Source organism: Saccopteryx leptura, chromosome 5, assembly GCF_036850995.1.
Source record: "Saccopteryx leptura isolate mSacLep1 chromosome 5, mSacLep1_pri_phased_curated, whole genome shotgun sequence".
Taxonomy (NCBI): Eukaryota; Metazoa; Chordata; class Mammalia; order Chiroptera; family Emballonuridae; genus Saccopteryx; species Saccopteryx leptura.
The window spans coordinates 147,135,669-147,207,757 of NC_089507.1; the positions used below are offsets into that span (position 1 = coordinate 147,135,669).

At 45.4% G+C, this 72,089-nt stretch overlaps 1 non-coding gene across 1 annotated transcript; it reads right to left on the bottom strand.

The window, feature by feature from the left end:
- Window positions 1-37,234: 37,234 nt before the first annotated feature.
- LOC136407190 (U1 spliceosomal RNA) lies at window positions 37,235-37,390 on the bottom strand. The gene has a single exon (XR_010751799.1). It is a non-coding gene; the product is annotated as a U1 spliceosomal RNA (small nuclear RNA).
- Window positions 37,391-72,089: the final 34,699 nt, after the last annotated feature.

The following is a 72,089-nucleotide window of genomic DNA, read 5'->3' on the forward strand; positions in this document are numbered from 1 at the left end:
CAGCAGCTGAACATTAGTTCGAGTTTTTGCCTCTGAAACCCTGTCTATAAGTTTAAAACCAGGCTCTAATAATAAGACTTTGGAAGTTATTCAAAGACAAGATTTTTACTTCCTCTAATATAATTGCTGATATTATTATTTATTTTAATAACTGTATAACTGTGTTGTGGCATAATTACATTTGCCATATAATTAAGGTATTGATCCAATCATTTAACAATAATGAATATGTCTTAGAAGTCGCCCCAACTGTTGTCACTGCCCCGGCTTGCTCATTACTTACTCTGTGGGCACCCCTGGGGACTGTTTTCCTCACAATATTTGAGACACAGAAGAGTTGCTCTTCTTACCTCACATAACAAGCTTGTGGGGTCAGTATTGTGACTACAGTCCTGTAAGTGAGAAAGGCTATCAGCAGTTGGAAAAGAACTTTGTGGCCCTGACCATTTGGCTCAGTGATAGAGCATTGGCCTGGCATGTGGATGTCCCAGATTTGAATCCTGGTCAGGGCACACAGGAGAAATAACCATCTGCTTTTCCATCCTTCTCCCTTTCCTTTCCCTCATTCTCTCTCTTCTTCCCTTCCACAGCCATGGTTCCATTGGTTTGAGCATGTTGTCACTGAGGACAGATCTGTGAAGCCTCTGCCTCAGGTGCTAAAAATAGCTTGGTTGTGAGCATGGCCCCAGATGGGCAGAGCATCAGCCTCAGACGGGGGTTGCCAGGTGGATCCTGGTCAGGGTGCATGCAGGAGTCTGTCTCTCTGCCTCCCTTCCTCTCACTTGAAAAATAAGAAAAGAAAAAAGAAAAAGAAAGAAGAGAGCTTCATTGGCCACAGAGTCATGCAGGGTGAAGTCAAGAACACCAGTCACCCCCTGCTTCATGAGCTGTAGTCATTTTGTTCCTGCATGGCTCTCCTCTGCCTGTCTCCAGCTTTCTATATTTCCACGAGCAGATGTTGATCTCCATTCTTAGATTTCTGAGCCTCCTCTACCCAGCAGACTGAGAGTTCTCCCTCATCAATCTGTTTCCTTTACCCATTTTTATCTATTTATCAAAATCCTCTGATTTTTTCCCCTTCATTTCCCCCTGCTTCCTATTTGCAGGTCTAATTGAATAAGGAATTCTGGAGCCTCGTATAAAAAGGAGCAGCTTCTTATGTACTAATTCTTAAACTTGACCTCAGGCCTGGATTTGAGCAAGAGAGCAACATTGTTAAAATACTCTGATAAACTGGCCTCACACTACAGAAAATCAGCTTAGGCTCGTGCTAGTTTCTTGCACAAATTTCACATGATTTATGTCATGGGAAGATGGTGACCAGTGGGGTACAGAGCTCAGTTTGACAAGGGCATGTGTCTATTTACAAACAGAGTGACCTGCCCCAAGGCTGCAAGTGTGGCCTTTGTCTCTCTCCAAAGGAGAGATTTAAACAGTTGCATCTTCAAGTATAGCAGAGCTTTTATCCCTGAATGATTTGAACTTCCCTTCTATTTTGGGAGATCATGAGATCGTCTGCTGTTTTATTCCGAGGTGTGTAAATGAGTTTTCTTATCAGTTCTGCCTGCCCGGGATAGATAATTTAGTGACAGCACAGAAAGCGTCCCTATGTGAATTCTACCCAGTTTTCTTTGCAAGTGCAGCATATGATTTCATGGACTTTTTAGTTCTTTTTTTAATTGCTGTATTTGAATGAACTACAATCCCCGTTTTTAATAGACTATATCAAAAACTGTCTGTAGCATTGTTGGAACCATGCATTGTGTCAGAGGACAAGGGCCGGGAGCCCCGGTGGAGTGTTTATCAGCCGCTCAAATAGGTATTGAGTTTGCAGATAGAATGCACATCAGAGGCACGTCAGACCCCAGAGGGCTATGCAGCCTTTGGTTCTGAGGAACCTGTCATGGCTTCCTTCTGTAAGCCTACCTAATGTGATTTATCTGACCCCTTCAATGCAAGAGGACAAAATGGCTCCTGGTGGCACCCCATACAGAAAAGAGCAATTGCAAACTCGCAAGGCGGGCGCTGCCTAAACATCTAGGTTAAGCGCTTTTTAAATTAGCACTTTAATCTTGTTAGCGGCCTGTAAATGAGATCCCCTCTCGATAATCAGATGTTCACAGATAGGGCCATTTCCCAGGGACCGATACCATTTAGACTAATGCCATCTTTCTAAGGAGGACTGACTTTGTAGCAGGGTGCTAATAGTATCCAAATACCCAATTTTCATTTGGACACAAGGAGGTCTTAGGTGATTCCTGTCACTGCCCAAAGAGACCTACTGTCCTCATCTACTGTCATTTTTTTCCATGTCTTTGTCCCCACTGTTTATCCTTGAGGGTGGGTAGAGATTTTTTTTTCTTTAGTGAGAGAGAGACAGAGACAGAGAGAGGGACAGGCAGGGACAGACAGACAGGAAGGGAGAGAGATGAGAAGCATTAATTCTTCGTTGCAGCTCCTTAGTTGTTCATTAATTGCTTTCTCATATGTGCCTTGATTGAGGCTCCAGCTGAGCCAGTGACCCTTTGCTCAAGCCAGTGATTTTTGGGCTCAAGGCATCGACCATGGGATTATGTCTATGATCCCATGCTCATGCTGGCAACTTCACAGTCAATGAGCCAGCACTCAAGCTGGATGAGCTGATGCTCAAGCTGGTGACCTCAGGGTTTCAAACCTGGGTCCTCTGTGTCCCAGGCCAATGCTCTATTCACTGCGCCACCACCTGGTCAGGCAAGAGGAGACACTTGGGAACAGAACCCAGAGCCTTCAGGGATAGAAGCCACGTAATTTCACGGCAGGTGGTTGAAGCTGCAATGCCTTCTTGGAGAGTGGAATCTCTGCTTACTGATCACTTCTGTCTTTGAATTGAGTGACGAGTTTCTTTAGCCCCTGCTACCTTTCCTTAGGAGTTTAAGGATCCGAGAGTCACGGTACAGGCAGAACCAAAGGTCAGATGTCCTGAAAGGCAAGAGGCAGGGACCAGGTACAGATTTCTCTTCTGAGACAGATTGATCAGAGTGGCTCATTTCTGAGCCTCCCACGCATGCAGTCTTCCACCTGGTGGCCTGGCTGCGGAGTCACAGTTGGTAGTGGCAAAACTGCAGTGATGGACAGTGGAAGCTTCCAGAAGGTCAGTGTGGGCTCTCGCAGATAAAGTCTTGCTTCGGCTCACGCTGGGTTCCTGTTGGCAGGTAAGAGTGTAGGGAGTCCTCAGGCTCTTCCCATCAGGAAGAACCATGGACAAGAATGTGGAATCAGTATGAGAACAAGGAAAAGAAACATCTCCTTCTTGAATTTCTCATCTATCGTCCTTAATTCCAAACAAAGGGATCCCAGGTGGGAACTATCTCATAACTGCTCAAAAGTCCTAAGGTGGTATATGATGGCATGGTACCTGTGTCCCCAAAGGTGACACCGGGTCCACAGTGGCTTGAACAGCAAGCTCTGCTCCATCAGTTATGAGTCCCCCTCGCACGAACCCAGGATTAGTCCTTCATGGCCCGAGGCTCTCTTGTTGCCCCGTTTGCCAGGCCATGCCCATGAAGGAGCCCGCAGGTTCTCACCGATGAAGCTTGAAACACACCTCGTGTTTGGGCGATGCTTCACGTAAACACCAAGGGTGCGGAGAACAGAGGGGCGTGGGACACGGGACAGAGGCTTCCACCCCAGGTCTGTCGTGTGCAAGCCGATGTCCCCAACATTCACGTCCACCTCTCTGAGCATCACTGCCCTCGTTGATGAAACCAGGGAAGCAATACCTCTCAGAGCGGAGTTGTGAAGAGAGACAAGATGAACCAGACCAGCACCCCGTCATGTCTCCTGGTGGCCATGTGGAAAACGGACCCAGCTGCATACCGTCGTGTCAGATGCAGTGTCCAGGCTCGGGGCACTTGCCTCGTATCGTGTCGCAGATCACGAAGACACTGGACGGGAACACAGGCCGCCCGACATCTGGGGGAGCACCCCTGCCGTGGAGCCACATGCTCAGGATGCTACCCCACACATGGCGGTCCACGGACAGCGCCCTTCTCGTCTCGGTCCTTCTGCATCAAGCAGTTCAGAATCTATCTGCAGACCATGCTTACAATGTGTGTGTGTGTGTGTTCACGGTGACCATGAAAGAAAACTGGTCATCCAAGTTCTAATAATTGTATGATAATTAACTAAAAATTCTGGCCACACCCAAAGTGCCAGGGGAGACTCCCATTGGATGAGGCATGCATGTGACCTTGAGCACGTGTGCGCATGTGTATGTGTATGTGAGTACACATGGACAGAGCTTTACCACCTTCTAGAAGTAAGACCGGTTAAGGAGATGTTGCCCTTCCCCTACAACTTTGCCTTTAAATCCCCAGGTGGGAACTAGAAGTGGAATTGCTTCAGTGTTTCCCTGGGGAATCGTCTCTTGGTGTTAGCCACGCTGACCACTAGATGTCACTGTGGTGCAAGAATATTTGGACTCAGAATGCCTTTTTATGTGGCTGTAAATAACTTGGTTGCAGAGGGGGAGGGAAAGGCAGGGAAAAAGTTTTGAGACAGGATCAGCCCTTCTCAGTGGCCTCTTAACATGCTCTTTGGGGCCAAGTATTGGTAGGTCTATTCATCATCTATGGAGTTTTATTTCCAGTAAACACACGCATTGAATCTGTGTCTTACGTATCGGTGATTCCCATGGTCGTCTTCTGACACCCCACCTGGCGTTTGCATGGTGGCTTTGTGGCACAACATTGAGAGCCACATGTGCTGAAATCCGTGAAGCGATGACTCCTCGAGCTGCCCCGTCAGCCTCACACTATCCCCTGACCTCAGACTTCTTGTCACACAGGGGCGGGACATCCATAGGCACCACCCAAACCCATTTTCTCTAACGCCTGCTCTGGACTGTGTCCCCTTCTCCCCATCCCTAGTTAATGGCAGGACCAGAGTACCTGGCCATGACTTAAGCTATCTGGATGATTGATGCCCCTTCTGTCCCTGTGTTAGCAAGTCCAGTGAGTGACCAGCTCTGACTTCAGTCTCGCAAATCCTAGTAGATCCAACCCGAGGTGCGCTCACTGCCTTGGTTCAGGAATGCTTATTTTTAAAAATATGTATTCTCGTGGCGTTCATCTCTTAGCTCCTTCCTCATAGTCGAGTGTTTCTGTCTTCACTTAAAAAAACAAAACAACATAAAACCACAATACCCTTGATCTAAATTTAGATGCCATCTCCGTTGACCATGGCAGTGGGTCCCAGTGACCTGTGGTGGCCTACTCCACTGTATATTTTTTCCTGCTTGCTTTTGAGACATTTTTCTCTTTTATACCCTGCCTTTGTAGGCAGTGCCCTCCCCACCTACAAATTTTTTAGTCCTTCCTCTAGTGGGCCGATGCATTGTTCAAAATCACACTCCAGAGCTCCTGCATCTCAGCATTTTGCCTAGAAACCCCCTTCGAGTTTGCATCCTTTGAGTGATGTCTGGGCAGATCTGTCTTTCCTTTAGCTCATGGCCATGTCACAGGAAAGAATGAGATCCTCTGCGTGTTGATAATACTTCATAGGTGGCAAAGAAGTCAATGTACACACGGCATTTGTACACAGCATGTAACATTGTCCTCTTGTTTCGAATCTGTTACTTAAAGTTTTAAAAAACATTGCTTTGGACATTTCGGTTGAGGCACTAACATGGGACCGATGTCAGGTTCCAGGATGAGGTGCAAGATCGTGAGGCAGGATTTCAGAAGAAAGAAGAGAAAACCACCCGCTGACCTGTCACCTGTCCTCTGTCCCCGACGAGCTGGGGCTTGGGGAGAAGCCAGGCTGGGCTCACGGCTTTCCTAGCGGGAGTTCTGATGTGCCCTGAAGAGTGGGAGTAGGCACCCCCTCCTCCCTCGAGTCAGAACAAGGTGCTTTAAGGAAACCCTCAAGAGCCTGGACATGTGTGGTTTGCACTTTGGTGCACACAGGGAATGTGCCTTGTACTCCCTCCTGCAAAAGGCCAAGAGGGAGAAACAGGGACCACCACCCTAAAGGCTCAGTGAGGGGGAGGTCGACACAGCTGTGGACAGAGAGCAGCTGTGTGCTAGACTAACTGCTGTCCCCAAGGGAGCAGAGAAACCTGACCCAGAGTCCCAGGAGGTGGGTTGTGAGGGAGGGCACAGCAAGGGGCCATCACCTCCCCCCCCCTGTCAACAGCTCGAAGACATGGGGCTGAGACTCCACACTGCCCTTTCCTTTGTGGGTCCCTGACTGTCCCGTGGCACGATGCCCGAGGGAGAGTGCAAGGCTGGGGACGCTGCCACGCGTTCACCTCAGCAGCTCCCCGGCTGTTCCCCCTGCAGGGCTTGCGAGTGATGCTCACCCCGGTTGTGGTGTCCACGCTTCCAGAAAGCAGCCTCCTCTCACCCACCCCCTCCCTGAGCAGCACCCAGCTCAGAGGTCTGTGTGCTGGGTCCCTGAGTCCCACCGTCAAGCTCAGGAACCTTCGCTCAGCCCATGTCATCTCCATGCAGGGCTGCGAGGCCGCCCTGGGCAGGTCTCACCCTACAACTACCCCTGCGAGACTCTAGTTCCCCTTTTCCACCTTGAACTTGCCTGGGGCCTATTTAACCTAGTCCTGAGATTACATCTGCTCTATTAAAATAACCATGTGTTCCTGCTTTCCTGTCAGAAAAAATGGGCTGCATTGCCCACCCCAAGGGAAGAGCAGCATGGGTACCTCGGGGTAGAGAGAGATTATGCTGACCCTTCAAAGCACCTGGAGGGGAAGGCGTGGCCGTCCACACCTGCTGTGCCAGTGTGAGTTTGGGGAGCAAGAACTTTCCTCACCCAGCCCTCCCTTCCCACACTCCCTCCCTGAAGAAGCCAGGCGTCAGCAGTGCGAAAGGACCGGGGTGTCCAGGGCACAAAGAGCAGCGAAGAGGCAGACTACGGCTGCGGGTCCAGCTGCAGTGACCCTCCGAGTTTGCTCCCTTTGGGGGCTGGTTATTACGTGGCACTGGACACTGCCATGTCTACCCATCATACTGTTTCTGTGGTATTAAGGAATCTGATTGTTTTAACTTATAAGTATCCCCCTCCCCAAAATGTGGCAAAGCTTGCTTTGAATCTCAGCTGGAAGCAGAAGAAAAAACTAGCCCACCGAGTGGGTTTCAGGCAACGTGGAGCATGAATAGCCTGCTCTGTGGGCAGCAGCGCAATGAGGGGTGGTCCGTCGACCAACCTGGGGTCCCCCGGGAACTCCAGCAGAGAGAGGCGGCCAACCTAGGGTCCCCGGGAGCCCCAAGGGGCTGGGCTCAGGGCCCTGCCTGCTGCAGAAGAGCTACCACGCTTCTCTCCACTCACCTGCAGTCAGCACCCTGCTGGTCTGGGGTTCCTGGGAGCCCCGAGGGGCTGGGCTCAGGGCCCTGCCTGCTGCAGAAGAGCTACCACGCTTCTCTCCTCTCCACTCACCTGCAGTCAGCACCCTGCTGGTCTGGGCCCCAGTGCCCTTGAGTCACATGCTGTCAGGGATTAGAGCACCATGATGGAGAATTTACCATATAATCCCATTTGCCACCTGCCTGCCTGTCTGTGGACACTTCACTGGGACAAAGATGCTGTATGCTCAGCATGTCTTCCTAGCAGGTGACACAAGGTCTGGCAGGTGCCAGGTTATTATAACATATTATTTCAAGTGGTGAGAGTCCCAGCAGAGGTGTGTGGACAGAAGGACAGAGAGGAATGACTCCCTAATTCCATGTGAGGCCCTGGAGGCGGGAATCAGAAAAAGTGGCAGAGAAGGGATACCCAGCTCTCCTTTGGAATGCACTCCTAGAAGCGGGGTTGGGCTGGGGGCTGTCCTACAGGTTCTGGGACCCCAGCAGGCTCCATGGTCGGGGGCCTGAGTGGTGAGGGGCCCGCTCTGAGCCTGGGGTTCCGGTGTGGTGCATCAGGAGGGGTAGCAGGGCTCAGAGACCTGAGCACCACGCTTGTACTCATCCTTGATTCCCAGAGCTGGGGGTCTGCGGGAACACAGCGTCCTGGGGACTGTGCCCTGCGCCCACCCGGCCAGGGCTGCGAGCGGCAGCGGGAACCGTGGGCGCCCAGAGCGCCCCTTTCTGCCCCTCTCCCTCCGGAACTGTTTTTTCTCCCCAGCTCTCTGAAAGCCTCATTGATGGCTCAGAGTGCAGGGCTCAGCCCACGGCTTCCTCAGCCCCCAGCAGCCTGCACTTCCTCTGACGTGGCCTCTGTCTGCTCCCCTCCCCCCAGAGGCCCTGGGGTTTTTACATTTCAAATACTTGACAGCTGGGTGAACTTCTGCTTCCGCCCCAAAGAAGGACTCTTTGCATTTCACAATGGCCAGCGCTGGCTAGTTTCTCTCCAGCTGTGGCTCTGAGAGAGGCTTTTTCAAAGGACTTGGAGCAGCGCTGTCCAGCTGCGGCACCTCAGCCCCAGGCAGGGCTCCGCATGCTGATCAGTGGCCGCTCACTGCCTCGTTTGTGGGGTGTGCACACAGAGAGACGACCCCCCCCCCTCTTAGCAGGCTGAGCCTCCCCAGGGGCCTTCTGCTCAGGCAGGTGAGCCAGCCTGAGGTCAGGTCAGGGGTGTCCCCTGCCTGGCCCTGCTGGTCCAGGTCCACTTGGGTGCCCTCAGGGGTCTTACCCCAAAGCTCCTTTTCTATCCTAGGGACAGGGCCTCTGACCTAAGGCTTCCGGCCATAATTCTGCAAAATACAGAGAAACCCAGTGGGCTTCATGAAGGTGGCAGGGGAACCTGGACAGACCCTGAGGCATGTCCAGATTGTCCACATCTAAATGGCTGTGGGAGTGGCCCGGCCTCTTCCCGCACGTTCCCCATGCATCTAGCCCGGCTACCAGGGGGACTCATGGTGTCCTGTTCCCTTTCATCAGGATGGTAGCAATGCACGGTCATTGCATCATCGCATGTACCAGTGCTCCCCTGTCTCCTAAGCACCATCAGTCATCACACCACTTGCTAAAGGGAAGCACAGGGTCAGAAAGCTGGCTGCAGCTCCGTCCCGTGCAGTGGGGGCAGCAGTGTGGTGGCCTGCATCCCCCGAGCTCTGACCTACTCAGTGTCCCTGCTGTTGGGGTGTTGGGTGAGCAATGGATCACCCCTGAGTGCCTCCTTGTGGACTGTCCCTTGTGAAGAGAGCCATCCAGCCCAAGGACATGACCATCCCCTAGAGGCGGCCCATGTCCAGAGACGGGTGACATGGAAGACCCATGATGCAGACCTTGTCTCAGTTTAAAGCAGCCCTCACCAACTGCCCCAGGAACCCTCACGGGGTCAACTAAGGCTGCAGAGCCCCTGCATCCCGGTCACCTCCCCTCTGCCCCGTCCTCCACGTCCTCCATGTCCTCCACGCCTCACTCCCTCGCCGGGGACTCTCTAAAGACTTGGCCACAACGTAACCAAGTCTCTGAGACTTCGTTTCCCGAACAAAAGTGTAACTAGAAATACAGGCTGTGTGTCAGCTGAGCACTCCCAGTGCCCGTTGTAAATCCCTCTCAGACACGGAGGAGGGAGGGGGAAGCGGGCGGGGCACCTGCGAGGGGGTTCAGGGCTTATGGCCAGACTGGGTGATGGTTAAAGGCAAATGCCAGCCGGCACTCCCTAATAACCGTGGGCAGACAGAGAGGAGAAGAGGTATGAGGACTGAGCTCTGGACATGCCGACATGAGAAATTGAGGCGCTGAGAGAGGACCAGGAAAGGAGACCAGGAAACGAAAGGTTTGCGTATTCTTAGCAGCTCCTCAAGCAGCTCTCAGACTTGTGCGCAGGAAATAAGTACATAAACGGACTTCCGATGCTTTTTTTGTTAAAAATACAGAATAACGCAAACAACCCAAACATCCATCAACACAAGAAAGGATAAATACATTTTGGCACCATTGTGAGGTAGTATAGCATAGAGCCGTGCGACCAGATGGAATCGAGTTGTAGGCATTAATATGAATCAGTCTCCGAGACTTAATGTTGAGCAAAAACACCAGGTTGTGCCATAATACATATAACACGATATTGTTTTTGTGACGTTTAAAAACATTCACAACAATGCCGTATATTGCCTGCGGACTGCGCCTGTATCACAACCATATGCCGTACCCATGGGCCGCTGGGCGTTCTGCAAGGGGGCAAGCCATGGGGCTAAGTTTGCACACTGACACATGCAGGTTACTCTTTGCTGTTACTGTGAACACCTGGAACGTTTTGTAGAAAAAGGCATCTTCCCACCTTGACATCAAAAGGCACAAAACATATCAATAAAATCAGCTCTTTTAGCTGTCTTTGATTGCAATGGATGGTAAATCAGTGATAACCGGGACCTGTGATTTACTTGGGTGTTGCCAAAGCATTGTCATCGGAATAGAGGCAATAATAATGATAACGATGATAAAAATAGGAATAAACCTTTTTTTTTTAGCTTACACTGTGACCAGAATGGTGCCACGCTCTGCTTACGCATTCTTTTACATAATCCTCACCATGACTCTAGACCACGACCATTTCATTGCTGATTGGGGAAACCGATGCTTAGAGAGAGTGATAAACCCCATGCCTGTTACCTGATCAGAAGCCAACTGACAGGGACTGGGTCCGTGCTCCTCATCTGGCCAGTGGGAGTGGGACAGGCAGGTGGAGAACAAGCGAGCAGAGTGTGCCCTACGGAAACTTTCTGAGGTCCATGGGGCATCCTGTCCTACCCGGTGTCCACCTGCGGGTCTCCCATTTTGTTGATTTTTCTTGAGTAGGTTTTTAAGAGATAAATAAAGTGATAAAGCATCATTGTTAACAGCTCCAAATGGGCTGTATTTGAGAGTGACGGCGGTTTAGAACATCTGGTCTGGGTTTATTTCTAGTTCAGAAACCCGTAGTAGTTACTATCTATGTCTTGTTTTACTTAGAGCAGAGTCATCAACTTTTTCTGTAAAAGGAAGATAACATTGTATTTATGTCTGTGGGCCCTATGTTCTCCATTGCATCTACACAACCCTGCCTTTGCAACAGGAAAAGCACCCACAAGGAAGGCATGCATGAATGGGCGTGGTTGTGTGCCAATAAAACTTTATCTAGAGAAACCACAAAAAGCACGGTGTTTATTCTAGAGAAGCAATAAAAAGAAGTGCAGTGCTATTCCAATGTTCTTCCAGCACCTTTGCATCTTTTTAGCACCTCATCCCTTGGGTGACATTTACAAATTGTTTCCTTTCTGTGTCTTTATCATTTTTTTTAAATGAGCTGCTCAACCCCAGAAGCAGTCAAACAGCAAGTTGGAAAATGGAAAGGCAATGAGGACCAGTCATTGTATGATTTCGGTTTTATGTTGGCGTCTTTACCGAACACACACACACACACACACACACACACACACACACACACACACACACACACAACTTTCAATAGCGTTGAATCATAGAACTTAGCTTTCGGTTTCAACCCAAACCACGGCCACCAATGGAAACCGAGCCTCGCCTGGTTGAGGTCTTCGAGCAAACCTAGAGCAGCAGTTGCTAGAACGAAGAGGTGTTCTTGGTGTGCTCTGCGCCGTGCATGGACCAGGTTGGCAGAAAGGGAGATGCTGCTGCCTGCTGTCTCTTCAGCTTCTAAATGCCTGTCTGAACCGTAACAGCATCCCATGGCCACACAGGGCTCCTTTAAGAAGGGTCTCGGCATCCTGCGAGGATGCCCACTGCAATCCAGCAATAAATGAAATGACCATTCGCTTTCATGCTAATAAGGGGCCATGCTCCAAAGGAAAAGGAGCCAATGAAGTCAGAACTGTCCGGCCTGACCAGGTGGTGGCACAGTGAATAGAGTGTCGGACTGGGATGTGGAGGACCCAAGTTTGAAACCCTGAGCTTGTCAGCTTGAACCCAAGGTCACTGGCTTGCTGTAGCCACTCGGTCTGCTGTAGCCCCCGAGTCAAGGCACATATGAGAAAGGAATCAATGAGAAACGAAAGTGCCGCATGAAGAATTGATATTTTTTTGTCTCTCTCCCTTCTGGTCTGTCTCTCCCTATCTGTTCCTCTCTCTGTCTCTTTCTGTTTCTGTCACACACACAAAAAAAGTCAGAACTGCCTGGAAGGAATTGTCAGGAAGCATCTCCCCCTGACCGAGGTAAAATATGCTAGGAGTGAGCAGGATTTGCTCCAAAACACACTACCTGGATTTGCGGATGTCCAGAGAGCTGGTCACCGTTCACTCAGCCCATGGAAGCTAGAAGCAGACCTCCAGAACAGAGGCTGCCACACAACCAGGTGGGATCTGTGCACAGAAGGTCAGGTAGGGCCTTGACCTATGCGGAGCCCAGACCAGGTCTCCGGGCTGTTCTCCTGAGAAACGGCACATCTTTGCAGGAAACCTCCAGCTCCCTGCTGCAGAGCCTGCCTCTGTCTGCTCGCCTCCGCTTCTGTGGACATGATGGCAATTCTCATTTCTATCTCCCCCTCTGGGTGTCTTTAACCAATAGAGGAGGAGGGATCTTTCCTTCCAGATGAAAGATCTTTATGGCTCCATCCTTTCTTCCCTCCCCACAGTTATTTGGTAGCAGTGCAAAAGCAGATAAAGTTGGAGATACGGTTTGAACCACAGAGACATGTGTAAGCTGCAGGGTCTCACACATTTCTTGACTTGTGCCAGCTTTGGGTTGTAGTCCCCTGCTACAAACATGACTTTTTGAAAATTAGTTTCTTCAAGTTTTGGTTCCCTCGCTCAAAACATGGGAATGTTAGCACTTAGCTCATAACATGAGGTTGTTGTTCAGCCATCAAACAATGCAGGTGACGTGCTTAGGGCCCCGAGAGATGAGAGATGGTGACCACAGTGGTGAGTATGCTGATGAGGGCGATGATGATTATGGCCATGGCCTCTCTTCTGAAGAGATGAGGTCGTCCTGCCCAGCATCAACGCACCATGATGAGGAAATGGCAGATTGACGAAGACAGGCCACGCTGTTCTGAGTCTCCTTTTTTCATCAAATCAGAATGTGGTTTGGGATGGCTTCCCTGAGTGACAGCCACCACTGACTGTGTTCACAGGAAAGGACAGCCAGAATGCCACCCGAAAGTTCAATATGAGTGAGTCTGTTTTCCATCATCACAGTGTGTCCATACTTCCTCCCTATTTAAAGTCTTGGAGGGTCAGGCGTCACATGTCAAACCAATGTATTAAGGTTTCTTGGGGGGGGGGGTTGGCAGCAGAGGTAAGAGCTTTGGTTGTCTGTTGCTTTGTTCCCTGGAGCCAACGAGCTAGCCACCAACTCTTGGTGATGGCGTCACTAAGACTGGGCCAGGCAACAACTCGAAGCAAATGAGCTGTTGTGTGAGCTCTCCACTTCCTGTGACCCTTCCAGTGTGGTCTTCATGGCCGTAGAGCCCAGCATTGACCAGAGAACTATGTTGAGGCTAAAGGCAGTGTAAGGTATTTTTCCCCCGCCGAGAAGGAATGAAGGGGCCAGAGCCAGCAAGTGTGAAATAACAAAAGGCTTTATTGAGTACAGAGCGCACATCCCACCCGGTGAGGTTCCCTGGCCCCGAAGAAAGATGGAGGCCAGATGGAGGCCAGGGAAGTCGCAAGGATTAAACCACGTGGGAGATATTTAAAGGGTCCCTCTAGGGAAATCGAGCTAATATGACATGGTGAAATCTCACTGGCTGGCAGATGGTCACTTTTTTCCAAAGGGTTCCTGTGAAGCCTCTTTTGGTGCGCTTGGTTGTAGGCAGTCCTAGCCAAAGTTCGCGGGTCTGGGTTCCCCACGTGACCATCCCGCATTATCCACCCCCCTTGCAGGCAGTACTCTCTGTTCATGGCGGTAGACACGGCTTCATACCAAGCCATGTTTTCCGCCACCAACCTTTATTCATTCCTTCACTTTTTTTTCATTAAACACTATTATTGAGATGCTGCTCTGTTCGTGGGGTGTGCTTCGGGGAAGGCTTGAGAAACAGGGATACCATGTCCTATCCCAGTCCTCGAGAAGCAGGGAGTGTATATAACTGTACTCGGCTGTTGTTTCTACAGTTGACCTTCAGTACAGGGTTGTATTCATTTTCCAGGGGTTTCTCAGTCTAAGAGTCTTTCATTTTCTACCCACCTTGGCACAAAACCATGTAGGTGAGGGACAGAGGAGGGGATTCTGAAGTGAAACAGAAGAATGTTCTGGTAGAATCATAACCGAGAAAGCAGTCTGCTTAAATAACCTATATTATTAGTCAAATAATGAGTATGCGTGCTGCTCCGTTAAGTAGATATTTTGTTTCTATTTTAGTGTTAGGTGTTTGGCAGGGACAAATGCAGAAAAGCAAGCGTACGACATCAATTTTATTTTGTTCGATCTTCTTTTGGAACCTTATTTTTTTTTAAAAAAAGTTTAACTTGAATTCAAAAATGAAGAGATGTCCTAAAGATCCAGCCACCTTCCCACCGTGGCCTACAATCTCATGCTGGTGTTGTGCGATTGTACACTTTGACCTCATTTCTTTCGGGACGAGTCAGAAGGCGAATAGCCGGCAAACCCGGTGCGTGGAAAGGCTCCACACGGATAGAAGTCTATTTCTCGCTGGGAGAAACTGCAAGTAAGGTGTTCCTGTTTTCCGATTAAGGTTGCAAGGATCCAACTCCTTACATTTTGGGGTCATACTGTTCACGATACATGATGTCCAAGGTATTAGTGGTGGTGATGGTGGGGTCTCTATGGTAACAGCCAGGAGAGTCACACGGCCCCACCTCACTGGAAGGGTGACTCAGGAGAGTGTAGTCTGACTGAGTATGCATGTACGCATGGGTGGATGCACATTCGGAAAGGAGCCCATACTCACAGGAGTGTCTCTTGCAAATTTCTTTGTCACATTATCCCATGCAGATCATGAACTCTGTTGGTTGCTCAGTGTCCCAGTTAAAGATGGCTATGAGTTTTATTTAACTCCTCTATAGGGTCTTTCTGACTTTCAGACCATGGTGAATTTATGGCTTATTCACTCTATGCCCTGACCTTTTCAAGATTCGAATTGTGCGACTAATTTAGACCCGATGATACGAACCATCATTTTTTTAAAAATTGACATTCTAAACAAACTTTTGCATGAAGCGCTTTCTAATGGTGTTACCCAGCAAGGTGCTTTCTTAGAAGTTTTCCACTGAACAGAACTGACTGATTTTATTTGGGAATTTGGAGGGGAGGGGCTTCCCTGGCACTCAGTTTGTTTCCTCTGTCTCTCCGTCTCCTGGACCAGTGAGTTCCTGCTCCGAGCTGTGATGGCAGCAAGGTAGGCCAATTCTAGGCCAAAGTAGAATAGACTCTTGCAAACTCCAGGGTATCTTGCCCATGATGGTGACCGCATCAGAGTACTGACACACCAGATCAGAGTAACAAGAATTGTTGAATTAATGTGACGAGGATAATTATGCCAAGGAACTAACTACCATACTTGCTTCAGGACTTCCCTGACTGAGAACTGCAAACCTTTATTGCACAAACCTCCTAAGACCAGGATTGTTACCATAGTGCATTCTGTCCTGACTAATGAACTGTCTATGCAACATCATTTAAAATATTAATTTGGCCCTGGTTGGTTGGCTCAGTGGTAGAGCATTGGCCTAGCATGTGAATGACTCAGATTCAATTCACAGTCAGGGTACACAGGAGAAGCGCCCATCTGTTTCTCCAACCCTCCCCCTCTCATTTCTCTCACTCTCTCTCTCTCTCTTCCCCTCCCACAGCCATGGCTCAGTTTGAGCAAGTTAGCCCCAGGCGTGCTGAGGATGGCTATATGACCTCGACCTCAGGCACTAAAGTAGCTCAGCTGCTGAGCAATGAAGCAATGGCTCCAGATGGGCAGAGCATTGTCCCCTAGTGGGCTTGCCAGGTGGATCCTGGTCAGGGAGATGCGGCAGTCTGTCTCTGCCTCCCTGCTTCTCACTTAAGAAAAATATATATTAATTATATGACTTTATATTATTAATTAATATTAGTTTATATCTCTACAGGGTCTTAGAACTTGCATAAGTCTTTCCTAATTGTTACCTTACGTAACTCATACAACAATGCAATTGTGGTCATGGGTACTTCTGAGGTATGTTCTATTACTTCAATCAACATTAATGAGTTAATGGCATTTTACTGTTTGGACTAGCATGTCCCCCTTCGGTCAGATGTTTGTGTGCATGTGTATGTCTTTTACCCCATTGCCACTTTTCACGCCTTCATGTGTGATCTTAGTAGACGACACCTAATTTAGATTTGTTGGTAAAAGGAAAGTAAATTTTCTCAGAATGACAATCTGAGAACCTCCCTTCTGAGTGAGCTATTTAACTCTTCACACACATAATACGTGGAGTCTTTTTTTGATCAGAAATAGCCCTTGAAGTGCACACAAGACCTCTTCCTGACTCCTTGCCTTCAAGAGTGGTTCTATTGTGACCCTTGACATCTCTGTTTTCTTTGAGTCAATCTCCTTGTTCTTTTCCTTGCTACTTATCTGCCCAGCATTCAACTGGGACATTAATATCTCAACAGGGAGCAAACCAGGCTGAGGTGAGGGGCCTGTTTTCCGGCCCCCCTCCCCTGGTGTGAAATGAACCCCATGTCCAGTTCAGCAGAAGGCTGGTGGGCACTGCCTAGATGCCATTTTCTTTTTTTCATCAGTGAAGTTATAATAGGGCTGCGTTGATTGCCAATTAATCTTTTCTGTATAACAGATCACTTGGGTATAATTAATAGTAATCGTCTTTGGGGACTGAAAAGCTGTTCCAATTTTTAACCAAGTAGCAAAAAGAAAAGATAAAAAAAAGAGTTCATTCAGTACGTACTCTGAGACAGTCCACATGACGTCATGCAGCATCTCATTAAACAGACCATGAGATGCCCTCTCATTTCGGACATGGGAAACGAAGGCGTGGAGAGGCGAGGAACCCATTGAAGGTCAGGCAGAGAGGAAGCAATGGAACAGGCAGCTCAACGTAAGTGTGTCTGATTCCAAAGCTTCAGCCTTCACTCACAGATTCTTTTGTAAGCAAATGCCCACGGTCGCTACACAGGCCCTCAGCAAATCGATACAATCAAAAAAGGCACCGTGGTGCTCAGCTGGGGCCAGGTCAGTCTCCTGCCCATACTTGCAGCCTCTTTTGAATAAACATCAGTGCTCTGTTCCTGCAGGACTTGTCAAGAGGTCAAGCGGTTCCTAGGCTGCAGGGACCTGGCCCAACAGCTTCTGGTCCCATTGTTGTCCTTGCGGAGAGTTGGTCGGTGAGAAAGTGATCCCACGTGGACGGCGACAGCTCGTTCCCCGCGCATGGCATGTACGGGCACACGGGCATGCCCTGCACACACAGCTCAGTGTCACCTAGCTGAGAAACATAGTGTGAGTGACCTCAATTCTATAAAGGGGCATCCAGCAAACCTGCCCAAGCCTTGCCCCTGAGGGACACGTGAGCCTTATTATTCTGGTCAGCAGATGAGTCCGCCCGCTGCCTCTGAGGGAGACCCTGGCATCCAAGGCTGTTACACAATTGTCTTTGGAAACATAGTGTGAGGTGTACAAAGTTGCCATGGGAAGTTGCCTGTTGATAACAATGTAAAAGGAAGGTATGCCCAGAAGCAAAATATACCACGTATGTGCCCCTCCATAGGATGGCCACAGCATCTGCATCTCTCAAACTTCCGTTCTCAAGCCAGGAACGACAACATGACGGAGAGCTGTGATGGGGTGGGCAGAGTATGGAAGAGAAGTCTCCCCATCCACCCTGTCCTCCAGAAGGCGGCTTTCTGAGTCAGCTGGTCTGAGTGCAGATGGCTATAACCCATCAGAAAAAATTCTGGTAATATCAGCAAAGAGACATAAGAGCATTGCCTCACAGTGAATAGAAATTCCAGGTCTAGGAATCAATCTCAAACAAATAATTCAAAACCGTTAAGGAAAAAGCCACAAACATTGATTTCTTCCTTTTTATTTTTTTTTTATTTTTATTTTTTTTGTTTTTTCGAAGTGAGAAGTGGGGAGGCAGTCAGACAGACTCCCACATGTGCCCGACCAGGATTCACCTGGCATGTCTACCAGGGGGTGATGCGCTGCCCACCTGGGATGTTGCTGCACTGTGGCTGGAGCCATTCTAGTGCCTGAGGTGGAGGCCATGGAGCCATCCTCAGCACCTGGGCCAACTTTGCTCCAATGGAGCCTTGGCTGAAGGAGGGGAAGAGAGAAACAGAAAGGAAGGAGAGGAGGAAGCGTGGAGAAGCAGAGAAGCAGATGGGCACTTCCCCTCTGTGCCCTGATTGGGAATTGAACCCAGGACTTCCACACGCCTGGCAGATGCTCTACCGCTGAGCCAACCGGCCAGGGCCCAAATATTGACTATTTATCACAGCAACATGGTGATCATTATCTAATTTTTAAGGAACTACTATTATCTTTTTTATTTAGAACGACGGTATGGAATCTCTCTACTAATAAGAAAAACATCCACGGCGCGATGCTATACAAAGAGCTAGGGTTGAACTGCACCCAGGATGAGCACAAAGGTGGCGAAACGCCCACTCACAGGGGGCAAAGGCTTGTGGAGGAGCCATTGCCGCCACTAAGCACTCGTTAGGTGAGTAGAAGGTGTTTATTTCTCTTCACAAGTCTCAAAAAATTTTGGACACATGGTTTGATTTTTTTTTAGAACATAAAATATATGTATAAGATTAAAAAACAAACAAACTATTGTAATGAGGTATGAATGCAACTAAGTGCGACCTTCATCTCTAGATCTAAACCAGAAATGATCAAGCCTTTTTCTCCTTTTTAAAGTTAAGACCCTTTTTCTCCCCTGCATGAATGACATCCAGGTTTCTGGAAGGAGATCCTGAACAGACTGCCCGCCCAGAGGTCACTGTTGGGGCCAGTACCCTTCCATGGGACAGGGCTCAACTTTCCAACCCCTGGATTCCTCCCTTAATTTTGATGAAACCCTCAAGAATACAATACAAATGCTTGCAGGTCCTTAGGCCTGTTGGCTCTTACTCAACTCCATGGATGACCTGCCGTTCCTCACTTCCCTGGTGCTTCCCATGATCCTCCTGCCTCATACCACCCTTACTCTGAACCAGACCCACAGAGGGTCCTTGAGCTCCTCGAATGTTCTAAGCTCTCTTTGACTCCACACCTGCTGCCTGCTATTCTATCTGCCTGGGGCTCCCGGCCCCCCCACCACACTCACCGCAACTCGCCTCCACCAGATTAATTCCTACCCATGATCAGAGACACTTTCTCTGTGAAGCCTCCTGCAACTGCCCGATCTGGGTTGGGGGCCCTCAGCTCTCTCCTCTGTGCCGCCTCACCCTCTCTATGTGCTAAAAATGCTGTTTTCTATATAGGCTTGAAGATTTCCCTTGGGAACTACTCTGCAAAAGACGAATCGATTGATGTACACTAAGAGGAACCCATGAATATCATACATCGTTCATTTCAAACTGAGAAGAAGGGAAGGCAGGGGAGACTGGTTTCCATTGTTTGGTGATTTCACAAAAGCATTGTTGACTTAATAAGTGCATTTTGTTCTAAGAAGAGGCTTGATCTTGGATGTTGTGATGTCACCTGCACTTAACATTGAGCTGGTTGGGCGATAGGCCCCCGAGCAAGAGGACCGAGGGCTCACACAGGATGTCCTATGGGTAAGGCAGTGAGTGGTATAAATCAAGGAAACATCTGGCAATTCCCATTGACTTGCGTGAGAGCTCTACTTTGTTAGCACAAAATGACCAACTCCCTACCAACTTTCTATTTAAATCACTTTATTGAAGTGTGTTTCGATTTCTAATCTAGGTCACCGCCTTATGGTGCATACACTTTTTTGTTGTTGTTGTTGTTTTACATTATTTTTCTTAAACATATATACTTCTTCTAATACTGAATGTTGACTTAACCTCCAGGCCTATCCGAGGTAGTCAGGCTTTGGTACATTCCTGGAGTATTTATTCCAAGCTATTAAAAATCCATCTAAAGTTTACAACTGTGGGCGAGGTACCCGCCTAAGAGGACAATGGCATTCCAGGACTTTCCCCGTCTTAGCGAGTCCTTGAGGGGTGAGGAAGAAAGAAACAAGCCTCCACCTTCTCATGTAAGCATCATGGGTGGAGAAGGAGCAAGCCTTCGCCTTCTCGTGCAAGCAGCACAGCCTTCCCAGATGCTGACTTCTACCTCTCCCTGGCCGGGAATCGCTGACCATTCCTGCCAGGAGAACGGCACAGCTTACGAATAAACTGGACTGAATGATTCATAAAGCGGGTCTGTTGTTACCTAGAGAGGTAGCTTGAATCATTGATGCAGAGAGTATTTCAGACACATTTTAGATGAATTCTATGACCTGGACCAAGATTTTCCTCAAGCCCTCTTCTAGGCTCACCTATCTGTGGAGACATCTTAATTAGGAAAAAAAAAAAAAAAAGATAGATACTTCTAAAAAATTTTACGGTGGGGATTGAAAAAAAAAATCTCTTCCTGTTTTGTTTGTATCAACCGTTTATTTTTTTCAGAGGTCAGTCGTGGCCATTGCCATGGGTTTCTCCTCTCTGGGCTCTGCAGCTGGAGGAGGATTTCAGTCTTTCCCACCCTACCCAACCCAGAAGTTCACTGGCTACATGATGTCCTGAGACTTTGTCACCACGGGGAGATGGAAATTTTCACACTGGAGTCTTTTTTTAAAACATGAGCAGTGGGGCTGCCTCACTGTGTACTTACTGGAAACAGAAGCAGCTTTTCTATGGCCTGCTGTTGAACAAGGACCTGTTTGGTGTACACAACTGATACATTGTTTTTTCTTTTTGGATGAAGTGTTTCCATGTTCTTAGGTGGTAAATAGAAAGGGAGCACGCCACATGGTGGCTAACATTTTGGACCAATGCACTGACTGTTGGCTTTGCCAAGAGGCTTTCTGCGTATGCTCCTGAGCTAGAAGTGATCTAAGGCCCCATGCCCAGAGTGGGTCAATGTCTGTCCCATGGGAGGGTTCCCTGTGCCAGATATCAGCGTGGTCAGCATCGCGCCCTCGGACTTCCAGCTGCCCACAGCTGACCAGGGCAGGGGGGCTCTGTGCCTAGATGAGCGATCTTGCCTTTTTCAAATACAACCCACCAGCATATCAGTCATTTTTCTGGGTGTTTTCTTTTGGTTGCATTTCTTTTCTTCTTCCCTCTGAGGAACTTGCCACCAGGTAGCAAGTTGAAACTCACCTTGGCCACCGGAGAGGCTGAGTGTGGTTTATCTTTCCACCCACGCGTGACTCCTCTCTGCAGACTCAATCAGCAACGAGGAGCAAACAAAAAACCCCAAAATACCCTCCTCCAAAAAAAAAAAAAATACCCCGCGGGTGTGAAACTCTTTCTGAGAAAGCGTGGCCTCTTCCTTCAAGTAGAGAAGAAAAAAATAACAAAAATAGATTTTTTTTTCCTTTTCTTAAGACTCTTGTTTATCCAGATGATTATCGACACTGGGTCTAGAACAATACGGTGGCGGCCGCTGCTGCTCTGAGACACTTAGAAAGTCTGATAGATACTCGTGCGACAGGGTTTTGCTGGGACTGAGCGATGCTTCTCACACCGTCGCTTATTAGAAGGTAAATGCATAATTATATGGCACACTCGTATGAGAGCAACACACTTTATGGAAATATTGATTGAGCAATATGTTTACATGCACGGTGCTCTACAAGTAACAACTAATAACACCATGGTGAAGAAAATTAGCTCCTTCGATGCATAACATTTCATATGTAGCCCTGTATAATTAATACCCTGGCAAGTGAGCGTGTTACTCATTTTCTCCCCACCCCCGGCCCCCTTTCCCGGGAAGAAGCAGTTTGTTGAATCCACGTTTTCACAGTGGTGTGGAGCCAAATGTGTCATGCCGCGCTGATGCCTTCCCGCCCTGCAGCTCTGGAACCGGGCACTGCTTTACAGATGCGCAGGGGGTGTGATTGGTGACTAGCGTGACCTGCTCCTTGTGGTCCTCTCCTCCGTGCCCAAGGCCATTCAATGCAGGGACAGACTACACGACGGAGAGAGGTGTCCCATTAGAAACTGCAGGGCACGAAGTGTAGGACTCGGAACTTGAACTCCCGTCTCCAGAGCCAGACACCCTGTGCACCTGCCAGCCCCTCCACGGTCCTGCTGGCGCTGAGAATGTAGCTCTGGTCGTAGCAGGCAGCATGTGTGTGCTGTGTCAAAGTGTGTGTGTGTGTCTGTGTGTGTGCCTGTTTGTGTGTGTCTGTATGTGTGTGTGCCCACACATGTGTTTTCCTGACATCCTGACATCAGAAACTGTTCCCTGGGATCCGAGCAGTTCTGACTCTTGGCATTAAGTGAAGGAAGACATATCTACCTTTGACTCTGCAGCCCTCTGAAGTCCAACCCCTGGTGTGTCATTTCCTGGCCGGGGGCACTGAGTTCCACCTGCAGCGGGTGGAAAGTGTGTGCCATTCCTGGTCCCCATCCCTTGGCGGAGCAGAGCTGCTTGGCCAAGGTCGGATGCTCCATGCTGGTGGAAGAGCTTCCTGTGCCTCTCCTGGGTACTTAAGCTCCTGTGGCGACCTGTCCTCTTTTCTGAGATATCGGGGCCACTCCTATGGTGGCTTTTTACTAGAACCTTGACACCTATCAGATTCAGGGGAAACTGTACATTTTACCAAATGTGCCTTCAGTGTTTCTCAAGAGAAAGTTGCCCAAAGCCAAGACCAAAGAGGGAGAGTTAGGTACTGGACAGACTTCTGACCGACCGCTTCCCCAGGGGACAGGGCAGAGAGCCAGCCGTGCACTCAGCCAGTGGTCCACAGTGACGGCAACCCTGCTGTCTCAGAGCCATCGGGGCAACAACACCCTTGCCGCTCCACTAGGGGCTCATGTTACCTGCACACGGAGAGAACCTTCCTCATCACTATTTAGTGTCACTGTCACCACTTACTAAACCGTGAAATGCAATGACTCAGCTTGCGGGGGCCAGTCTGGCCTGGGTGATTGTCAAATGGACCCACCCTCGCTAGCTGAGGTCTTCAGTGGCCCCATGCGGGGTTTCTAACGATGAGTCCAATGCCAGCACCCCGGCGGGTTCCAGGAGCAAAGAGGGAGGGGTTTCGTATGTGTGTGTGCCCACACATGTGTTTTCCTGACATCCTGACATCAGAAACTGTTCCCTGGGATCCGGGCATCCAGGTGCTACTACTGACCTGGGAGGGGGACTCAGAAAAGAAGACCCTCAAGGCTCCGTTACTGACCCAGCAGCAATGTGCGGTCGGTCCAAGGGTGAGACGCACCAGAATAAAGAGAATCATCCAATGGTATTGCTTTGCAATTATAGTCCAAAGACTGATTCGCATCTCCTCCCATAGGAAAAGTGATTTTTGAGGCTCTGACACAGGGGACAGCTCAGGTGACGGTTTTTGTATGTTGTTTCCCTTAATTTGCTTGTTTATGTGCTGAAAACCCCTCCCCCCAGAAAATATCATGTTCTTACAAGTCCTCAGAGGCTTCTGAGTCTGAGAGACCTAAGGGAGCACCCTGTGCGGTGCTGGCCCCATGTGTGTTTCCTAGTAGAGTGTCTGCAACGTCACTCAGTGTCCCAGGTCTCCTCGTGCTTTCTGCACCGTCATCATTAGCGTGCAGCTCTTATCTTCCCGATTGCCTCTTGATCTCAAAACGAGCGCTTTATCTCCAGCCCAAGCCCCTGCTCCAGGAAGGAAGAGGAGGACAGTGACAAGAAAAAGGGGGTGGGGGTGGCATCTATTCCAGGAAAACAAAACTTCCCAGAAATTCCCAGCTGACTTGGCCTTGACAGCTCCTTGGCCCTGAGTGGGCTGCGGAGCTGTCAAAAGGGCAGATGGAATTGTGTGTGCTTTCACGGACTGCCTCACTGAAGGGACAGCACTTTGTTCTGTGGGGAAGAGGGAATGTGGACTTGGCGGCGGAGGGGACTGGCAGTGTTTGCTAAGCCACATCAGCACCCGCCTGGTGGTAGGAGATAAACGTGTATCTAGCCCTTGAACAAGGAGTTCCCCTATGCAGTGCCCCTATGCAGGATGGGGAAATGTATCCCCAGCCACTCTGGAAACCCTGTGAGGAGGTGACCGTGACTTTGGTGCCCATGAGGACCCACCACTCTCCGTGCCTCCTCCTTGCAGTGATGCATGTGGGCAGCCATGTGCTGAGATATCACCCTGCCATTGGCATCCTCTTCTGTGCCAAGCACCAGTACACAGGTCCTTTTTCTCTCTGCTGTTGGTCCTGTGCTTGAGTTCAGGGACCTTCCCTTTATCTGAGGAGGGAGCACCTCTCTCCATTGTTCTTAAAATGTCTAAGGGATTGTGCATGAGCACTGGGCACTTAGGGACCCCTTCAGCCCCTCACGGTCACGATTCATTCAGCACACACGTATACCCGGGGGCTACTGCACACAACCCCAAAACACACCTCCCCACGGTGCATGCCTTGTCAGACAACCACAGACCTGACCGGAAAAGACAAAACACAGATAGCACAATCAGCCCTTTTTTCCGTTTGCACCAGCCATTGCCTTCTGTGGCGGTGGAGGATGACCTATCTGCTCTCCTCATGGGTCCTTTGGTCAGCACTCTAGCTTTTGTTTAAGAAAAAAAAATTCAAGGAGAAAAATACTTTCTCCAGCTCACATAACCAAGCTCTTTTCTAAAGGACCTATAAATAATTTTAAATTCCTGGTGCCGCCTTGAATGGAGCTCTTTGGAGCTGTGATGTCGGCTATTTCTCTGGAACCAGCGTAGTCATTCAAAAATAGTCTCACTCAATTTAACTGCCTATTGAACCCACTAAATTACAGATATTAAGCCTTTGGTTTCACAACAAACTTAATGAACAGTTCTGACAATCTATAAGCAAGGCCGCTGGGAATCCATGGGCCAGATGGAATCACCGATTATACCATTTCCCACTGGCCTGCAATTGCCAGACACCTGGACCAACGGTCTGGGGGAAACAAATGACACGTCAGGTGCAGAAGCTCCAGCCCCTGAGACCCGACTTTGCATCCCAGGAAACAGAGTGGCCAGGGAAACACCTGCTAACTTTCACTCATGGTTCTTGGAAGCATCAGGATCATGCATGTAGAATATTCAGGTGACATGGAGAATGCAAGGGGACCTCTGAAGGAGACCCTTGAAGAGGAACTTCATCCAAGGAAGGAGGGAGAACTGTGGGGGCACACACAGTTAAGCAAGAGGGATGAAATAAGAAATCCACTCGGAAAGGAAAGAACGACGCAGACGCTGGCCAAGAAAGAAAAGAAGACAGGACTCGGGGCGGTGAACGCACAGCACAGTAAGTACACAGTTGATGAATTATAGAGTTGTACACTTGAGATTCAGAGCATTCTGTCTGCTGATGGCACCCCAACACAGTCAATTAAAAAATGAAGCTATCTCTCTTCGTCTAAGAATCTCTGAATTATTTTTGAGAAAATTAGTATTTGAGACACAGAGCTTACTCCAAAGACACCATATACCTGCTTTATGGTGATTTGAAGAAAAATGTCCTTAATCACTGAGCCATTCCTTCCCAGGTCCCAAGCCATGGCCAGGTGTCTGTGATGTGACTGGTCACAGTGGATGGGATGACAGTGGACAGTCACCACCGTGTCCTCACTTGGAATTCCCATATTCTTGTATATTATATAACATCTTGTTTTCAAAAAAAAAAAAAGAAGAAGACATAGTACCCTTTCCTTCCCTCATCTTCGCGTTAATCACTCTGTATGGCAATTATACTTTTTACCAGTCAGTCATTCTCAGAGTGGACCATGTGCACCTTGAGAAAGAGATCTGTCTTATTTCTGTGTAACCCTATGTTCACAGGAGACCTGAAACTGAGGTCTTTTTAGGAAAGGTTGGCTGGCTAAATACATGCTCCACATTCCTTGGGCAAACTGAATGAATTTGTTCCTCTTGTGATAATCAGGAAATTTTTAAAACACGGACTCGTATTTAGAGGGAAAAAAAAGAGTACCCTAAAGAGAAGCTAAAACATGGCTTGAAAAATAGTCAAATATGTTAGAAACAGAGAGCAGTCACATTTATTGTCCATCACGTAGGGCGTTAATTTTGAAGGAATTTGTGAATATCACGGTATCGAACCACTCCTGGCTTGACCCATTGTAGCTGTCAAGAGGTAGCTAATCTGTCAGGAAGTGGGCGTTAGATTTTCCCCCGGCTCCCGGTGGAATTGAACACATCTGATGGATAGCAGAGAAAATTCCATCAGCGTTACATGTTCCAGACAGAAATTCTCACTTAAAGACAACAGTAGACGGGTTTGTTGTTAGAGGTTAAAAGGTTCCTGGAGAATACAGCACAACTACAGATGTGGAGATAAAGACCACAGCAGAGAAGGGAGCTGCCCACACCAGGTGCTGGGGTCACTGTATGGCCAGTGTTAGGCTCCGCAACCTAGGGGCCTGTAACCCCGAGCATACCAAAAATTGCCAAAAGAGTCATGAGGGCTATTTCATATTTTCAGAAAACATAATGGAAATCAGACTTGGGCAATGTATTGATATGCCACAATCGCTACAGATTAAGTTGTCTTGTAGGTGATGAGCACAGCTGATAGGTCTTTACTTTGAGCTCAAATTAGGGATGACATGATTTACTCAAATTCATTAGTTGATGGTAAGCTAGTAAGGGGTGACATGCCCAGGACACCTAAATATGAAAACTGGTGTGTGTTATCCATTACCGGTCCTTGGCTCTTGGGTTTTTACGGCAAACTTGAACATGACTTTGTGAAGCATGGGAAGGAGTGCTTGGTGGAGAAAGTCATCAATGACCAGAACGACACTCACCAAATGGCCTATCTTTCTCCCCATGTTGTCCAGACCACCTCCTGGCTGAGAGGAGGGGCCAACTGACCCTAAGAATATGAGCAAAAGCGATATGTGTCATTTCTGGACTAAGGTAGTAAAATGCTTTTACACTATCCTCATGAATCTCTTCACTCTGCCGTATTGACTAAAGAGTGTTCCATGTGGGGGAGTCTCATATGCACCCTAAACCCGCCAACCCCTAGCACACGCAGCGTGAGGAAGAAACACACTCTTGTCATGTTAAAACCACAGAGAACCGAGGTGGGCTGTTACCTCAGCAAACCATAGGTGACCCTGACATTTATCAAATACCAAATATGAAACTGCGATGTCACATGTCTTCGATTCATGTAGTCCTTATGAAAGCCTCCAATGATGGCAGCATGGCCTCTTCCGTCACAGAGAATTCATAGGTGGGGGTGCTGAGACTCAGAGTGTGTGCATCCACTCCCAGGGCACAGGGAACAGCCGAAGGGCTTCACCCCAACCCTGCCCCCCCCCCCCCCCGTCACCAGGAAGAACAGCTCACATTGATTGTGATAGCTCAGAGTCCGGAGTTTGAGTCCACCACTCCGTGACTTTTTATTTCACCCTGAAGCTCTACATGTTTTCCCTCTAGGAGATTCCAGTCTCCTTTCCGAATTTCCAACTTGTCTTCCATCTGCCCATGGAAACCAAGGTCGGAACTATTTTTCAGTTAAAATGACTTCACAGGGAACTTCCACTCTTATCACCACCATGGCCGTTGAGAGTACACACAATGCCTGCCCCTTTATAAAATTAATGAACAGTAGACATCCATGTTCTTAATGTTCTTACTATCCACTGTCAATTGTGTGTCCAGCCTGTGTCACAGTGTGACCTTTGCAAAGAAAGAAAGGCTCAAGTTGTGGATTACAGTGTTTTCTATGGTCCGCATCACAGCGGACACAGAGGGTCGAATCTGTCTGCGTATCACTGGCTGTCGTCGGAAGGGACCTCTCTTTCGCTTTCCCCATCTCCTGTTCAATTATGCATCTGTTTTCTGTTCCCTTAAGGAGGTCACGTGTCGCCGGAGAAGTGAACTGCAGAACTCCGCGGCATCCGGTGGAGACCCATGTGGCCACGGCGACTGTCGGGACTGCTCTCAGACTGACTGCATCGAGGTCGCCCTGGGCGGAGAAGGAGACGGTGTACATGTTTTAGCAAATACAAGTGGGGCGTTAGAATGCAGCTTCGGGCTCGAATTTAAAAATACAATTCAGACACCTGCCAAAGCCTTTCAAATATTGGCAGGTGTCTCTGTGCCACATTCCACATAGAGGACAAAGTGGATTTTAAAAAAAACCAACGCAGTCCACGGAGAGTTTGGCTTCTCTTCAATCCGCTAGTGTTTTTATTTCTTTCCAATGCCTTTGCTTTGAAGAGGGTACTGTGCCTCGTTCTCATAGGTTATTGCGGAATGGCTCGAAACCAACCTTGGAGACGGGCTCCAGCGACAATGCACGGATACATTTTCCTGTAGCCATGGAGCCCTTCATTCAACTTTCATGTAGAACCTACTGTTTGTAGGGCTGTGAGATGAAGGTTGTTACCTTCAGGGGAAAAAGCGGACAGACCTCACTTTTCCGTTGGAATCTCTGTCTCTATCAGGGGGGGTTGGCCCGAGGGGACAGCTTCTGGTAGCAACACTTTGTTTTCCCAGTGAGGTTATGAAGAGGGCAAACAGCCATTGTTCCCTCCCGCCTCCCCTTGGTGTTTTACTGTCTTCTGCACTTTCCCCTGGCCCTCCCAATCCTAATCAGGAGGGAGGAGCTCAGATGCCCGCAGAGTAGGGATGCAAGCTCAGCACTGTCTGTTTGGAGAGGAACTTGGAAGATTGATAAGTTGGGGCAGGTTCTGTGATGCTCAGGTCAGGAAGGACACTGTTCCCAAAGAGACCTATTTTGTCATACGGAGAGAGAGAAAACTGCCCGTGTCTCTGCCGTCGAGTGTAATGGCAGCTGACCAAAGGGCAAGAGCAGGCGAGGAGGCCACTGCTGGCCTCAGAATTCAGGGGAACCACAGCACCCCTCGGACACATGATCTTTGACTTGTGATGAGATTTTCTTCCTGAGCCGTGGATGGAATACGTCTCTCAGGAGATTTTTGCCTGTAGACAGACCTGGCCAGGCAAGGGGGAGCCTGAGCCACCAAACCTGCTCTTCACATTTCAGAGAAGAATAAAACTGGACAAATCACTTTGAAAATCTATTTCTGCACAAGTGCCGCTATCTCCACGATGAGAAACACCCTGAGTCTGTTTCCTTTCAAATTAATCACTAGCTAAACAGAAAACAGTTGAATCTAAATTCCTAACAACACTTTGGTTCTGCTCATAAAAAGTATAAGGACGTGGTGTTCTGTGGAAGCAAAAACATGTAGAAGCAAGTTAAAAATTAGAGCCAGCCTCAGGATGTAACTAACTGTGAACCTGCAATGACCCTAACACAGTCAACTGGGTCCTTTACTCTTTTGGAAGGAAAGGCTCAGAGAAGAGAAAGTGTCACTTCTGACGCTCAGAGCTGGAAGTCACAGACATGGACTGACACCTGTCTCCTGGTCCCCTGATCCCTTCCAAACGTAATAATAATGGCGTGACTTGTGTGTGTGTGTGTGTGTTGTGTAATCAAGATAGTCCTTGGAGCATGACTTCCATCACAATAAGAGTGATTGTTTATTTCTATCTATCCACTTAAGTCATTAAGCCTTGGCTTGGAGGTTATCTATCAAAATCTGATAGGTGTGATTAGTCATTTCCAGGAAGGACATGTCTAAAGTAGGTGCTCTCTGTTCCCAGTGATGAGTCTGAGGGGCAAAGTGCTCTCTCTGCAGTGCCTGGGCCTTCCTGGAAAGAAGGGACAGAGTGACAGCCCACGAGAGACCCTCTAAGGCAGTGTGGAGCTCCCCCTGAGCCCAGGTAAGGTGGGGTGACAGTGACCCATCCCAGAGCCCAGAAGGAGGGAGTGAGGGCTGGAGTTGCTACAGCAGGCACTGCAGCATTGTTCTGAGGTCCGACAGGCTAGTTCCTGCGTCTGTCTTCCCTGAGTGAACCAGGAGGGAAGGGCCCACATGGGGACCCTCTCTGCCCTAGTAGTGACCATTTTAGACCAGGTCTCCAGGCAGCATGGGGCACTGGCCTTAAAGAACATCTAAGAAGCAACAAGCATGTGAAAGACAAATCTCATGCCTCTTGTCTATTGTTTATTTTTTTCCCACATATTAAACTTAAAGAGAAAACAAGTAGAAGGGCATGGAAGGTCTTCCAAAAGAGGTTGCAATAAAATAAAATATCACTGGTTTGGGTTTTTTGGTTTTGAATTTCTCCACATTGTAGTATATAAATAAGTACATAAAAAGCCATTTGCTGGCCTTCTTTCTGGTACATGATTCCTGGATTCAGGATCAACCCATGACCCTCTCACCTGTAGACAGAAATGATGTGCAAATTCGAACACTGATTGGTTACAGGAGGAGACTTGTAATCTTTTAAAAATATATGGCAGGCATTGGAACCCACAAAATCATTACATGTAACAAAAACAAATATACCAGTCTCCTTTTCTTTTGTTATATGCATCTGGAAATTGCTTTTATCTACGTGCATCCCTTGTTTGTGCCGACCTGACTTGATGACCCCTGATGTACTTTCACAAGGCAGCTTACGGGAGGAGGACCAGGGAAACTTCCAAAAGCAGCACACTAAGTGAGAGAAGAGGAAGAGGAAGAACAAACAGGAAGGGATGAAGAGAGGAAGACAGAATAGAGAAACTGATCAGCGAGCTCCCACCAGCCATGGCAAACAAGGACATCGCATGACTTGCCTCATAGTCCTTAGTCAATAAAAAGAATGCATTGCATTTCATAAGAGGGCAATGCCCTCTGCAGTCTCAAAGTCCCGAGATAAATACATTGTGGAAAGGCTTTATGTAGGTGACGTTTAGAATGTTATAGAACAAGTTCTTCCTGATCATTCGTTGAAGATGCAGAACAGTTCTGTGGGTCTGTCTCTCACGCTGGACCCCGGGGAAGCCTGTCGACGGGGTTAAGTGCCTCACATTTCTGTGCAGGAAGCCGAGGACTGCTGCTGGTGCCCGTGTTGGGCTGAGGGACGTAGAAATGGCTGAAGATGTTTTCCCAAGGTGTCGTTGCTTCCCTCACCCGACTTCAGTTTTTAGTAAAGCCAGAAGAATCTCGGAAAGGGAATACTCAACGTAATTCTTTGATTATTACTTGTTTGAGATGGGCAGGTAACAAGAGGAGCATGCCAGACTGCTGGAATGACTCTCACGAGGGAGGACCAGAGGGGCAGGTGTGTCGTGTTATTGATGGAAAGAAGCTTAATCAGGTCTACTGAGCCAAGAGGAAAGAATCCACCTCTTTGTGGGACATGAGAGATTCTGACTTAGTCTTGCTTGATGGCAGATGTGTCCCGGTCTGTGGGCAGGACCGCTTTTTCCAGGAGAAGATTTCGGGACCCTGCATGGCAATGGAGCACCTAGGCTGACGGGGGTGAAAGGGAGACACAGCCGACATATGACGTTGATGGAGAGGAGCAAAGGGCACCTGTGGCAATGAGACAAAACCCGGTTATTCGGCTGGAAAACAAACCCAAACAGGAAGTCAGGACAAGGGAAGTAAATCCAAACACTGGTTTCTGTTTTATTTTTAATTTATTTATTTATTTTATTTTTTATTTTTTTGTATTTTTCTAAAGCTGGAAACGGGGAGGCAGTCAGACAGACTCCTGCATGCACCCGACCGGGATCCACCCGGCATGCCCACCAGGGGGTGATGCTCTGCCCCTCCGGGGTGTCGCTCTGTCGCGACCAGAGCCACTCTAGCGCCTGGGGCAGAGGCCAAAGAGCCATCCCCAGCGCCCGGGCCATCTTTTGCTCCAATGGAGCCTCGGCTACAGGAGGGGAAGAGAGAGACAGAGAGGAAGGAGAGGGGGAGGGGTGGAGAAGCAGATGGGCGCCTCTCTTGTGTGCCCTGGCCGGGAATCGAACCCGGGACCTCCGCACGCCAGGCCGACGCTCTACCAGTAGCCAACCGGCCAGGGCCTGGTTTCTGTTTTAAATAAGAATTCTAATTTAAAAATAGGAGGCTATCAGCCCCAGGCAAAAGGATTTATTAAAAAACCAAGAGCAACTATGACATTCAATGGAGAGCTGTAGAGAGAAGTCTCACTAAAAATCATGAGGAAATACAAGAATATCAGTTATTCACAATGTCGTTAGAGGAGCTGTGATAAAATTCTAAAAAATGACATTATGGATATTAATACCAAAAATAGAGACACGGTACCCTTATTCATAGATATTATTATATGTTTAAGTATAAAAGAGAATAACTTAAAGTTATTATAATGAATAAGATCATTGCCTTAAGCAACAGGACATAGGAGACACCAAATAGTTTTCTTTTAATAATCACTTGAAAATTAAATAGAAAATAACAAATAGAGCTTATTCACAATAGTGACAAAAATTAGTACATAATAATAAATGCCATGATATGAGTTTCACATGAAATTAACTATATTTTTATTAAAAAAATACTTAAGAGCAACAAGCCTTATTCCTAGTTAAAAAAAAATTCTCTAAAACAAGTTATTCAACCTAATAGAACCTCAGTCATAATCTTAACAGGGGTATATTTGGAAACTGGACAAATGAAATATAAAATGTGCATGAAAGTGTATATGAAAGAATAAACGGATGAGGTTTGCCAAGAACAATATAAAATACAAGTGTAATCAAGGTAGATTAGTCTTATCAGATGTTAAAATATTCTGAGAAGCTACTATTACAACAAAATATGGCATCCCAGCAGCACAGAGCAGAGGCTGATAAAGATATCCAAGAATTCGTGGAATTTAATTTATACCACATTTCTACTGCAAATAAATGAGGGAAAGAAATGAGGTTTTTTAAAAAAATATGTTTAAAAAATAAGTCCAAACTATGGGGAAAAAAATAAGTTTTATCCCTATTTTATACCATCTATAAATTCCAAAAATTAACATATTCAAAAAAATGAAGGTATTAAAAGTCATATATGAGATTATTTTGAATCCTTTGTAGAGGAAGCCTTCCTAAACACAATAGAAAAAAAGAGAGCTATTGAACAGGTAATGATCAGCTCAATCTCTAAACATTTAAAATGTCTATAAATCAAAACACCAATGGGAACTGATTCAGAGAACAATCCACAGAGAACATATTTGTGACATATGTGACACAGTATGCCTAATATACGTACATTCCTAAAAGGAATTTTAAAAGAGACGGTATAATTAGAAAGACGTTGGGATGAAAAGCATTTACAGGAAAAGAAATCTCCTGACCTGTGGTGGTACAGTGGATAGAGTGTGGGCCTGGCACGCTGAGGTCGCTGGTTCAAAACCCTGGGCTTGCCTGGTCAAGGCATATATGGGTGTTGATGCTTCTTGCTCCTCCCCACTCTCTCTCTGTCTCTCTCTCCTCTCTCTAAAATGAATAAGTAAAATGTAAAAAAAAGAAAAGAAAAGAAAAAAAAAGAAAAGAAGAGAAAAAAAAATCAAGATAAAAAAAGTAGCTCAAGGAGACTCAGCCTGACCAGGAGTCAGGAAAATGCAAGCGCAATGATAAGTTTTGGGCCACCATGCGCCCGCCAGACTGATACCAGGTAAGCGATGGGGGCAACTGAATGCACCGCAGATAGAAGTACCAATTTCCTCCGGCTTGGAGTCAGGGTCTTTCATAGTAATGACCCTGCCAATCCGCCTTCCCCTGCTCTGAGCCTTCTACCTCTATTATGCTCACTTGCCGAAACCCTAATCCAAACCTTCCTAAATCAGAATCCCCGCCTTTCCCGTGGTTGCCCCTGAGCCACTGGGTTTTGCTTGGTACAGCGTGCATGCACGCACACACATGGAAAGATCCCCTTACATCACAGGTCATGGGATGCTCTAATGAAAACCACAAGGAGAGACCGCAGCACACCTGTGAGAATGGCTGACACCTAGAACACCCACCAGGTTAAATCGGTGAGGGTGTCAGACCACTAAACTCTCCTTCATTGCTGCTGGGAAATACACAATGGTGTGGAAAACAGTGTGGCAGTTTCTTACAAAATTAAGCACACTCCTTACCATATGATGAGGCAATTATGCTCCTTGGGATTTGTCCAAGTGAATTGAAAACTGAGGTCCACACCAAACCCTGAACGCGAATGTTTATAGCAGCTTTATCCCTAATTGCCGAAATGTGGCAGCCACCAAGATGTCCTTCAGTAGGTGATGCATAAACTGTGCTCCATCCAGACAGGGGACTATTACTCAGCACTAAAAAGAAAGGGTCTATAGAGCCACGAAATGACATAGAGTAAAGTTAACTGCGTATGACTAAGTGAAAGATGCCAATCTGAAAAGGCTCCCTACTGAATGATTCCAACTCTATGGCATTCTAGAAAAGACAGGACTACAGAGACAGTCAAATGACCTATGGCTACCCAGGCTAAGGAGGTGGGAAGGAGGAATTGATTGGTAGCATGCCATGGAATTTTAGGACAGTGTCAGCAATTTTCAACCACTGGTCTGCGGACCGATCTGCCAGAAATTTTGTGTGGGTCCACAAAAGAGTGAACCACCCTGATGCTGGCTGAGGATTGTAGACCCAATGATCTTAGTTGAATTTGCTTACGTTCAGGGTGATTTCTGCCTTTGTGGTCTTGGAAATAATTCTCCCATTTTTACCAGTCCCCATGTGTAAAAAGGTTGAAAACCGTTGGCCTATATGATGTTATATTTGTAGATACATGCCATTACGCATTTGTCCAAGGCCATAGAACATACAACATGCAAGAGTGAACCCTAAAGTGAACTATAAACTTTGAGTGGTAACGATGAATCAGTGTAGGCTCATTGCTTGTAACAAATGTGCCACTCTTAGTCAAAAGCGGATAGTGGGTGGGTGGTAGCCTTGTGTCCTGGGGGAAGGGAGACAATGGAGAACACTGCTCTCTCTGGTCAACTTTTCTGTGAACCTTAAACTGCGCTAAAAAGTAAAGTCCATTAAAATGGACTGTTAACTATGAAATCATGTATGTTCCATTCCTACATTCTTTAGAGTTCTCTTTACCCCTGATGAACTAGCAGCCCATCTTCATTCTAAACTCCTATTATGTTTAATAGGCTTTATATTACACTGTCTCTGTTCAGATTGTCATGTGGCTCTCTCTCCTTGGATCTTTGATAAAACACTGAATTACCAGGGACTGTGGAGGAGATGGGAGGAGAAGGGGCAGGAGTTAGAAAACAGGGAATGGACGTGGAAACCAAAATGGGAAACTTAACTCTTCTTTCAGGAAAGTAGAGAAGACATGACCAAGACTAAAGTCAGTAAGGCAAGCTACAGACAAGAGACCCACCAGTCCCACGCTCACAGAGAGCAGAGGCAAATAAGGTTTCTGTGGTTGAAGAAAATGATAAAACATTTAATGAGAAAATTATTTTCAGAGCATTGTGACAGAAATTATATCTTTCCCACAGTAAAAATAAAAACTAGAATAACTGTCTACTAAATTTTTTTTTTCTGAAGCTGGAAACGGGGAGAGACAGTCAGACAGACTCCCGCATGCGCCCGACCGGGATCCACCCGGCACGCCCACCAGGGGGCGACGCTCTGCCCATCAGGGGGCGATGCTCTGCCCCTCCGGGGCATCGCTCTGCCACGGACCAGAGCCACTCTAGCGCCTGGGGCAGAGGCCAAGGAGTCATCCCCAGCGCCCGGGCCATCTTTGCTCCAATGGAGCCTTGGCTGCGGGAGGGGAAGAGAGAGACAGAGAGGAAGGAGAGGTGGAGGGGTGGAGAAGCAGATGGGCGCTTCTCCTGTGTGCCCTGGCCGGGAATCGAACCCGGGTCCCCCACACACCAGGCCGACGCTCTACCGCTGAGCCAACCGGCCAGGGCCTACTAAAAATTTTACTCAATAAAATTCTATGTGAAGAGGCATACTTCAGAAATTATGACAGCATGATTTTGCAAACCATGCTATTCCAGAAAAAAAAGATGACCTTGCATTGAGCCACTGCATTTTTATTTGTTGTCCGAGAGCTGGGGTTGGCAAACTGTGGGCGGAGGACAGAAACTGCCTTCTCCTGGCTTTAGTAAATACGGTTCCACTGTGGCAGGTCTCACCCACCTGATTACTGGTTGTCTATGGTTACTTCCACACCAAAGCTGAGCAGTCATGGCACAAAACTGTATGACCTGCAAAACCTAAAATGTTTGCTCTCTGGCTTCTACAGAAAACTTTGCTGACCCTGCCCTACAAGCCAGTGTGCGGCACTCTGTTAGGTGATCGCCACACGTTACCTCAACCGGTCTTGACCAAGACCGCGGGAAGTGGGAGCTCTTACTGTGCGAGGTTTGCGCAGGAGGCTGATAGAGACCACGGCCAGCGGTGGTAAAGGGAGAAGGCAGGGTTCAAACTCTGCGTTCACTGTTGACTGTGTTCTCTCGAGCTCCACGATACTCTGTAAGCCTCCGTGTCTGCGTGAAGGTGGAATGCTTACCACATAGAACTGTTCTAACTAACGACTTCAGTGATTTACATGAAGAGCTGGGCTTGGTTCGTATAACTTGAAAAATGCTCAGTAAATGGTTTTTTTGGATTTTTTTTTGTTGTTTTTTTGTGACAGAGACAGAGAGAGGGACAGATAGGGACAAACAGGAATGGAGAGAGATGGAAAGCATCAATTCTTCTGTGGCACCTTAATAGTTCATTGATTGCTTTCTCATATGTGCCTTGACCATATGAGAGGGGCTACAGCAGAGCAAGTGATCCCTTGCTCAAGCCAGCAACCTTGGGCTCAAGCCAGCGACCTTGGGCTCAAGCTGGTGAGCTTTGCTCAAACCAGATGAACCTGAGCTCAAGCTGGTGACCTTGGGGTCTCAAACCTGGGTCCTCCACGTCCCAGTCCAATGCTCTATCCACTGTGTCACCACCTGGTTAGGCTTCTCCTTCTTCTTCTTCTTCTTCTTCTTCTTCTTCTTCTTCTTCTTCTTCTTCTTCTTCTTTTAAATTTCATTATTAGAGAAGTTAAAACACATGGCTGAGAAGACATCGTGGTCAGTAGTAAGAGCCGCATTTGAAAGTAATACGCCTGAGTCCAGAGCCCAAGCCCATAACCACTATAAGAGACCACAAGGCCTGAAATATACTCCTCCCCCACCCTTAGAACCCTCTTTTCCCCCCTTTTTAAGGATGAGGGCTCTTGGAAGGGATTTAACATTACTGAGCTGTGGCCAGTATACTGGTCAGCTGATACTGGAGTGTCTCTCTCTCTCTCTCTCTCTCTCTCTGTCTGTCTTTCTCCCTTTTTTTTAAACAGGGGAGAATGCAAACACAGCCCCCCCCACCACAAATTATACAGTCGAGTGTCCCCATTTGGGGAATCACAGGGCGGCACCTTGGGAAAGCAGCGTCCGCTGACCCGGGGAGAGCCGCTTTCGTGACCACGGCGTCTCCCCTGCCTGGTGAGTGCAATACTAGAGTTTCTTCTTTTTAAAGCCTTGCCCATCAGAAGGCATAGGGGTTATTCTGACTCAGGAAACATGTGTTTCTAGAAATTCTCTCCAGCTATGGGTTAAGGTAGGTGTGGTAGACAAATTCTCAGGTAGCCTTAGCTGACCCCACCCCCACCCCAAGTGTGCACAATCACCTCGCCTTGACTGTGGGTGTGGCTTGTGAAGATGGTGGAATTTCAGTCTCATGAGGACCTGAAGGGATTTGGCAGAGGTAATGAAGGCCCCTTTCACGTTACTTTGAGTTAATCACAGGAGGGAACGAGTGTCCATATTCTGCAAGGGTCTTTGGGCAGTTCCTGTGGCAGGAGCTTCTAGCAGCTTCCAATAGTGTGTAGCCAGTGGGAAAAAGGGACCTCAGTCCCAACCCAGCATTAATTGGAGTTTTGCACTGATGAGAACCCAGTCAAGCCACTGATGAGAACTCAGCCCCAGTCCACCTTCTGACCACATCCTGGTAATACGCAGCAGTAGAGACACCTGCTCATCTGTGCTGAGACTCCCAACCCAGAAAAACCACGAAAATTCATGTGTGCTGTTTAAGCGGTTAAGTTTGTAATGATTTGTTAGATAGCAATACAGAACTATTACAGAAACTATTACAGAACTATTATAGAGGCTGTTGTAAAATCATATTTTTCAACAGTTCATTGGAGCAAAAGAAAAAAGGGGAAAATATTTACTAAAATCAGACTTGCGTGGTGCATAGACTGAGACTGCCTGGTCCGTGGTCACCGCTGTGCCTGCCCGGGAAGTGGCAGAGTCTTGCAGAGGGGGACCATGACGTGCCAATCATGCCACGGTTACGACCCCTGTGACTATCGCTTATTAAATTTCATGGAGTGCTTGTGATACGCCAGGCACATTGTAAATAAGAACTTGCTATTTTTATAGTAAGGAATAAATTACTATTGAAAGAAATGACTGTCTTTGGTTTACTATTATTGATTATAACGGAGTCTATGGGAAATGCCAGTTCATAAATTAATTTCATAGAGTCTTTCGAACCAGGTGTGTTGAGTTTGGCTCAAGAGCAGTATTTTGTGATAAAATGATTCATTCAAAGTGGGGGAGGAGGCTCATTGGCCTCTTGTGAGTTGGCTTTTGTGACTAACGTGGATAATGTCCGAGCCATGACAACTGCAGCTCTGTGTTAATGAAATGGATGAATGTCAGGAAAGGGAAGAGAAAGAGCATTCAGCAGGCAAAGCAGGGTGGGGCTACCCACCCGGTGGGTGGTAGGGGCCTGTGTAAGCTCCTTGGCTGCTGTAACAAATTACCACACATTTAGTGGCTTAAAATGTGTGAATTTATGACCTGATGGTTTTGCGTTAGGAATCTGGGTTGGCCCCTCATGCTACCTGATTTCGCTGGTTGGAATCAAGGCATCTGCTGACCACCAGGCTGTTACCAGGAGCCTCTGGGAGAATCAGCCCCCACACTCATCTGTACTATTCGTAGAACACCTTTCCTTTTGATTTTAGGACTCGGGTCCCTGTTCCCTTGCTGCTGTCATCTGGAGGACACCCTTAGCTCCTAGGGGACTCTCTCTGGTCCCTTCTTTCTCAGAGACAGCAATGGTGGCACAAAACTATTTTATACATGTGGTTTCTCTGACTTCTTTCTACTATCTTTCTGGAGTGGGCCCACCAGATAATCTAGGATAGTCTCTCAATTCCAAAGAACACAACCCAATTACACAGACAAATAGGCAAAATTCTTTTTTTTTGCCATAGCACCTTTGTATTTGTATTCACTACAGTGCCCCCTTAGGAATGCGGGGGTCGAGACTAGCACAAGGTTCCCAAATGCAGTCAGCATTGTTTATGACTTTGTGAGCTGAACCAGAGGCAGGGGTGGTAGCATACACCCTCACACAGGGGAAACAAAGGTTTAGCACAAACCATGTGATCTGCCTTATGGGTAAAGCCAAGTTTAGGTTAGCTGCTGGGTTGGTGCATACTGGCCCTCTGTGGATGTAGATGTGGGCCCAACCTTATGTGTGCAGATCTTGGGAAGATGAATCTCATTTTTTTAAAAAATAAAATGGTGGTAATGAAATTCAATGAATGATAATCCAATGGATGGTGATCTATTTTATTGAGTTCTTATGGTGATTAAACATAATAATTCATATAAAGACTGCACGTGATTGATGCTAAACAAATCTTAGTTCCTCTCATCCTCCCCTGCTCTGTTTTTCCAGTATTGTTATAGGCATCTAATAGTTATTTTTCATTTACATAAAATTTACAAAAATAGTAGAAACATCTATCTTGTCCACTAATCAATTTCCACCTGGTGATTTTCAAAGGTTTTGAGGCTACATAAGCACAGTAATAAATAAACACCATTGATATAGAGACCATCGTTAAACCTATGAGCAAATAAAACGTTATAATCTCTAGATGTAAAATATTATGTGGAAATAAATCTATCTTTTGTAAGTACATCATATGAAAAGATGTCTGATATATATTTTTTCTGCTTAGGGATGGACTGGTAACAGTGGTTTATTCTAAGAGTTACAGTTGTGTAAAAGTTCATAAATAATTCACACCAAAGGACAATTGGGAATAATTTGAAGTCTATTACATCAAGTACCATTGTTTGTTATAAATATCTGCCTGGCACTGAAACATCAATGTCTCCCATGACCAACCATTAGAATGGTTGTCAGTTGAGGCAATAATGCCAGTGCCTCAACAACGTTTTTTCAAACAACACATGGAAGGAAGGGTTTTATGGAAAGTGATATTCTCTGTGGTAGCTGCCATGTTCTTGGTCCTCAAAATAGGGAGCTTTCAGACACGAGAAGTTAAAGCCCCTTCTGAGGTCACCCGCCTCCCCTTGGTGTACTCACTGCACTGCCAAGAACTGTGGGAACTTTCCTCATTGTGCTTTGGGTTTTCTTTTCTTTATTATTTGTTTCTGTTTCCTCCATTGGACTATGAGCTCCGGTGTAAAACCACATGTGCTGACTTCTATTTGTAGGCCTGGTTTGGTTTTCTGGGTTAGAGCCGGTCCTCCGTAGAGCATTTCGGTTAAAGACACCGAAGGACTTGAGTGACAAGCAGAGGGTAAAAAAAAAAAAAAAAAAAAAAAGAATTTAAGACAGTGTGGTCAAGGCCAGCTTATTTTAGAACAGAGACCGAGCTAACAGACAGCGTAAGACGTGATAGGAAGTTTGTAGAGGGAACAGGAGAAATGTCGCATCAATTGCAAATATCTTACCTGGGCCTCTAGTTTGTCTTCTTGCCAAATTGAGTTAGTCTATTGAACCCCATATAGTCTAGAAATATCTCCAGTTGTTTAACAATTCAAAATAAGCAATAATTCCTAATAATCTGAAATATAAGAAGAGAAAAAATACAAAGTAAAACTGAAAAATAACATACCAGGCATTGGCACCAGTGACCTACTGAGGTGAGGCTGGGGGGGTGTGACCGCAAGTGGCAGTAGACAGCTAGACATCCAAAAAGGCGTACACTTGTCTTGTGTGTCGTTTTTTTTTTTTGGTTTTTTTTTTGTTTGTTTTTTTAAATGGGGCAGTTTTTTTCTAGAGTAATTCTTTATTGAGACTGAGGACACACATTATGTGTGGGCCTCTGGCCTTCAAAGTGGGAAAGCTGACAGCTAAGAATCAAAAGCATTTCAGGCTCTGCAGCCCATTGAGATGGCACATGGGCTTGAACCTGTGGCCTGGGCCATGCTGACACTTGGTTCTAACTCAATGAGTGAATTACACATCGACAAGGAAGATGGCACTGAAGTTAAGATTATTCAGAACTAATGCCATGATGTTCAGCCTTCATAAAAATCTATGAGATTATTTTTACTTCCTGAGGTTTTTCCAACACTATTTCTTTAATTCAGTGAGATGAGGAGATACAGACTCCTGCATGTGCCCCGACCTGGATCTACCTGGCAAGCCCACTGGAGGTGATGCTCTGCCAATATAGGGTGTTGCTCTGTTGCTCAGCAACTGAACTCTTCCTAGTGCCTGAGATGGAGGCCATAGAGCCATCATCAATGCCCAGGGCCAACTTGTTTCAAATAAGCCATGGCTGCAAGAGGGGAAGAGAGAGAGAGAGAGAAGTGAGAGGGGGAGGGGTGGAGAAGCAGATGGGTGCTTCTCCTGTGTGCCCTGACTGAGAATCAAACCTGGGACATCCACATGCATGCTGGGCCGATGCTCTACAACTGAGCCAACTGGCCAGGGTGCTTTTTCAACAATTAATGCTTGGCAATAACTGAAAATAACTATCATTTCTTTTTCTTAAACTTTTTAAATTTTTATTTATTGATTTCAGTGAGAGAGGAAGGAAAGAAGACAGAGAAAGAGAGAAAGGAACACTGAGCTGTCTTGTATGTTCCCTGACCAAGAATTGAGCTTCAAGATGAGGTTCTAACCAGCCAAACTATCCAGCTAGGACTAACCACTATTTCAATCAATTATAATCCATCCAGTAGTATGCTGGATCCACTAAACTTCAAAGACTTGGCATTAGCAAATGCTTGACCGCAGTTCTATTTTCTAATTTATCTTGCCGCTGATGGTTATAAACTACACAGTTTATCACATAATCTTTTACTTGTTTGCATCGCACTTCTTTGTCATCTCAAAATTTAGGAGCTTGAACATATTAAACCACAGTAAAAATGAAAAACTTCAGATTCCTTATTATAATTTTCACTTAAAAAACATCTTCCACCAGCACACATATCCAAGATGTGACTTAGCACTTGTAAAATATTAACATGTTCAAGATTAATCATTTTAGAGGCCCATCCAGAGGTTTGGTAAGCATATGAGTTTAACTTCTGTTAAATATTTCAAGAGCTCGTGCTCTGTGAGAGCTAAATTCTTAACAAAGGCATCTGCACAGAGCACGGTGTTCTTTCAAAGCTCGACCTGACCGCAGGCCATATGCCCCATAACCCACTACAAGAATTTAGGTCAGCCACATACAACCTAACGTTCTATTGTACAGCGAGAACAGCCACCTAATTATCCAAAGTGACTTCTTTTTCCCAGTTTTAGTAGGTTCACATGGGCCCCTGTCTTGGGGAGGCCAATAGTCTCCTCGCCACCGCCACCATCACTGTGACTTCTGTGAGCGCACAGGCACGCCATCGTTCGTGGAGCCAAAGCCTGTCTGGAGCCACTTAATAACAGGATGAAATTATTCATGACATGGCACTTCCTGTCCCTGTGTGCCAGGCATGGCTAAATGACAAGACACCAAGCAAAAACAGAAGCACAGTTCCTGCCTGCGAGAACCCCACTGTTGACTAACGTGAACATAAATAAGCACTTTTCCATGTGGTACACGTCAGGACAGATGTGTGTAGCAAGTTCTCTGGGAACCGAGGGCAGGGCGGAGTTTGTCCTGCCCAGGGACAGAGCAAAGCATTTTCAGAATTGGCATTTGCAAGGCCTGAGTGCGGGGAGGTAGAGGAACAATCGGAGGGGGGATGTAGGTTTGTGTCTCCCCTCGGTGCTTGGTGGGACCTGAAATACATTCGGCAAACTCTCGGGCGGGCACACAGTGTGTGCACACCAGCTGCCTTGTTGTCCAAAGGGACTAGTAGACCGAGGTCTCGGATGCCAGCTCAACTCACAGGGTTGATGCACTTAGCAGAGGAAATTGTGTTTGAGAAAAAGTTTTATAAAACCCATGACAATATACTTGTGAAAGAGCAGGGCTAGAGTGGCAGATTGAGGACACATTTGGGGGAGAGAGACCCTTAAGACCTCCTAAGAGGTGCCTTGTCTTATAGAGAGACTTCATTTCACGTGTCATCTGTGAGATGGATGGGTGTACAAGGAAATGTGCAAGAGAACCTAGAGTCAGGTGAGGAAAAAGAAGCAGGGGCTGACTGAGGGTTACTGTGACACTATACTTTATACATCAGCATCGCCTAAGCTCAGGTCAGGATGAAAGGACGGGGACGGAGGGGTCAGGAGCGGCCAAGCTGAGGAAGAGGAAGCAGTGTGACCTGGCTACTGGTTCAGTGTGGTCGACAAGCAAGAGAGAGGAACCTAGATGACTATGCGTGTAGCCCAAGTGACCGGAAGGGTCCTGTGGCCGTCAACCAAAGGACGGCACCTAAGACGCGTGTGGAGGACAAGGAGCACGCTCGGGCTGTTGGGTCATGGGCGGCTCACACAGGGACAGGGCTGGGGAGATGGATAGAGAATGAAGGGACAGTGGGAAGATCCAGCACTATGGAGCCGGAGGCTTTTACGAAAGGCAGACTGAGTTGCAAAGCGAGGACTCTGGCTCCAGCCTCCTGGTCACACACCCAGGCAGCTCCACTGCAGACCTCAGACTCTCTCTGAAATGTGTGCCTTCTGCAGAAGCGACTTCTCCTCTGACTCTGCTTGGGTGACTCATTTTCAACCTTTGATGAGGAAAAGTGAGACTTCTTTGAGAAGGGGGATTTCATCATTTGAGCCCATCCCTGAGATGCGTTACCTCGTAAAAAGCCTGTTCTCTGGGGAGCCGCGGTAAGCAGGGAGACCCTGGAGGAAACTGAAGTGAGAGGTTCCTGAGGATCAGAGAAACACCCGGCTCTGGAGAGGAGCGTCCTGGCAGGTGGACGAGAGGGAGATGGTACATGGAGGAGCAAGCCGCCTGGTGGGGCGTAGTCACTACTCAGCAGTCGTCCGGCCTCAGGGCGGAGGTTGTCAGATGGTATAGATGGTATCACAGCCCCTAGTCATCATATTTGGAATGTGAGGACATCCTTCTGGGTTTTGAGATGATGTTTTGATTTTTGAGACAACACCTTGATTTTGAGTCGCTGGGGAGAGACTGTGCATGTTAACCAATGATTCTCAATCTTCAGGGTCAAGGAACAGTATGGCCAGGAACCCAATCTGGCCACAGATGAGGGCCCGGATTTCAGAATCAGGCAAGGAAGGTCCAGGTATTGCATGTAGACACCAGGACAAACCAGTGCTGAGTCACGGAGGGTGAAGTCTTAAGATCTTGCTGGCCACTCAACTCATCGTAGTTCATGGTCAGGCATCCCTAGGGGCTGGTTGGAGGTGGAGAGTGGAGAAGGGGAGGGCAGACTAGCGCGGTGGTGGCCACCAGCTCCAATCTTGCTCTGTAAGAGGTGGGTTGGTGTTGATATCGCAACCTCAATAGAGGTAAGGACAGGTAGGTAGGTTGAGTTCAATTTTTTTTTTAGATAAATAAAAAAAGAATACTGGAGCCCTTAAATGCAATAAAAAAAAATAAGCAGATAGAGCATTTGAGGATTGGCCCAACAAAGCAGACATTGAGGGGAGAGAGCTGCGGGCACAGGGGTCTGGAGTTAGAGTTATGGGGACACGAGTATCGTCAGTACAGGCACGAATGTCTGGAGGAAGTTTTTGTTTTTGTTTTAGAGAGAGGATGCTAAGTTTCTCAACCATTTAAAGCTATTACAAGGGAATCTGCAATCACAGCTCCACTCCAATTTATAGTGACACACCATTATATTATATATATATATTTTTAATTTTATTTTTAATGGGGTGACATCAATAAATCAGGATACATATATTCAAAGATAACAACTCCAGGTTATCTTGTCCTTCACTTATGTTGCATACCCATCACCCAAAGTCAGATTGTCCTCTGTCACCTTCTATCTAGTTTTCTTTGTGCCCCTCCCCCTTTCCCTCTCCCTCTCCCCCCCTCCCCCTGTAACCACCACACTCTTATCAATGTCTCTTAGTTTCACTTTTAAGTCCCACCTACGTATGGAATAATGCAGTTCCTGGTTTTTTCTGATTTACTTATTTCACTTCGTATCATGTTATCGAGATCCCACCATTTTGCTGTAAATGATCCGATGTCATCATTTCTTATGGCTGAGTAGTATTCCATAGTGTATATGTGCCACATCTTCTTTATCCAGTCATCAATTGATGGGCTTTTTGGTTGTTTCCATGTCCTGGCCACTATGAACAATGCTGCAATGAACATGGGGCTGCATGTGTCATTTTTTTTATATATAAATAAATTTTTATTTTAATGGGGTGACATCAATAAATTAGGGTACATACATTCAAAGAAAACATTTCCAGGTTATCTTGTCATTTAGTTCTGTTGCATACCCATCACCCGAAGAGAGATCGTCCTCTGCCACCCTCCATCCAGTTCTCTCTGTACCCCTCCCCCTCCCCCTCTCCCTCCTTCCCTCCCCCCACCCCCCATAACCACCACACTCCTGTTCATGCCTCTTAGTCTCGCTTCTATGTCCCACCAATGTATGGAATCCTGCAGTTCCTGTTTTATTCTGATTCGGTTATTTCACCCCGCACAATGCTACCAACACGCCACCATTCCGCTGTAAGTGATCCGACGTCATCATTTCTCCTAGCTGAATAGTATACCATGGTGTATATGTGCCCCATCTTCTTCATCCAGTCCTCTATTTTTTTTTACAGTGATTAAAAGCCTTTAAGCAAACTCTTGGCCAATACAGCAAGAATCCATAAAAGCGCAGTGTCCTTAACATGTTCACCAAGTCCAAGTTGGCCCCATCACCACGCCAAATCCCTGAAAAATGCACCCCACCACAGTTCAGTCTGTTAGGAGCTGTCACAGGGAGCAGGAGTCCAGGAAAGTTCCCCATAGGAAAAGTCCGCATAGCACTGGAATTGTTGTCACCATTCTATACTTTGCAGCTCATGTCCAAGTCCCAATGACCGCTGCTTCTAGCAAGTAATGATTCAGATAGACTGGAAAAAGTCATTTGCAGCATGCGTGGATATGGAGCTTCTGTTCTCCTCTGCCTGGAGAGTTGAGACCAGGTTGCTTTTCCCTGGAGCTCTGTGACTGAGGCATGGTAAAGAGAACCTTGGGATACACTAAGCTGGGTGGCAAAGGTAAATTCATAATACAAGTTGGCAAAAGGAGGAAAGAGAGCTCTAAATTAGGAGTAGGTCCCAGCCTGAAATATGAGTGGGGCATTGAGGTAGGAGGGATAAAGGAAACACTATATATTAAGCAAAGCAGCAGAAAATAGGACTATCAACACCCACAACAGAGATCTTTGAGGGAAGAATAAAAAACCTGACTATTCGGGCAAAACATAGTTAAGTGGCCCTTGTGCAAATGAGATCAGTTTACCTGCTTCTTGGAAGAAATACCCTAGGCTCATCCACAGTGTCGTAGATGGGGCCGACGGCCCTGGGCACCTTCAGCCTTCAGTGGCAAACCCCAGCTTTCTGGGCAAGGTTAGGTCATAGGTGGCTGGAGCAGGGCTGGAAGAGACTGAACCCTCCCTTAGAGGAGCAAGGGGGAAGCCCACCTTCCAGTGTCCCTGTTTCCTCACAGCAGAGGCATGTAAGCCTGGCAGGCTTTAGCTCAATGACCTTCCTTTCCACTATTGAAGCAGGACCCAGATGGCATCCTATGAGACCCCTTTGGGGCGTTGGAGCCTTTAAGGGTGTATCCTAAAAGCTGGTAGTTCCCCTGATCTCTATTGGGCTTTTTCTGCCTCTAGGTATCTTAAAAGCCATTCTCAGAATATCTTGCTGAGGGGTTTGAGGATCCCCATCCGCCTATATAAATGTTTTCCATATATCTGGAGCTATTTGGAAAAAGACAAAACAGTGTTATTAGCTAGATCTAATAAAGAAGGTAGTAGTTTGCAGGCGAAAAAGATTTGGTGTCTCCTGTTCATCAGCATTCAAAAGAAATGTAATTTTTTTTTTTAAGTAAAAAGCATGATATGGTAGACCCGACTGAGTCATTGGCCTGCTGTGCAGGATTCCCGGGTTCAATTCCTGGCCAGAGCATACAGGAGAAGCGCCCATCTACCTCTCCACCCCTCCCCCTCTCCTTCCTCTTCGTCTCTCTCCTCCCGCCCACAGCCAAGGCTCCACCGGAGCAAAGCCACCCCGGGCACTAAGGATGGCCCCATGGCCTCCGTCCCAGTCGCTAGAATGGCTCCGGTTGTAACAGAGCAAAACCCCAGATGGGCAGAGCATTCCCCCCTGGTAGGCATGCCAGGTGGATCCAAGTCAGGCACATGCAGGAGTCTGTCTGACTGCCTCCCCATCTCCATTCTCAGAAAAATACAAAAAATAAATAAATAAAAGAAAAAATACTACAAAAAAAAAGGGGGGGGAGGCATTCCCTTGTGCTAAAGCTCCAGGGAGCATGGAGTGAGCTTGAGTATGTCCTATGAAACGTGGAGCTCTATGTTGACATATAAGTCTTTGAAGAAGGAGGAACTGCTGAAATAGTTTATCAGCATTTGTCCCTAAGACAGAAGTCTTTATAGTGGAAACACCATACGTAAATATTTGTTGTCTGTCTATAGATTAAGGGGGGAATATGGCAAATGCTGAAAAGCCATGATCTTTGTACCCCTCCCCTCCCCCAACCCACTCCCTCTCCTCCCCCCACCCTGTAACCCCAACACTGTTGTTCATGTCTCTGAGTCTCATCTTTATGTCCCACCTATGTATGGAATCATATAGTTCTTAGTTTTTTTCTGATTTACTTCTTTCACTCAGTATAATGTTATCAAGGCCCATCCATGTTGTTGTAAAAGATCCTATGTCATCATTTCTTGTGGCTAAGTAGTATTCCATAGTATATATATACCAAAGCCTTTTAATCCACTCGTACTCTGATGGACACTTGGGGTGTTTCCAAATCTTTGCTATTGTGAACAATGCTGCCATAAACACGGGTGTGCATTTCTTCTTTTCAAACAGTGCTGTTCTTGGGGTATATTCCTAACAGTGGTGTAGCTGGGTCAAAAGGCAGTTCGATTTTTAATTTCTTGAGGAATCTCCATACTGTTTTCCACAGTGGCTGCACCAGTCTGCATTCCCACCAGCAGTGCAGGAGGGTTCCCTTTTCTCCACATCCTCACCAGCACTTATTCTGTGTTGTTTTATTGATGAGCGCCATTCTGACTGGTGTGAGGTGGTATCTCATTGTGGTTTTAATTTGCATTTCTCAAATCCTTAGTGATGTTGAACATTTTTTCATATGCCTTTTGGCCATCTGTGTGTCCTCTTTGGAGAAGTGTCTATTCATTTCTTTTGCCCATTTTTGGATTGGATTGTTTCTGTTCCTGGTATTAAGTTTTACAAGTTCTTTATAAATTTTGGTTATTAACCCCTTATCAGATGCTATGTCAAATATATTCTCCAATTGTGTAGTTTGTCTTTTTATTCTGTTCTTATTGTCTTTAGCTGTGCAGAAGCTTTTTAGTTTGATAAAATCCCATTTGTTTATCCTGTCTTTTATTTCACTTGCCTGTGGAGACAAATCAGCAAATATATTGCTGCGACAGATGTCAGAGAGCTTACTGCCTATGTTTTCTTCTAAGATGCTTATGGTTTCACGGCTTACATTCAAGTCTTTTATCCATTTTGAGTTTATTTTTGTGAGCGGTGTAAGTTGGTGGTCTAGTTTCATTTTTTTGCAGGTAGCTGTCCAGTTTTCCCAACACCATTTGTTGAAGAGTCTGTCTTTACTCCATTGTATTTTCTTACCTCCTTTGTCAAATATCAGTTGTCCATAGAGCTGTGGGTTTATTTCTGGGTTCTCTGTTCTGTTCCATTGATCTATGTGCCTGTTTTTATGCCAGTACCATGCTGTTTTGAGTACAATGGCCTTATAATATAACTTGATATCTGGAAGTGTGATACCTCCCGCTTTTTTTCTTCCTTTTCAAGATTGCTGAGGCTATTCGTGTTCTTTTTTGGTTCCATATAAATTTTTGGAATATGTGTTCTATGTCTTTGAAGTAAGTCATTGGTATTTTAATCAGTGTTGCATTAAATTTATAAATTGCTTTGGGTAATATAGACATTTTAATGATGTTTATTCTTCCTAATAATGAGCACGGTATATGCCTCCACTTATTCGTATCTTCCCTGATTTCTTTTATCAATGTTTTATAATTTTCCGAGTACAAGTCTTTAATCTCCTTGGTCAGATTTATTCCTAGGTACTTTATTTTTTTGGTTGCAATGGAAAAGGGGATTGACCTTGATTTCTCTTTCTGACAGTTCATTATTAGTGTATAAAAATGCCTCTGATTTCTGAGTATTGAGTTTATATCCTGCCACCTTGCCAAATTCATTTATCAGGTCTAGTAGTTTTTTGACTGAGACTTTAGGGTTTTCTATATACAATATCATGTCATCTGCAAATAATGATAGTTTTACTTCTTCTTTTCCAATTTGGATGCCTTTTATTTCTTTTTTTTGTCTGATTGCTGTGGCTAGGACTTCCAGAACTATGTTGAGTAAGAGTAGTGAAAGGGGGCACCCCTGCCTTGTTCCTGATCTTAAGGGGATTGCTTTTAATTTTTGCCCATTGAGTATGATGTTGGCTGTGGGTTTGTCATAGATGGCCTTTATCATGTTGAGGTATGTTCCCTGTATTCCCACTTTGCTGAGAGTTTTGATCATGAATGGGTGCTGGACTTTATCAAATGCTTTTTCTGCATCTATTGAAATTATCATGTGGTTTTTCTCCTTTCTTTTGTTTATGTGATGAATCACATTGATTGATTTGAGAATATTGTACCAGCCTTGCCTCCCAAGAATAAATCCTACTTGATCATGGTGTATGATTTTTTTTATATATTGATGGATCCGGTTTGCTAATATTTTGTTGAGGATTTTTGCATCTAAGTTCATCAGGGATATTGTCCTATAATTTTCTTTTTTTGTGTTGTCTTTGCCTGGTTTTGGAATCAGAATTATGCTCGCCTCATAAAAGGAGTTTGGAAGTCGTCCTTCCTCTTGAATTTTTTGAAATAGCTTGAGAAGGATAGGAGTTAGTTCTTCTTTGAATATTTGGTAGAATTCACTTGTGAAGCCATCAGGCCCAGGACTTTTCTTTTTTGGGAGTTTTTTGATAGCTGTTTCAATCTCATTTGTTGTAATTGGTCTGTTTAGGTTTTCTGATTCTTCCAGATTGATTTTTGGAAGATTATATGATTCAAGGAATTTGGCCATTTCATCTAGGTTGTCTAGTTTTTTGGCGTACAGTTCTTCATAGTATTTTCTTACAATATTTTGTATTTCTGTTGTGTCAGTTGTTATTTCTCCACTCTCGTTCCTAATTTTATTTATTTGAGTCCTCTCTCTTTTTTTCTTGGTGAGTCTTGTTAAAGGTTCATCAATCTTGTTTACCTTTTCAAAGAACCAGCTCCTGGTTTCATTGATCCTCTGTATTGTTTCTTTAGCCTCTATGTCATTTATTTCTGCTCTGATCTTTATTATTTCTTTCCTTCTACTAGCTCTGGGCTTTACTTGCTTTTCTTTTTCTAGTTCTTTTAGATGCAGGGTTAAGTTGTTTATTTGAGCTTTTTCTAGCTTCTTTTTTTTTTTTTTTTTATTTTATTTATTCATTTTAGAGAGGAGAGAGAGAGAGGAGAGAGACAAGGGGGAGGAGCTGGAAGCATCAACTCCCATATGTGCCTTGACCAGGCAAGCCCAGGGTTTCGAACCGGCGACCTCAGCATTTCCAGGTCGACGCTTTATCCACTGCGCCACCACAGGTCAGGCGTTTTCTAGCTTCTTGAGGTATGCCTGTAATGCTACAAATTTCCCTCTCAGGACTGCTTTGGCTGTGTCCCATAAATTTTGAGTTGATGTATGCTCATTATCATTTGTTTCTAGGAATTTTTTAATTTCTTCTTTGATCAATGTTAACCCATTCATTGTTTAATAACGTGCTATTTAGTTTCCAAGTGTTTGAATGTTTTTTAATTTTTCTATTGTGGTTGATTTCTAGTTTAATGCCATTGTGATCAGAGAAAGTGCTCGATATGATTTCAATCTTCTTAAATTTGTTGAGCCAGCTTTTGTGCCCTAACATGTGGTCTATTCTAGAGAATGTACCATGAGCGCTTGAAAAGAATGTATATTCTGCTGTTTTAGGGTGAAAGGTTCTGAAGATATCTATTAAATCGAGTTGATCTAATATGTCCTTTAACTCTGCTGTTTCTTTGTTAATTTTCTTTCTTGAGGATCTATCTAATGATGTTAATGGGGTATTGAAATCCCCTACTATTATAGTATTGCTGTTGATCTCGCCCTTTAAGTCCATCAAAGTCTGCTTTATATATTTAGGTGCTCCTATATTAGGTGCGTAGATATTTATAATGGTTATATCTTCCTTTTGGATTGCTCCCTTTATCATTATGTAGTGACCTTCTTTATCTCTAACTATGGTCTTTGTTTTAAAGTCCATTTTGTCTGATATAAGTATTGCTATCCCAGCTTTTTTTTTCATTTCCATTTGCGTGAAATATTTTTTTCCATCCTTTTATCTTCAGTCTGTATGCATCTTTTGATTTAAGGTGTGTCTCTTGTAGACAGCATATGTATGAGTCCCGTTTTCTTATCCATGCAGCTACCCTATGTCTCTTGATCAGATCATTTAATCCATTAACATTTAAGGTTATTACTGATATGTAATTGTTTATTGCCATTTTTTTTCTTTAAAACTGCATTTCTCTTTTGCTATAATCTTTTTTTCCTTTGATCTGTTTACAACAGGTCCCTTAGCATTTCTTGCAGCCTTGGTTTGGTTGCAGTGAAATCCTTGAGTTTTTTTTTTGTCTATAAAGCTTTTTATTTCTCCTTCAATTTTAAATGATAGCCTTGCTGGATAAAGTAGTCTTGGTTGTAGGTTCTTGTTCTGCATTACTTTGAATATTTCTTGCCATTCCCTTCTGGCCTCAAGTGTTTCTGTTGAGAAGTCAGAAGTCATCCTTATGGGGGCTCCTTTGTAGGTGATAGTCTTTTTTTCTCTAGCAGCTTTTAATATTTTCTCTTTGTCATTTAGCTTTGGTATTTTAATTATGATGTGTCTTGGTGTTGGTTTCTTTGGGTTTCTCCTTAATGGAGTTCTCTGTGCTTTCTGAACATGTGAAATGTTTTCCTGCCTTAATTGGGGGAAGTTTTCCGCTATAATACATTTGAACAAAGTCTCTATCCCTTGTTCTTTCTCTTCTTCTTCAGGAACTCCTATGATGCGGATGTTATTTCTCTTCATGTTGTCACAGAGCTCTCTTAGAGTTTCCTCAGACTTTTTGAGTCTCTTTTCTTTTTTGTGCTCTGCTTCCGTGCCTTTATTTATTGTGTCCTCTAACTCACTGATTCGATTCTCTGCTTCATCCATCCTGCTTTTAATTCCTTCCATTGTATTCTTTATTTCAGATATTGTATTTGTCATTTCTGACTGATTCTTTTTTATTATTTCAATGTCCTTTTTTATATTTGTTATCTCTTTATTTAGGTTTTCGTAATGGCCATCTATGGTTGTTCTAATATCTTTGAGCATCCTAACAATCGTCATTTTAAACTCTGCATCTGGTAATTTGGTTATATCTGATTCACTTAGGTTCTTTTCTGGGGATTTCTCTTGATTTATTTGTTTTGTATTTCTCTGCCTCCGCATTTTCTCTTCACGGGAGTGGCTGTGATCACATGCTCAGGTGCACAAGGCTTGGTGGCCTTGGCCTTTGCCCTGCCCCTGTGTGTGACGTTATGCTTGGTCCTGAGGGCACTGGTGAGCACCTTTGCTCAGCTGCGGGTCTCCGCCTGTTTCTGAGCTTTCGCCTTGCCCTTGCAGGAGGATCCAACTCAAGGAACAGCTGCTAGCCTTGGCTCTACCGCTGGGCAAGGCTGCATGCCTAAGCTCAGCTCTGTAGCAGAACTCCGCCTCTTCTGGGCTCTTGGCTCCACCCGCACGGGAGGAGCCGGCTACCAAGTCAGACCGCAAGCCTGGGTTGCACAGGCGGGGTAGGGCTGTGCTCCTCTGCCCTTGCTCCAGGGCTGGTCTCCACCCTTTCCAGGGTTCCCGCCCTTCTCCCGGAGGCTGGATTACAGGCTGCCGGCAGCTGAGCTTAACCGCTTTTGCACGCCCCCTTCTCCCCAGCCAGGCAAGATTGAGCTCACACCTGATCCCAGTGGTGGCCAGCCGGCTTCTGCCCCTGCCAGCAGAACCGCGCTTTTGTCTCCCGCTGCCACCCGCTCTTTGGTGCACCCTCAGCCACGTGGGTGGGGGCGTTGCAGCTCGGACCCTAAGACTCACTACTGTAGACCCAAAAGCTCCCTCCTTCTATGCGACTCTGCTCTGAATGCCGCAGGGGAGCTTGTTTGGCTGCTCTCCTGCTTCCCTTTGCTGGTATTGCTGTTTCCGGGGGAAATATTCACTTCAGCTTTGGGGAGTGACTCGTCCCAGGGGTTAGGGTGGCTATCTCCCAAAATGTTTCTCGCTATGCCTCCTAGATTACACTCTCTTCCTGTTGCTGTGGTCCTCTCCTCTCTCCCCCCATCCCCAGGAGCCCCAGGTGATTGTTTTTGAGAGAGATGTTCTGCGCGGTCCCTTTAAGAAGGATCCTGGGTCTGAGAAATCAGACTCTCTCACAAACAGTATCCTGACTTGTTTCCAGCTAAATACTGTCCTTACGTCTCTTCTGGGCTCTGGGGCTGCAAGCTGGGGCTTTGTTCCTGGGGCTCAGGACCCTTTCCCCTCTGCTAAACTCACTTCCACGCGAGTCTCCCTGCTGCCGTTCGCTCCGAGGAGCTGGGTAGCCCTCTCCGCGTTTCTGCTTTTTCTACCAGTCTCAGTGTGGCTTCTTCAGTGTTCCTTGGTTGAAGAATCCTCTTAGTTTAGTCCAAAAAATCTGCTGCATGTGTCTTTACATATCAATGTTTCTGAGTTTTTGGATATATACCCAGTAGAGGGATTGCTGGGTCATAAGGTAATTCTATTTTCAGTTTTTTGAGGAACCACCATACTTTCTTCCATAATGGTTGTACTACTTTACATTCCCACCAACAGTGTATGAGTGTTCCTTTTTCTCCACAGCCTCTACAACATTTGTTATTACCTGTCTTGTTAATAATAGCGAATCTAACAGGTGTGAGTTGGTATCTCATTGCAGTTTTGATTTGCATTTCTCTAATAACTAATGAAGATGAGCATCTTTTCATATATCTGTTGGCCATTTGTATTTCTTCCTGGGGGAAGTGTCTGTTCATGTCCTCTTCCCATTTTTTTATTGGATTGTTTGTTTGTTTGTTGTTGAGTTTTATGAGTTCTTTATATATTTTGGATATTAGGCCCTTATCTGAGCTGTTGTTTGAAAATATCATTTCCCATTTAGCTGGCTGTCTGTTTATTTTGATATCAGTTTCTCTTGCTGAGCAAAAGCTTCTTAGTCTGATGTAGTCCCATTCATTTTTTGCCTTCACTTCTCTTGCCTGTGGAGTCAAATTCATAAAATGCTCTTTAAAACCCAGGTCCATGAGTTTAGTACCTATGTCTTCTTCTATGCACTTAATTGTTTCAGGTCTTATGTTTAGATCTTTGATCCATTTTGAGTTAATTTTAGTACAGGGGGGACAGACTGTAGTCCAGTTTCATTCTTTTGCATGTGGCTTTCCAGTTTTCCCAGCACCATTTATTGAAGAGGCTTTCTTTTCTCCATTGTGTGTTGTTGACCCCTTTATCAAAAATTATTTGACTGTATATATGTGGTTTTATTTCTGGGTTTTCTATTCTGTTCCATTGGTCTGAGTGTCTATTTTTCTGCCAATACCATGCTGTTTTGATTGTCGTGGCCCTATAATATAGTTTGAAGTCAGGTATTGTAATGCCCCCAGCTTCATTCTTTTTCTTTAGGATTGCTTTGGCTATTCAGGGTTTTTTATAGTTCCATATAAATCTGATGATTTTTTGCTCCATTTCTTTAAAAAATGTCATTGGAATTTTGATGGGAATTGCATTAAATTTGTATATTGCTTTGGGTAATATGGCCATCTTGATTATATTTATTCTTCCTAACCAAGAACAAGGTATATTCTTCCATCTCATTATATCTTTTTTGATTTCCCTTAACAATGGTTTATAATTTTCATTATATAAGTCCTTTACATTCTTTGTTATGTTTATTTCTAAGTATTTTATTTTTTTGTTGTTGCAATCGTGAAGGAGATTGTTCTTTTGAGTTCGTTCTCCAATGTTTCATTGTTGGCATATAGAAAGGCTATTGACTTCTGTATGTTAATTTTGTATCCTGTGACCTTACTGTATTGGCTTATTGTTTCTAGTAGTCTTTTTGTGGATTCTTTGGGATTTTCGATGTATAGGATCATATCATCTGCAAAAAGTGATACCTTTACTTCTTCTTTTCCGATATGGATGCCTTTTATTTCTTTGTCTTCTCTGATTGCTCTGGCTAGAACCTCTAGTACCACATTAAATAAGAGTGGAGAGAGTGGACAACCCTGTCTTGTTCCTGATTTAAGGGGGAAAGCCTTCAGTTTAGTGCCATTTAATATGATGTTAGCTGATGGTTTATCATATATGCTTTTATCATGTTGAGATATTTGCCTTCTATACCCATTTTGTTGAGAGTCTTAAACATAAAATTGTGTTGTATTTTATCAAAAGCCTTTTCTGCGTCTATTGATAAGATCATGTGGTTTTTGTTCTTTGTTTTGTTGATATGGTGTATTACGTTAACTGTTTTACGTATGTTGAACCATCCTTGAGATTCTGGGATGAATCCCACTTGATCATGATGTATTATCTTTTTAATATGTTGTTGTATTCGATTTGCTAGTATTTTGTTTAGTATTTTAGCATCTGTATTCATTAGAGATATTGGTCTGTAGTTTTCTTTTTTTGTGCAGTCCTTGCCTGGTTTTGGTATGAGGGTTATGTTGGCCTCATAAAATGTGTTCAGAAGTATTGCTTCTTCTTCAATTTTTTGGAAGACTTTCAGTAGAATAGGAACCAAGTCTTCTTTGAAAGATTAAATTCGCTGGTATAACCATCAGGGACTGGACTTTTATTTTTGGGGAGGTTTTTAATGGTTTTTTCAATTTCTTCTCTACTAATAGGCCTGTTTAGGCTTTCTGCTTTTTCTTGACTCAGTCTAGGAAGGTTGTATTTTTCTAGGAATTTATCCATTTCTTCTAGGTTGTTGAATGTAGTGGCATAAAGTTTTTCATAGTATTCTACAATAATTCTTTGTATATCTACGGTGTCTGTGGTGACTTCTCCTCTTTCATTTTGGATTTTGTTTATATGAGTTCTTTCTCTTTTTTCCTTGGTAAGTCTTGCCAAGGGTTTGTCAATTTTGTTGATCTTTTCAAAGAACCAGCTCCTTGTTCTATTAATTTTTTCTATAGTTTTTCTGTTCTCTATTTCATTTATTTCTGCTATGATTTTTATTATCTACTTTCTTCGGCTGGTTTTGGGTTGTCTTTGTTCTTCTTTTTCTGGTTCCTTAAGGTGTGAAGTTAAGTGGTTCACTTGGGCTCTCTCTTGTTTGTTCATATATGCCTGAAGTGATATGAACTTCCCTCTTATCACTGCTTTTGCTGCATCCCATAGATTCTGATATGTCGTATTGTTATTTTCATTAGTCTGTATATATCTTTTGATCTCTGCACTTATTTCTTCTTTGACCCATTCATTTTTTAAAAGTATGTTGTTTAGTTTCCACATTTTTGTGGGATTTTTTTCCTCTTTTTTGCAGTTGAATTCTAGTTTCAAGGCTTTATGATCAGAAAACATGCTTGGTACAACTTCAATTTTTCTGAATTTGCTGATGTTGTTTTTTTGGCCCAACATATGGTCAATTCTTGAGAATGATCCATGTACACTGGAGAAAAATGTATACTCAGTCACTTTGGGATGAAATGTCCTGTAGATGTCTATCATATCTAGGTGCTCTAGTGTTTTGTTTAAGGCCACTATATCTTTGTTGATTCTCTGTTTGGATGACCGATCTAGAGCTGTGAGCGGTGTATTGAGGTCTCCAAATATGATTGTATTTTTGTCAGTTTTTGTTTTAAGGTCAATAAGTAGCTGTCTTATATATTTTGGTGCTCCTAGGTTTGGTGCATATATATTAAGAGTTGTTATGTCTTCTTGATTCAGTGTCCCCTTAGCCATTATGAAATGGCCATTTTTGTCTCTGAGTACTTTTGCTGTCTTGTAGTCAGCATTATCAGATATGAGTATTGCTACGCCTGCTTTTTTTTGGATGTTATTTGCTTGGAGTATTGTTTTCCAGCCTTTCACTTTGAATTTGTTTTTATCCTTGTTACTTAGATGAGTTTCCTGTAGGCAGCATACAGTTGGATATTCTTTTTTAATCCATTCTGCTACTCTGTGCCTTTTTATTGGTGAGTTTAGTCCGTTTACATTTAGTGTAATTATTGACACTTGTGAGTTTCCTATTGCCATTTTATAGATTGCTTTCTGTTAGTTTTGTGTCTTGTTTGATCCTTCTCTTTCGTTTTTCTATCTTTTGTTTTTATTTGGTTGTATTCCATACATCTTTCCTCTGTTGCTATCTTTTTTATCTCATGTGCTTCTGTGGTGGTTTTTTTCAATGGTGGTTACCTTTAAGTAATGAAAAGGGTTCCTACCCTGTTCATTGTAGTGCACTATTTTGTGAGTACTTTTGCACTCCATCGTCCTTTGCTACTGTTAATCTCCATCCTCTCCCCCCCCCCTTTCTTTTTGTTGTTGTCACAGTTTAAATTTGGTTTTATTGTGTTCTTCTTGGAGCTTTTACTTGTGGCTTTGTTTTTTTTTTTGTTCTTTGTATCTGATTGGAGAACCCCCTTTAGTAATTCCTGGAGTGGGGTTTTTTTGATGATAAATTCCCTCATCTTTTCTGTATCTGTGAATGTTTTTATTTCTCCTTCACATTTAAAGGATAGCTTCGATGGGTATATAGTATTCGTGGCTGGAAGTTCCTCTCTTTCAGGACTTTAAATATTGGGGTCCACTCTCTTCTAGCTTGTAAAGTTTCTGCTGAGAAATCTGATGATAATCTAATGGGCCTTCCTTTATATGTTGTATTCTTCTTTTCCCTGGCTGCCTTGAGAATTTTTTCTTTGCCATTGGTTTGTGCCAATTTCATTATGATATCCTTGGAGTAGGTTTGTTGGAGTTAAGAAAACTTGGAGTTCTGTTTGGTTCTTGAATTTGAGGCTTTAGTTCTTTCCACAGGCTTGGGAAGTTCTCATCTTTTATTTGTTTGAGTATGTTCTCCATTCCATTTTCTCTCTCTTCTCCCTCTGATATACCTATTATTCTTATGTTATTCTTTTTGATGGAGTCAGATAATTCTTGTAGGGCTATCTCATTTTTTTTTAATTTTTGAGTCTTTCTTCTTCTCTCTGTTGTGCCTCAAGTTGCTTGTCTTCTATTTCACTAACCCTCTCTTCTATCTGGCCTGTTCTATTAGCTAAGCTTGTTACCTCGTTTTTCAGCTCGTGAATTGAGTTTTTCATCTCTGTTTGATTTGTTTTTATAGTTTCAATTTCTTTGGAAATATATTCTTTGTGTTTATTGATTTCTTTTCTGAGCTCCCTAAATTGCCTTTCTGTGTTTTCTTATATATCTCAGAGGATTTTAGGATTTCTATCTTAAATTCTCTGTCATTTAGCTCCAAGGTTTCCAATATATTAAATTTTTTCTCCATAGATTTTTCCTTATCTAGCTGTGTTACCTCTCTTTCTTTTGTATCCATGATATTCGATTTTCTCTTCCTTAATGGCATCTGAGGGTGGTTTTGTTGACAGTATTAATGAGATTTAATAAAGAATAAAAAGTTAAAAAAATAAAAAATAAAAAAGAGTTTTTTTTTTAAATTAATAATGAATTAAAGAAAAATAAAATAAAAATTAAAAAAAAAAAGAAATTTATTTCCCCTGCTCCTTTTTTTTCTCTCCTCTCCTCTCCCCTCTCTCTTGAGAAAATCTTGTGGTGAACTGTGAATTATATTGTACTAAATAGAACAAACAATGCCTGTAATGGAGGGACTGAATTGGGGAGAAGTAATAAAGGGGCAAAAGAAAGAAAAAAGAAAAAAAAAGAGCGTATGTACCCACAAAAAGCAAATAAGAAAAAAAATTGTGTCAAGAATAAAATGATTTGCTTTTAGGTGTTGGTTGACTAAGAGTTATGATGAGAGGAATAAGAGGGAAACAGGAAAATGGGGGGACAAATTAAAAAATTACTGTTGTATTTAGTGGAAAAAGAACTAGATAAAATGGAGAGCCAGAGATAGGAGCACTGCTAGTGTGTTAAAAAGGTGAAGTAAAAACCCCCCAAAATGCCACAAACATAAGTTTGTGTTCCAGATAAGATATTGTTTGTTATTGAGGTTTGAATGAGAGGAGACATAAAGGAGAAAGGAAGAAACTAATATAGAGGGAGAAAAGAAAGAGAGAGAGAGAAAAAAAAGAGGGAACCCCTAAAAGAAGAAAAAAGAAAAAAGAGGAGAGAGAGAGAGTTAAGGGTTTTGGAGTGCAACCCTCATAGAGAGAAAGGAAGAGGAAAGAAAAGATAATGGGAGATGTAACACTTATGGGTAGTGTAGTTCAAGGAGAGGAAAGAGTAAGCCCGGCAGAGAGTTAAATGACCAAATTGGAGGAGGAATAAAAAATATCAAGAATGAAGATAAGAGAAACAAACAAACAAATATAATAAAATGGGATAGGCTATAAAGTCTGTGTATTATTCTTGATTTTGAGAGGTTATCTTCTTGCTTTTTCTTTTCTCTCCCTCTTCCTGGTCGGTGACTCTGTACCTCGGGTTCTGCCCCTTTGGCATGCTCAGGTAGAGGTTTGCAGTTGATAAGTCTCTATGGCGATGTCGTGTATTGTGCTTCAGTCTCGTTGGCAGTCGAGGCTCATTAGCATTTATAGGCTCCGCCAGTGAGAGAGTCCATGTTCCTGGAGCCTTTCTCCTAGTCTTTCCTTCCTCAATTAGTAGCCTGATAATCCAGCTATGGGGTTGCTGCTGCCTCTGCCTGGATAGTAAGAGGCTTAAAGAGCTAGCAACTCCCCACTCTATTCCCACTCAGCACAGCGCTCTGGGTAAGGCTCAGTCAGTCAGAGCTGCTAGCATAATCAGGTGGGGCTTCCGCCCACTCAAAGACCTCTGGCTCTGCCACTCTGTGGGATAACATGGGCGCGCACTGCTGAGGCACTTGGAGGAATCTCTCGCCCCCTATCTGAGCGCACAGATCAGGATATCAGGCCAGCAGTCTCACACTCTGAGTGAAACCCCCACCCGCACGGAAAAGTTCCAGCGTTGGCATTGGCTCTCGCTCCGTCCCCGGGCATGGCTTTTTCAAGGTGCTGGGGTGGCCCGAGATTCTGCTTTTTGGCCCACACAAAGGCCCCTGACTCTGCCCCTCTGTGGGATAACATGGGTGGGCACTGCCGAGGCACTCGGAGGAATCTCTTGCTCACTATCTGCGCGCGCAGACCAGGATATCAGGCCAGCAGTCTCACTTGAGTGAAACCCCCACCCGCACGAAAAAGTTCTGGCATTGGAATTGGCTCTTGCTCCATCCCCGTTCATGGCTTTCCCAGGGTGCTGGGGCGGCCCGGAGATTCCGCTTTCAGCCCACACAGAGGCCTCTGACTCTGCCCCTCTGTGGGGTAACATGGGCGCCCACTCCTGAGGTTCTGGGAGGAATCTCTTGCTCACTCTCCGTGCGCGTCGACCAGGATATCAGGCCAGCAGTCTCACTTGAGTGAAACCCCCACCCGCACGGAAAAGTTCCGGCATTGGAATTGGCTCTCGCTCCGTCCCCGTGCGTGGCTTTCCCAGGGCGCTGGGGTGGCCTGGAGATTCCACTTTCAGCCCACACAAAGGCCTCTGACTTTGCCTCTCTGTGGGACAACATGGACGCACACTCTCGGGGCTTTGGAAGGAATCTCTCGCCCACTATCTGCGCGTGCCAACCCAGAGATTGGGGAAAATGGCTGCCCCGCTTGTCTTTCTTTGTTTGGGTTTGGCGCAAGTGTTAGCTGTATTGCCCGGGTTGTCACAGGAACAGATTTTCCTCGGCCTGGATCTCTGTGCCACAGCCTGGTTCGGCCGTTTGTGCCGCGGCCTGGATCTATTCACCCCCTTTGCCTGCCTCAGTTTCTATATTCTCAGTTCCCAGTGAAAGCCGCCCTGTTTAGGCTAGTGAGGAAGGCGGAGCATTTCTTACTCCCTATTTCCTTTGGGGTTTGATTATATATTTAGCCAATTTTTCGCTCGACCATACCTTTGGGTGTATTGCGAAACATCTGGAGGCTCCAAGGATAGGTTTTTCTGTTTCTGGTTGAAGATCTTGTTGAGTTTTGGGGGAGATTTATCGGTATTGCTTCCTACCGCACCATTACTCTGACGTCATCTCCCTATATTATATATTAACCTAAAAGTGTTGAGTATTTCTTTTCATAAAATGCTGATTTAAAAAAAAATCTTACTAGAGGCCCATAAAGAAATATTATATGCCCACAACAGTATTTTACATTACATAATGTTTAACATGTTGGTCCCATAAACATGGTGAAGATAAATGTCAGGGAAAAATGTTCCTTTTTGCTTAGCATTGATGGAGGTTCAATAGACTTCCGGAGAGACAGAATATCTCTATTTCTTTAATTTTGTATCCTTCTCTGCCATTTTGTCAGAGCGGAAAGTGGACTTCAGATGTCAGTGGCCTTGCACTAAGTTCAGCAGGGCTCGGGTGGGGGAGAGAGCCTCACCAAGAATCCTCATGTGGGAAACAGAGTGGATGGCTGAGCTTCTCCATCTGTTCCGGGGCTGGATGCTGCCCTGCCTCCCGGCACTTCAGAAAGTTCAAATCAGTTGTCTCAGTCTCCTACACCCTCTCCTTTTCCGCTCTGGGGATTCTTCAACACAGACAAACATTTCCCTGTACACCACTGAGAGCCCACGACTTCGTTCTGAGTGACCCGGAGAGCTTTGCATTACTGAATTTTGTAGCAAAGTGCACGAGGCAGAAATGTCATGAGAAAGGCTGTCCAAACTTTGCAAGTCCAGACAGCAGATCTTCCAGGTTCCCATGATGGTCAGACTGAAACAAAACAAAGGAAAAAGAAAAAACCCAGCTTTGAGCAAGTGCCAAGTCTAGTGAGTGGGCTACTGTGGCTGCCAATCAGGGGACTTTGGCTTGTTATTTACTGTAGAAAACCAGTGGTTAAGCTACAGTAGCAGCCTTTGCTTAGTAATTTGCCTTTTTAATATATATTTTAAGCAGTGCACAGAAGCCTGCACCTGGACAATTGCCTTTCCCCCCCTAATCAACGTCCCAGGAAGGATGCTGAGCCTGACAGGTTCAAGACACCTCTCCCGAGAATCACGGCTTTTATCTCAGGGGTGCATGATGGTGGCTAATTGGAGAGGGAACTCGTTGTGGAGCTTCACATCACTAAGTTGGGTCTGGTGTGCTCGTCTTTTTCTTGGTTCACCCGTCTGAGTGCTGTTTGTCAGGGAAGACCAGTCCCGAGGGTGTGAAGAGAACTTGCTCCCAGGATGTCTGATTTGTGGACACCTTCAGGGTTCCTCTGCCTGGTGACTATTCTATTTCCTCAGACACGGATAATACAATCCTGTTTAAACTTGCTCCTCCTGAGGGTTTTATTAAAAAGATAACACAAAACAACAAATCAGTCCCTCCTATTGGTAACAGTGGACCGCGTGGTAATTGGAGAAACACCTAGTGGTTACGTGCATACGTCAGGGAAAAAAAGAAATCAGCAGCATGAAAACTATTTTAAAAGAAGTCACAGAATCAAAGACCCTCATCTTCCCAGACAGAAATGGTTGCTGAGAGACTTGGAGGGATTTTCTCAGGTAGAAATGTCACTGAGTGGCCACTTGAAAGAACAAACATTTGAATACTTTCCATGCAGCACATCTGGGACAAGGCTCTGGGGGTGCACAGACGGAAGGTTCCACTGCCGTTGTTCAAGGAGGCCACAGTCCAGGCAAGGGAGAATGTCATGTGCAGACAATGCCAGGGCTACCTGCCAGTGGAGACCTGGGAGATGCTTCTTTTCATGGCACTGTGTGGCCATCCCCTCCACACATGACCCTGTTCACAGGACCTCACCACATCTGTTCCCACATATTTATTTTCATTAATAAATATATATTAGCAGCTACCAAGAACAAGAAACTGAGATACAGGATCTAGAGAGGAATCCGATGATGAATCCACTTTTCTGTTCCTTAAGGAATATATAATCTAGCAGTTAGGGGAAGACCCTGTTGAAGAAAAGGTACAGTGAAGAACAAAGACAGCAGAAGGTTCTAGAAGGCACACTCAAGTTATCTGAGGCTTTAAAAGAATGAAACATTTCTTCAGGGATGAATGGCCCTTGACATGGATCTGGAAGGATGAGTAAAATAATGAAGATATGCAAAGACCCCAGGTTGGGCAGGAGGAAGGAGGTATCTTGTGTGGGAAGTCATAACTAGAGGACATGCAAAGGCACTGAGGTAGAAAGGCCTCAGGTGTGTTCAGGGGACACCAGGTCACCTCATTTGGCTGGAGGACACAGAACAATGGAAGTGGGAATAGAGGCTGGAAGCTACATGCCTGTTCACTGAAATGGAAAGGAAAAGCCAGGGTTGGCTGTTGAGCTCATTTTTGGAGAATTATAGGAGTTTTTTGACATTTCTTAAGCAGGGTTGTTGATAGTCTCAGCTTCGTGATTTAGGGTATCAGGAATTTGGATAAATGGTAGCAGAAAGGCCATGTTGGACTGAGGTTAAATAGAGTAGACCCTTGTCTATTATGGGAGTTATGTTCCAGAATCCCCCACAATAGGCAAAAATCCACAAAGTAGTGACCTTGTATTTATTTTATTACTTAAAAATTTTTAAGGCTTTATAAACTCTCCCCACACTCTTATAAGCATTTCCCATGCTGTTATTAACTGTTCCCACACTTATTTTGCTCATTTTACCACAAAAATAATTAAAATAACAAATATGTAAAAAGACCTATATACCACAAAATCCTGAGAAATAGTGATAAATCTGCGATACAAAACTAGCTATATACAATGTAAAAATCCGAGAGACAGTGAGACGTGAGAAGAGAACCGCGATATGGCGAGGGACGACTGTGTATAAATTTAGTTCTGGCTCGGATCATGAGACCTAATCTCACGTAAGGGACGCAGTCTGTCCGCATGCTCCTTCGGAACACAGTGTGGTGATGAGGGAAATGTTCTCCCGCCCCTTTCGCTTGGGAATATGTATTTCTTTACTCTGCACTGACAGAAACATGGATAGATGGCACCTCTTGTGTAGGTTTTAAAAATATACTTAATTGTTAGGTTTCCACCAGTCTGGGTTCTCTGACATATGCCATATTCCACCCCTTTTCCTGAACTCTTCTGAGATGAAATACTAAAGCTAAATGCATACGATCAATAGTCTGTGTCCACACTACCATCCCCCCTTTGTTGTAGATATTGCCCCTGAACAGGCACCTGCTCAGGGTGAACAGCGTGAGAGAAAACTTTTTAGGGGCAATATCTACAACAAACACACTATTTTTTTTTTATATCACTATGAGAACAACTGGGGCTGTTAGGGACCTTCGGTTAAAGAAAAGTCTACCCACCAGGAAGACAGCATGTGGACATAGCTCATGTGGGTTTCCTGCATTAACTACCTAGGTGTGTTAAATACTAACTTGCCTCCTCCTCCCCAACAAACACACAAACACAACCAAAAACAACCCACATAGACTTCTGATCTCCTAAGGGTGAAAGGGAGTCTATGTTTGAAATAGAAACAAGTGTTCTAAAATAACAAGCATGATGACCATAAATACGAAAGTTTTGCATGTGAAATGTGAATCCAATGAGCTGCAAAGGGTTAAGCAGCATGGCGTGGAAACCAAGATAAAGGGGGCGTGGCTTCAATGGAGATCTGACACTAGCACTCTGGAACGTGCTCTTGGATCCTGAGTGGCCCTCCTTCGGGACCCCTTATTTCTTGTTGTCACGAGCTCCTCCCTCTTCCCTGCTCCAGGAGAGTCAGCTAGATGTGAGGTGGTTCTAAGGACTAGAAGGGCCTCCATGTCCCTGGAAGATCATCACAGACAGGAATGCTGGTGCCCCCATCTGATCCGGAAGCCTGCTCTTGAGGACCTTGGACCGAAGTGTTCGGGGTTGGGAAATGTACACTTTGCATGCTCAGTTTGACGGGGAAGTATGCCGCTATGGCTACCATCCTTCTCCAGTGCGTCTGCTATTAAATTTCAAAGAGCTGCCTGAATCTGAAGTGAACGTGGGAATCCAACTCAGTTCAGGGTTGGAGACATGCAGTGAAACAGGCTGGAGGTACAGTTGACCCCCAAATGCCCGCCAGCCAGCTTCCTCGCCAAAGCAGTTTATTCGGAGTACCACAGTCAAGCCTGCTGATTCTCCCACACCGGACAGGCAGAATGTGGAGAAGATGTTCTTTTAAGTCACCCACTGGAGAGACACAAGTAGAGTAAAGAAGAGAACAGCATTGTCTGGCAGCATAGCGTTGCCCGGACTGTCCTGAGAAATGGCGGACGGGCCACAGCTCTGCACGCTCCATGCCGTCTGCCTGTCATCAAAGAGCTCAGATGGACGGCAGCACGGCTTTCTCCTCTGGAGTTTGGAGATGAAATTTTCGCCAGAGTCAAGGAAAGACCTCCCTTCAGCGCTTGGCGCTTTCCTGCAACGCTGCGGCGGGATGGGGATGCGGACGGGGCCTGGCAGACGCCGTGCGCGTGGTGGACACCGGCCCGTGTTAATGACAAGCAAGGACCCAGGATGCTCTGTGGATATTTAAATTCGAGCCATATTCCTTTGGATCGTGTGCAGTGTTTTCCCTTGTGTCAGCATTTCTAACTCATTGTAGTGATGGCATGAGCTGTCACGGTTTAGCTCCCAGGTGTTGCGCACAGAAACAGCTGCAGAGACGGAACCGGGCTCCGTCAGCTGTGTCCTCCTCATCGGTTAGCTTCCTTCTGCCTTTGACTTCCTTGATGTAAAAAACAAAAAGTCCTGGATGATTTTTAAAATAAAGTTCCAAAAGAGTGTCAAAACCACATCTTGCAAGCCTGCAGCACATCTTGGGTCGGGAATAAAACCAGGAGCAGACCAGGCATAGTGACGCTGGGTGACATGGCCACCGACCCCCAGCCAGAATTGGCAGTCACCTCCATGCTTCTGCCGGTCTCTCCAACAACAGCAGCCTGCTGATGCTCCATCCTAAACGACCTCCTGCCCTCCCGCCCAACCTTCCTCCTCCGTTCATCCGGCTGGCATTCTCATCACTTACCTGGCTCTCACCAAGTCTCCCGCCTGGAATGCCCCATCCCCCTGTCTGACAGCCAAGAGTGATTTTAGAAGAAAGAAATTTAATCACATTTATCCCCTTCTGTCGGCATCCACAGGGATGAAATCCTCACTCGTTGGCGTGGCTCACTCGCCTCTGCTAACCGTCCCCAAGCATCACTTCCGCCTGTGTTCTTCTCCGAATAGCTCCTCCCTGTCTCCTAAACTCATCACCTCTTCCACAGCTGTGTGCCTTTGTTTCTTCTATGTTTTCTGCCTGCTCTTGTCTCTCTTCCTAAATGCAGGTACCTGCCCCTTATCCATGCAGGGAGTAAATACTTATCCTCAAGATCCAACTGTCCAGACACAAGCATTCCTTCTGTTTTTGTTTTTTTTTTATTTTATCTTTCAATTACAGTTTGCATTCAATACTGTTTGTATTAGTTTCAGGGGTACAGCTTGCAGTGAGACAAGCATATACTATGAAGCAATGCCCTCAATGCGTCCAGTGTCCACCTGGTCCCCTACATAACTAGTTAGGTAGCATTGTTGACTCTGTTCCCTGTGCTGTACTTTATATCCCTGTGACTGGTCCTTAACTACCAATGCGAACCTCTCAATTCCTTCACCTTGGTATCCGCTCCTCTCTGGCAACCGCCAGTCTGTTCTCTGTGTCTATGAGCCAGTTTCTGTTCTGTTTTGTGTTTTTTTCTGTTTTTTTTTTTTTCTGAAGTGGGAAACGGGGAGGCAGTCAGACAGACTCCCTGCATGCGCCCGACTGGGATCCACCCGGCATTCCCACCAGGGGCCGATGCTCTGCCCATCTGGGGCGTTGCTCTGTTGCAACCAGAGCCATTCTAGCGCCTGACGCAGAGGTCACAGAGCCATCCTCAGCGCCCGGGCCATCTTTGCTCCAATGGAGCCTTGGCTGCGGGAGGGGAAGAGAGAGACAGAGAAGAAGGAGAGGGGGAGGGGTGGAGAAGCAGAGGGGCACTTCTCCTGTGTGCCCTGGCCGGGAATCAAACCCGGGACTCCTGCACGCCAGGCCGATGCTCTACCACTGAGCCAACCGGCCAGGGCCGAGCCAGTTTCTGTTTTGTTTGCTCATTTTTTCTGTTCTTTAGACTCCATGTAGAAGCAGAATCTTATGAAATAATGGAATCTTAGCGTTTGGGACAGCACGGTCTGACTTAGAGGGTATTATGCTCAAGGGAAATAAGTCAGAGGACACAGATGTCCCTTCCGTCTTCCCACGGCAGCCCACGTCCGGTTAGCTCTGCCAGCGGTCTCTCTGCAGTGTCTGTGGGAGCAGAGTGTGTGGGGTCAGTGGGGGGAATGACCAGGCAGCACAGCCTAGCAGACCTGGCATGAGTCTCCCCTTCACCACTCGGCTACTCAGATGATCTTCGCAATTCAGTTATCCTCTCCTGATCTCAGTTCCCTCATCTGCAGAGTTGAGGTAATAATAATAATGGCTATTTCTAGGGCACTGTGAATATTAAATTGAGTTAATACATGCAAACATTTCTTTTCTGCTATATCATCTTTATTTTACTTTTTAAAATTTTTTATTGAATTTATGGGGGTGACATGATCAGTAAAATCATACAGGTTTCCTGTGCAGAACTCTGCATCAACTGTGTACTGCGTTGTGTGTCCATGCCCTCAAGTCAAGTCTCCCTCCATCCCCATCAGTGCCCTCCACCCTCCTCTGTCTCCCCCACCTCTCTCCCTCCTGTGGTCCCCACACTGTTGTTTGCATCTGTCAGGTTTTTTTCCTGTGTTCAATCTCTTCATTATTCTGCCTCAGTGCCTAGCACAATGTAAGTTTCCAACAAATGGAACTCCTTATTATTACCCATTTTCTGCCATATTATATCCATCTCACGAGTCTCCTTCCCTGTAGAGTGCATGCTTTCTGAGGCAGGAGATGGACCTTATCCCTGTATCTCTGATGCCTGGGGCAGGGCAGGCTATAAAGCTGGTGTCAGGGTCACCAGACAAAGTACCAGACACTAGTCCAATTTACATCTCACATAAATAAGGCGACTTCTTCAAATACAAGTATGTCCAAAGTATTTGGGACACACACATTTTACCAAAAAACCATGTTTTTGAACATGTGAAATTTGATCAGGCCTCCTGGATTTGCCTTGGCTGCCTCCAGCCTCTCTAATTGATGTTCATAATCTAAACTGCCCGCATGTCAATTGTTTTGAGATTAGGATCCATACAAGACTTTTATGATGGTATGATAATGTTGTAAGGTGTTTTCTTACAACAATCATGGGAGACATCTGTCTTTGTGACCCTCCCTGGCATTGCCAGTAGCCTCATTGGAGATCACACCAATGTGTAACTAACACATATGAGCCAACTAGGAAAAAATCTGCCATTGATCCCACACATCTCTTCACTGAAGAGGGGAAAAGTTTGTAATTACAGTACCTGCAACCTATTTTCACATTAATAACAAAGTGAATTACACATGTATAGAGGTTAATGGAAAAGAGGAAAAATAGTATATATACAAACTGGATTCTTATCTTTAAACCTAACATTTATTTTAGCCAAATCCTTCCTGCTGGTACGTGTAGGTGTTCATGCTTATAGTTTCTGTATACACAAGAGTTGATTATTACAGAGCATCTATTCACTGTGGTGTGGTGGAGATATATAACACTGCTCATGGCATTTGAGAAGACGCAGTGAAATTATGAAGAGACAGAGGAAGAATACCAGGGCAGACTGATTTAAACTCCACCCATCTCTTCTTATAAGTAAGATGTTGTCCAAGTCTCTCAACCTACAATTCTCAGTTCCCTTCTCTGTAAAATGATGTTAGCAAGGTTGCCAGGAATTAAATACAGTATAAGAATGAGATATGATGCCACGACTCATGCAGACACTTAACAGAGGCTGATCTGGTTCTCTGTAAGGTTCACTGACATAGGCAGACTGCATTAGTTTGGTACTCCTGTATAAGAAATTGCCGCAGCTCTATGGCTTAAAATCAAGCCTATCCCAGAGCTCACAGTTCCGCAGGCAGAAGTCCAACATGCTATGGCCATGTGTTCCCAGGAGGCTTGCCATGAGGCTCACATAATTTTTTGCAAGTTCACTTCTGTTGGAAAAATTCAGTGTCTTAGGCATGTAAGATTAACAATGTCCTTACCTTCTTGGCACCTGTCTGCGGGAGACCTTTCTCAGCCCCTAGGGGCCACCCACATTCCTTGCCATGTGGCCCCACCCATCTTCAAAGCAGCAAGGGGACCTCAGGACTTCGTTGTACTTTGATTTTCTGACTTTGTCTTTTGGACCAATCAGAGAAGGTGCTTATGTCAGACCCACCCAGATAACCATTCTGTCTGAAGGTACACTATTCCAGGTAGCATAACCTGGTCGTGGGGGTCATAGCTCAGCAAGTCATAGGCCCACGCCATAGGTCATGCAGGGTTTGTGCACCAGGGAGACAGGAAAACTCTGTGTTTCTCTTAGAACTCGCCAATGCCTCTGCTGTTTTAACCTCACAGCTGTCCTGCCATGTCTGCATGGTCATAGACTTTCTTGCAAATTAAAAAATGTACTTTTGGAAAATGAGAACATATCGTGAGATCCACAATTTCTTCCCTGCCCCCCTAACCCCCGGCTCCTTTCTGAAACAGCAGCGAGGAGAGACATCTCCCCCGACATAAAACCCACACAGAAATATCAAAATCTGTTTGATAATGAATTTACATTAAAAAAAAAGAACCCATACGCTAAAATCATTTTTTTTATTTTTAATTTTTCCCTCTTTTTCCAAATCCATGGACATAATGTTTCTTATCGCAGCTCAGAAACAGCCCAAAATAGCTGCCAACATCTTACAAATAAACATAAAACCGAGGCTTCTACAGAACAAAAATAGTGCTCGCGTCTACTCTAAAGGCCGGTTGCCCTTCTAGATCTTCGTCAAGGCTGCTGGCCGCTGGCAGCGGAGGCACACGTCCACATTTACATAAGACTGACTTTTCTAGCTGGAAAAAGTTTGTACATATTAGAGTCTGTGCCTTCCATCTTAAAGATCTTCATGCATTAATTAAAAAAAAAAGAAAAAGAGACAACAAGACCATTGAAAACGACAGGTGCAGTGGACTCACCTTCAATGGATCTCATTCAAGATTGTTTAAGTTTCCCAGGATGAAGGCTGCTTTCCAAAGTCCCACAGAGACGCTTCCTCTCTTGTTGAAGCTGCCCCCATAGTTAAGGAAGGGGTTTTATCCTTCACAGCTAAAGTTTATGACTCGCGCCCTGAGGCTAGCTCCCCTCTCCCACCCCCTTCCCTTGAGGGGTAGATATTCTAGAAGCGATTCATCTTCTGAAGTGAAAAGGCAGGCCTTTTTGTTCGTGTGGCACGGAACGCAGCCCTTGGGATGTCGTTGTTGTTTGTTCAACTTTTGCGCTACCATTTTCCTGTGGCGTCATAGAAAAAGAAAATCTCAGTTTTGATGTGAGTCAAATTGATCAAAAGAAACAAAAATGAATTAAACCTAGCATTAAAAAATGGTATGTGTATGATAGAGTCTTTGTTCAGTCTCTAGACCTTAGGAAATGAAAGGCAGAAAATGGAATTTTTGTCTCCCTTATGATTTACTACCAGGCCATAAAAGACAGTCCATGATGCGGCCCCTGGTGCATCCTGGTCCATTTGCCCCTTAATTCTAGAAAGTTTAGCTTCTTCAATCCCTGAAACATGCCATAGTTTCCCTTCTTTCAGCCTCTGGGTATTGGTACATGCTGCCCCTTTTCAAATAAAGGTTTCATGGGAGACAATTTTCCATGGGTCTATTAATAGTATCAGGTGTATTTACGAAGGAGATGTGAACAGATCTCTCCCACACCATTGTTTCCGGAATGTGTGTGTAACAAACAATCCTGGAAGAGAGAGAGTGCCTCTGTCTGAGGTAAAGAACAGGCACGCTTACTGCCCATTATAAAACATTCGGGTTCTCCAAGCTCAAGGTTGCTCTTCCATATGCAAGATGCCGCCGCCTGTGCAGGGGCCTCCTCCCCTCTTTGCATCACCTTACAGGGACTGTGGCTTAAGTGATTGGCACAAAACACCGAGACTCAGGTGCTTCCCTATGTACGTGTGGGCAAAACTGGTCTTCACACATTTTCTTCGGCATCCATAAAACTACAGCAGGCATATAGGTTAGTGTGCAAGTAACATCTTAAATTCTTCACCGACCCTGAGAGTGTGGGTTATGAGAGTGAGATGTTGATAAATACTTAACTTTCTGGAAAGAGGAAGGAAGGTAACCCAAAGGGTTTGCTTGTCCCAGGGAAATGGGGTGCTAGACAGCACAGCTGACCGGGCCCCAGCTGCAGACGTGAACGTGGCACCTCTCCATTTGTGGGCAACTGTGTCCCTCTCATTCTGTAATTGCCTAACGCGAGGCCAGTTCCCTGATGAGAAAGATGGACTCATGATATCAGAAAAGGAGACA